Source organism: Lolium perenne, chromosome 7, assembly GCF_019359855.2.
Source record: "Lolium perenne isolate Kyuss_39 chromosome 7, Kyuss_2.0, whole genome shotgun sequence".
In the NCBI taxonomy this organism is placed as follows: domain Eukaryota; kingdom Viridiplantae; phylum Streptophyta; class Magnoliopsida; order Poales; family Poaceae; genus Lolium; species Lolium perenne.
Genome location: NC_067250.2, coordinates 102,373,185 through 102,443,314, shown reverse-complemented (window position 1 = coordinate 102,443,314; position 70,130 = coordinate 102,373,185). Strand labels below are relative to the sequence as shown.

The window sequence follows — 70,130 nt, the reverse complement described above, 5'->3', positions numbered from 1 at the left end:
CCAAGCTAATTAGGACAAGGTGCGGGCACTATTGGTATACTATGCATGAGGCTTGCAACTTATAAGATATAATTTACATGATGCATATGCTTTATTACTACCGTTGACAAAATTGTTTCATGTTTTCAAAATCAAAGCTCTAGCGCAAATATAGCAATCGATGCTTTTCCTCTATAGAGGACTATTCTTTTACTTTCAATGTTGAGTCAGTTCACCTATTTCTATCCACCTCAAGAAGCAAACACTTGTGTGAACTGTGCATTGATTCCTACATACTTGCATATTGCACTTATTATATTACTCTATGTTGACAATATCCATGAGATATACATGTTACAAGTTGAAAGCAACCGCTGAAACTTAATCTTCTTTTGTGTTGCTTCAATGCCTTTACTTTGAATTATTGCTTTATGAGTTAACTCTTATGCAAGACTTATTGATGCTTGTCTTGAAGTGCTATTCATGAAAAGTCTTTGCTTTATGATTCACTTGTTTACTCATGTCATATACATTGTTTTGATCGCTGCATTCACTACATATGCTTTACAAATAGTATGATCAAGATTATGATGGCATGTCACTCCAGAAATTATCTGTGTTATCGTTTTACCTGCTCGGGACGAGCAGAACTAAGCTTGGGGATGCGGATACGTCTCCGACGTATCGATAATTTCTTATGTTCCATGCCACATTATTGATGTTATCTACATGTTTTATGCACACTTTATGTCATATTCGTGCATTTTCTGGAACTAACCTATTAACAAGATGCCGAAGTGCCGATTCTTTGTTTTCTGCTGTTTTGGTTTCAGAAATCCTAGTAAGGAAATATTCTCGGAATTGGACGAAATCAAAGCCCAGGGGCCTATTTTTCCACGAAGCTTCCAGAAGTCCGAAGGAGAGACGAAGAGGGGCCACGAGGGGGCCACACCCTAGGGCGGCGCAGCCCCCCCCCTTGGCCGCGCCGGCCTGTGGTGTGGGGCCCCCGTGCCGCCTCTTGACCTGCCCTTCCGCCTACAAATAGCCTCCGTGACGAAACCCCCAGTACCGAGAGCCACGATACGGAAAACCTTCCAGAGACGCCGCCAACGCCGATCCCATCTCGGGGGATCCAGGAGATCGCCTCCGGCACCCTGCCGGAGAGGGGAATCATCTCCCGGAGGACTCTACGCCGCCATGGTCGCCTCCGGTGTGATGTGTGAGTAGTCTACCCCTGGACTATGGGTCCATAGCAGTAGCTAGATGGTTGTCTTCTCCCCATTGTGCTATCATTGTCGGATCTTGTGAGCTGCCTAACATGATCAAGATCATCTATCTGTAATTCTATATGTTGCGTTTGTTGGGATCCGATGAATAGAGAATACTTGTTATATTGATTATCAAAGTTATATCTATGTGTTGTTTATGATCTTGCATGCTCTCCATTATTAGTAGATGCTCTGGCCAAGTTGATGCTAGTAACTCCAAGAGGGAGTATTTATGCTCGATAGTGGGTTCATGTCTCCGTGAATCTGGAGGGGTGACAAGAACCTCTAAGGTTATGGATGTGCTGTTGCCACTAGGGATAAAACATTAGTGCTATGTTCAAGGATGTAGTCACTAGTTACATTACGCGCAATACTTAATGCAATTGTCTGTTGTTAGCAACTTAATACTGGAGGGGGTTCGGATGATAACCTGAAGGTGGACTTTTTAGGCATAGATGCAGTTGGATGGCGGTCTATGTACTTTGTCGTAATGCCCAATTAAATCTCACTATACTCATCATGATATGTATGTGCATGGTCATGCTCTCTTTATTTGTCAATTGCCCAACTGTAATTTGTTCACCCAACATGCTGTTTGTCTTATGGGAGAGACACCTCTAGTGAACTGTGGACCCCGGTCCAATTCTCTTTACTGAAATACAATCTACTGCAATACTTGTTCTACTGTTTTCTGCAAACAATCATCTTCCACACAATACGGTTAATCCTTTGTTACAGCAAGCCGGTGAGATTGACAACCTCACTGTTTCGTTGGGGCAAAGTACTTTGGTTGTGTTGTGCAGGTTCCACGTTGGCGCCGGAATCCCTGGTGTTGCGCCGCACTACATCCCGCCGCCATCAACCTTCAACGTGCTTCTTGGCTCCTCCTGGTTCGATAAACCTTGGTTTCTTTCTGAGGGAAAACTTGCTGCTGTGCGCATCATACCTTCCTCTTGGGGTTCCCAACGAACGTGTGAGTTACACGCCATCAAACAGCAGTAAGTTTTCCCTTAAGTGGATCACCCAAGGTTTATCGAACTCAGGGAGGAAGAGGTCAAAGATATCCCTCTCAAGAAACCCTGCAATCACGATAAAAGAAGTCTCTTGTGTCCCCAACACACCCAATACACTTGTCAGATGTATAGGCGCACTAGTTCGGCGAAGAGATAGTGAAATACAAGTAGTATGGATGTATATGAGTGGTAATAGCAATCTGAATAAAATATGGCAGCAAGTAAACATGCAATAGAACAGTAAGTAAGCGGTGTTTGCAGTATTGGAAACAAGGCCTAGGGATCCTACTTTCACTAGTGGACACTCTCAACATTGATCACATAATAAATAAATAACTTCTCCTCACTTGTGCTACATATACTCTTGTTTGATAACAAACACCATTCATTGTGTAGGGCTACAAGAGCTCCCTCAAGCCGGAGTTAACAAGCGCCACAACATTCGGTGTTCATATTTAAGTAACCTTTAGAGCATAATAGATCATTGCAATTTAGACTGAGAACTAACATAGCATACACACCTTCACCAATAGCTATGAAAGGGGGAATAGATCACATCAATACTATCATAGTAATAGTTAGCTCCATAATCTACAAAAGATTACAATCATAACCTACGCCAAGTACTACATGATGCACACACTGTCACCATTACATCATGAAGGAGGAATAGACTACTTTAATAACATCACTAGAGTAGCACATAGATGATATTCAACTAGATCACAAAGCTCATGATCACATAAAGATCACATGGGAGAGAGAGATGAACCACATAGCTACCGGTACAACCCTTAGCCTCGAGGGAGAACTACTCCCTCCTCATCATGGGAGACAGCAGCGGTGATGAAGATGGCGGTGGTGTTGATGGAGATGCCTTCCGGGGGCAATTCCCCGTCCCGGCGGCGTGCCGGAACAGAGACTTCTGTCCCCCGAACTTGGCTTCGCGATGGCGATGGCTGCGTAACTTTTCTCGTCCCGTGGCTTATTCTTTTAGGGTTTTCGCGACGGAGTCCTTAAGTAGGCGGAAGGGCAGCCTCAGAGGGGCCCTGGTGGGACCACACACTAGGGGGGCGCGCCCCCCCTTGGGCCGCGTCGCCACCATGTGTGGTGGCCCTGGGCCTCTCCTCTGGCCCCTCTCCGGTGTTCTGGAAGCTTCATGGAATTATAAGATACTGGGCGTTGATTTCGTCCAATTCCGAGAATATTTCCTTACTAGGATTTCTGAAATCAAAAACAGCAGAAAACAGGAACTGGCACTTCGGCATCTTGTCAATAGGTTACTTCCGGAAAATGCATAATAATGACATAAAGTGTGAACAAAATATGTAGGTATTATCATAAAACTAGCATGGAACATAAGTAATTATAGATACGTTTGAGACGTATCAGGTGGCAACGACCCGGATGAATTCCTCGGCCAGAACTTCATCCTCGGCCGCTCCGTCGACGAGGACTACCAGCAGATCACGATGGAACCGTCACAGGTGGCAGTGTGGTCCGCCAGGGACCACGGCGCCAACTTCGTTGACCTTGCCAGATCTTCTGAGCTGCCAGCGCCAAAGGAAGAGTAGGACGACGACGACTGGTCCTTCGGGCCATCCAGCGACGACGGCGACGACGGCAACAACCTCGACTTCAGCACCTTCGACGCACGCCGCTGCTAGATATTTTTTTTTAGTTTAAAATCAAGTTACTATTGTATAAATTCCGTATGAATTTCATATGAATATAGTTTTCAAATGTCTTAGAGCATCTCCATCGGCGTGCCCCATAGCGTCCCCGATAGCGATTTGGGGGCCGGCGTGGTTTTTGGGCTCGCACCGGTGCGTCCCAAAAGGCACCGGCTAGTTTTCGAGCCCAATAGAAGAGTGTCATCCCCGTGCCAGCCCCTTCGCGTAGGGCGCGAATAAAGCGCGCCGGCGCCTCGCGGCACGTCCGAAAATGAGCGTGTGCTCTGCATGGCAACAGACGCACCAATTTCCCAACCTCCTACCCACGTCCCAGCCGACTCCCACCCCTCTAGATCGTCACCGTCGCCTTCGCCGCTGCACCCCTGCTTGCAATAGACACCACCGCCTGTCAAGGAACCGACGTCCATCAACACGGCCGCCACACCCTCGATCGGCGGCCGCTGTTTCGACCGGAACAGAGCTCGCCGCCACCGCGACACAAGCGCCCCGCCCGCAAGGTGTTCGTTCGATTTCCGCGATGGACAGCGACGACGAGATGATGGTGCAACGGAGGAGCAGAACGCAGAGGTTGTCCGGCGGCAACAACAACAACTAATTCTGATGAGCATGTTGCGCGTTCGCCAGCCTTTCTTCGTCGTGCCTCGGCGCAGCGGATCAAAGCCATGCAAGAGGAGGAACATCAATCAGCATGGTCAAGACGGCGCAATGTTGCTTGACGCCGACTACTTCAACGACGACATCGAAGGAATTTCGGTGCTGGTTTAGGATGAACAAGGAGCTGTTCTTGAAGATTGTCTACGGCGTCAGGAAGTACGACAACTACTTCATGACCAAGCAAGATGGCAGAGGTTTGTGGGGCTTCACCTCAATTGAGAAGTGCAATGATGCAATGCGATGTCTTGCATACAGAGCTCCTCCAGATACAACAAACGCCTACCTACGGATGGAAGAGTTGACATGTATAGAGACTCTCTACAAGTTTTGCCGAGCCGTCACAATGGTGTTTGCCAAAGACTATTCGAGAGCACCAAGGACATATGATATAACTCGGATCCTGCAAAAAAAATGCAGCAAGAGGGTTTCCTGGAATGCTCGAAAGCATTGACCGTATGCACTGGGGCTAGAAGAATTGCCCTTTTGCTTGGTAGGAGATCTACAAGGGGCATATTGGTGAGTGCAGTGTCATTCTTGAGGCGGTGGCAGACCATGACCTTTGGATTTGGCATGCATTTTTTGGCATGGCAGGAACAAACAATGATATCAACGTGTTGCAACGCTCTCCGGTGTTTGCCAGGCTAGCCGAGGGATAAGCTACTGTTGTGAACTTTGAGGCCACATATACAATAAGGGGTACTATCTAGCTGATGGTATCTATCTGACTTATGCTACATTTGTGAAGACAACCCCGGCTCCAGCAAACGAGATGGGCGCTTACTTTGCGACATGCCAGGAAGCAGCTCGCAAGGACGTTGAGCGTGCTTTTGGGGTGCTTCAGCAGCATTTAGCCGTTGTCAGGTACCCTACTCTCACTTGGTCTGAGTCTCAGATGTGAGAGGTGATGAACGTTTGTGTGATTATGCACAATATGATCATTGAGAGCGAGTGCGACGAACTTGTGCAGGATAATCAACCATTTGATTATCAAGGGTTACTTGCTCAGGTAGAGCATTAACCCCTAGAATTTGCCGCTTTTCTTCATATGCACAATGAAATTCGATATGCAGGTGTACATGCACAGCTTCATGCGGATCTAGCTGCGCATTTGTGGACGAGGAGAGGAACCACCAACAATGCATGGTTTAATTTATATTTGTTTGAATGTATGAATATTTAATTTCCATTTATTTGATTGTATGAAAATTTAAGTACTATTTGTTTGGTTGTATGAATAATTTAAGTACTATTTGTGTTATTGTATGAATTATTGAATGTAATATGAATAAAATATGATTGATATCTTGTTTCAAAATATTGTAAAAAGAAAAAAAACGTTTTGGGGACCACCGTATGAGAGGCGCCTGTGTGGGAGCAGCGTCCCCAAATAAAGAATGCGCTGCTGGCGTCCCCACAACTATTTGGGAGGCGCTGATGGTGATGCTCTTAATAAATTTAAATTTCTATTAAAGCTAACGTATGAAAACGCCGGTGTAGAATCAGCATCTTCAAATAGAAGATGCTCTGCCGGCGTCTCCATACGGCCTGCCGGAGCCTGTTAGGAGGCCGTCGGTCGATCTTGGAAAGGGTAGCGAGTCCAGCAGCTGAATCCGGTTTGTGTTGACGCGTTAGAGCATCTTCAACAGGCGCTCTATCCCGCGCTGTATTCAAAAAGTGACTGATTTAGCGCGGGGATGCAAAATGATGCCCCAACAGGTGCTGCAACCGGCGCTGTAAAATACAGCTTTGGACAAAAGCGCTATATCATGCACTATGTCTACCGCGAAGCGTGCTGTATAAGTCGTACGCAGAAACAACTACGAATTTTTACGGCTCCAAACCTCCAAAGTTTAGAGCTTCTGTTGAATGTGGGCCCAAAATATGGATGGAGCGCTGATACGTCTCCAACGTATCTATAATTTCTGATGTTTCATGCTAGTTTTATGACAATACCTACATGTTTTGCTCACACTTTATAATGTTTTTATGCATTTTCCGGGACTAACCTATTAACAAGATGCTGAAGTGGCAGTTCCTGTTTTCTCCTGTTTTTGGTTCCAGAAAAGCTGTTCGGGCAATATTCTCGGAATTCGACGAAATAAAAGCCGAACCTCCTATTTTACCGAGACGGACCCAGAACACCGAACGAGAGACGGGGAGGGGCCAAGGGGGCCCCACACCACCTGGCGGCGCGGCCAAGGAGGGGGGCGCGCCCAGCTATGGGGTGGGCCCCCCGGGCACCCCCTCGCGCCGCCTCTTCGCCTATATAATCCCTCGCGATGCGAAAACCCTACAACAATCAGCCATACTCCAGAACGACTCCAGGGGCGCCGCCGCCATCGCGAAACTCCGTTTCGGGGGACAGAATCTCGGTTCCGGCACGCAGCCGGGACGGGGAAGTGCCCCCGGAAGCCTTCTCCATCGACGCCACCGCCTCCATCATGCTCCGTGAGTAGTTCCCCCATGGACTACGGGTTCTAGCTGTAGCTAGTTGGTACTCTCTCTCTCATGTACTTCAATACAATGATCTCATGAGCTGCCTTACATGATTGAGATCCATCTGATGTAATCGGTGTTGTGTTTATTGGGATCCGATGAATTGTTACATTATGATCAGTCTATCTATATAAGTTTGTGAAGTTATTGTTGCTGCAATCTTGTTGTGTTTAATTCTTGTCACTAGTGCACGAGTGGCATGATCTTAGATTTAAGCTCTATAATTATTGCTTAGATTGTATCTACAAGTTGTTTGCACGTGTCTATGTCTGGAACCCGAGGCCCCAGAATGACAGCAACTGGGATAACTGGAGGGGAAGGCTTAGATATGAGGATCACATGTTTTCACCAAGTGTTAATGCTTTGCTCCGGTGCTCTATTAAAAGGAGTACCTTAATTACCAGTAGATTCCCTTGAGGCCCGGCTGCCACCGGCTGGTAGGACAAAAGATGTTATGCAAGTTTCTCATTGCGAGCACGTATGACTATATATGGAAAACATGCCTACATAATTAATAGACTTGATGTTCTGTCTTAATGCTATTTCAATCCTATCAATTGCCCAACTGTAAATTGTTCACCCAACACTTGTCACTTGTTATTGGAGAGTTACCACTAGTGTAGATAGCTGGGAATCCCGGTCCATCTTTCATCATCAAATACTCACTCGGTCCTATATGCCATTAGAAGTAGTATCAACTATTTTCTGGTGCCATCTCCTCTGTGTTACTATTACTATTGCTCTCATATTACTGCTGCTTTCACATCACCCCTGTTACTAGTGTTTTTCCAGGTGCAGCTGAATTGACAACTCAGTTGTTAAGCCTTATAAGTTTTCTTTGCTTCCCCTTGTGTCGAATCAATAAATTTGGGTTTTACTTCCCTCGAAGACTGTTGCGATCCCCTATACTTGTGGGTTATCAAGCGCGCTGTAAAGTGATTGCCGCCGAAGAAGAAGAGAATGACCAGGAGGACGAGGACGACGACGAGGACGAGCACGAGGACGTGACCATGGCACAGTACGACCACGACGACGGCGGGCCGGCGTGGGATCCGGAGACTCAGCCGCCGGACATTTCCGAGGAGGAGGCCATTACCATGGCACTGGCCAACAGCGAGCAGGACGAGCTCAACGAGCTCGCTTTGTGAGATGGGCTCGCAATCCAGCTCCGCGAGCTCGCGCCGGTGAGGATGGTGATACGTCCAAAACGTATCTACTTTCCCGAACACTTTTGCTATTATTTTGCCTCTAATTTGTGTATTTTGGATACAACTAACACAGACTAACGCTGTTTTCAGCAGAACTGTTCCGGTGTCTCGTTTTTGTGCAGAAATCCAACTTTCGGGAAAATCCTCGGAATTTATGCAGAAGGCCCTATTTTCCTGCAGAATGCGACGGAGCGTAAGGACAAGTAAGGTGGAGGCCCGAGGGCCCCACACCATAAGGCGGCGCAGCCTAGGGGGGCCCGCGCGGCCGTATGGTGTGGCCCCCTCGGCCGGCCTCCGACGCCCTCCTTCGGACTACTTATTGGCCTCGACCTAAAAACGCACGGAGAGAAGTCGAAATCGCCAGAAAGCCTCCAGAACGCCGCCACATCGCGAAACTCCGTCGCGGGAGCCAGAAGTCTCCGTTCTGGCACTCCGCCGGGACGGGGAATTGGAGGAGATCATCGCCATCATCACCGCCAACGCCTCTCCATCAACCAGCCATGCTTCCCCCATCCATGTGTGAGTAATTCCCCCGCTGTAGGCCGAAGGGGATGGTAGGGATTGGATGAGATTGGTCATGTAATAGCATAAGATTGTTAGGGCATAGTGCCTAGTGTCCGTAATTGGTACTTTGATGATATTGTTGCAACTTGTTATGCTTAATGCTTGTCACTAGGGCCCGAGTGCCATGATCTCAGATCTGAACATGTTATTGTTTCATCATGATATTCATTGTTTATTGATCTTACCTGCAAGTTGTATACACATGTCGCTGTCCGGAACCGATGGCCCCGAAGTGACAGAAATCGGGACAACCGGAGGGAATGGTAGCGATGTGAGGATCACATGTGTTCACGGAGTGTTAATGCTTTGCTCCGGTACTCTATTAAAAGGAGTACCTTAATATCCAGTAGTTTCCCTTGAGGCCCGGCTGCCACCGGCTGGTAGGACAAAAGATGTTGTGCAAGTTTCTCATTGCGAGCACGTACGACTATAATTGGAACACATGCATATTGATTGCTTTGTACTTGGACACCGTTTTATTATTATCTGCAAATGCCCTGCTATGATTGTTACATGAGTTTCTCTCATCCATGCAACGCCCGTTCATCCGTCCCCGTGCCTACAGTATTTTAATCCTGCTCTTTACTAAAATCACTACTGCTATCTTTGTTACTCTGCTGCTGTTATTTCACTATTGCTATTGCTATAAAACTGTTACTACTGATAAACTCTTGCGAGCAAGTCTGTTTCCAGGTGCAGCTGAATTGACAACTCCGCTGTTAAGGCTTCCAAGTGTTCTTTGTCTCCCCTTGTGTCGAATCAATAAATTGGGTTTTACTTCCCTCGAAGACTGTTGCGATCCCCTATACTTGTGGGTCATCAAGACTATTTTCTGGCGCCGTTGCCGGGGAGCATAGCTTTATTTGGAAGTTCACTTGGATTGATATTGTTCGCTGAAAATTCTCCATCATGGGTAAACCTCGCGATACTAAGGTCGCCATATTACCATCCACTACAAGAAAAGGTACAACTCTGAGTACCTCTGCTGCTCTTGATTCACCATCTGTGATTGATAAACTTGTTTCACCGCCACATGCTTCACATGCGGGTACTTCTGCTGAATCTGAAAACTCTCATAATATTGATAATATTTCTGCTGTGCTTGATGATAGTGGTTCATTGGGATCCTTTCTAGATGCTACGATTGCTAGGTCTAGACAAATTGAAAATACTGAAACTCCTAATGCTACTACACCTGTTAATTCACCTGAACTTGATTATTCTAGTGATGATCCTGATGAAGATTATGTGGAGCTTAATGATGATTTTATTGAAAAATGCAATGCTACTACTGATGCAAGAAAAATTAAAAAGTTGCTTGCAGAACATGCTGTTAGATATAAACTGTCTCCTGATCCTAAGTTTGCCACATCTCCTATAAACATTAAGGATAAAGATTATGATTTTTCTCTTGATTTATCTCATATAGCTATTGTTGAGAAAACACCCTTTTGTGGTACTGAAAAAGAAAGTGTTGTTGAACACATGATTGAGCTATCTACTCTGAGTAGCTTGTTTTCTGATGATGTTAAGAAGCGTACTTACTTTGTTGCTAAAATCTTTCCATTCTCATTAAAGGATGATGCTAAAACTTGGTATAATAGTTTGCCACCTAATTCTATTAAAAGTCCAAAAGAATTGCTTGATGTTTTCTTCCGTAAATACTTTCCTGCTAGTGCTCAACATATTGCTTTGCAGAGAATCTATAATTTTGACCAGGGAGATGGAGAGAAATTGCCTGAGGCTTGGGCGAGATTTTGCTCTCTTATTAGAGCTCGGCCTGATCATGATTTGGAAAAGCATGATTTACTTGATATATTTTATAGTGGACTAACCATTGAGTCTAGGGCATACCTGGATAGTTGTGCTGGTTGTGTTTTCAGGAAAAGAACTCCAGACGACGCTGAAGAATTATTGGCTAAAATAGGCCGGAATCATGATGATTGGTCTACACCTGAACCAACCCCGACACCGATACTGAAGAAGAGGGGTATGATTAAATTAAATGATGAAGATATGAGGGAAGCCAAGAAGTCTCTCAAGGAGAAAGGTATTAAATCTGAAGATGTGAAGAATCTTCCTCCCATAGAAGATATATGTGACATAATTCCCCCTTCATCCATGATTGAGGTAAACTCCCTTCAACGCTTTACTAGGGAAGATATTCCGTATTCAAAACCTCCTGCGCAATGCTTAGATGAGTTTGATAATTATATTGTTAAGCAAGAAAATTTTAATATGAGAGTAGAGAATCATCTAATGGAAAATTCTCGAGCTATTAGTGAATTGCATGATATTGTAGAGAGAACCTCCAATGATGTTAAGATGCTTGTTAAACATTTTCATATGGTTCAAACTCAAATTGATCAACTCACTAAAGTGCAAAATGACTTGTTGGGAAATAATTCTAAAGAAAAACATGCTTATGAAGTAACAACTAGAGGTGGTGTTTCTACTCAGGATCCTTTATATCCTGAGGGACATCCCAAAAGAGTTGAACAAGATTCTCAACGAACTAAAACTAGTGCTCCATCTAAGAAAAAGAAAAATAAACATAAGAATGTTGTAGAATCCTCTGAACCTGTTAATGATCCTAATAGTATTTCTATTTCCGATGCTGAAACTGAAAGTGGTAATGAACATGATAATGATAATGATAATGATAAGAATGATACTCCTGATAAAGAAGAGGTTGAAGAAGAACCTGAAAAGCATACTAAAAATAAAAAGTATACTAAAGAAGATTTTATTGCTGAGAAACATGGTAATGAAAGAGAACCTTGGGTGCAAAAGCAAATGCCCTTTCCTGTTAAGAAACTAAAATCAAAGGAAGAAGAACACTATAATAAATTTTGTGATTGGATGAAACCTTTATTCTTGCAAATCCCTTTGACTGATGCTATTAAATTGCCTCCTTATTCAAAGTATATGAAAGATATTGTTACTAACAAAAGGAAAATCCCCAATGAGGAAATTTCCACTATGCTTGCTAATTACTCTTTCAATGGCAAAGTTCCAAAGAAGTTGGGCGATCCAGGTATACCTACTATTCCTTGTTCTATTAAGAATAATTATGTTAAAACTGCTCTATGTGACTTGGGAGCCGGTGTTAGTGTTATGCCTTTTTCTCTTTATAAGAGACTTTACTTAGATAAGTTGATACCTACTGATATATCTTTGCAAATGGCTGATAAATCTACTGCTATTCCTATTGGTATATGTGAGGATGTTCCTGTTCAAGTTACTAATAACTGCTTGATATTAACTGATTTTATTGTGTTGGAAATGACTGAAGATGATAATATGTCTATTATTCTTGGGAGACCTTTTTTTAACACCACAGGGGCTGTTATTGATTGCAATAAAGGAAAGGTTACTTTCAATGTTGATGATAGGGAGCATACCGTTTATTTTCCCAAGAGGATTGAGAAAGCGTGTGGAGTTAATACTATTTCTAATGTGAGAACTATCAAAGTGGGAACTATTGATTGTCCTATATATGAGCCTAAAGAAGAATATCAAACTCTCGTGATTGGATCCATATCAATACAATTCAAGGTAACATGATTGATTTGAGGTTTATTTCTTCTTATGCTATGTAAAATTTATTTGATGGCAAGACTTGATCAACCTTGTTAACAAATACTTTTTATATGCATAGAGGAGGTAAACAACATCTCTTTCTTCCTCCACTTGCTCTAGTTGCTGTAGCACTTTTGATTTGCAAAGTTCCTTACTTAATTAGAGTTTTCAAAAAATTTCCTGGCCAGTAATAATAAACTTAATACCCAGAAATGTGCATTTTTCAAAGTTTTCAAAAATTCGCAAAAATTATACCGTTGGTCCTATTTTTCGAAGAGGCACCTGGGAGCACCAGAGGATGACCTGTGGGGCACCCCAGGGTGCCACACCACAGGCCGGCGCGGCCAAGGAGGGGGGCGCGCCACCCTGTGGTGTGGGCCCCTCCTTGCCCCACTATCTCATCTCTTTCTCCCAGCATCTTCTCTCTCCCGAAAAAACTCGAACCAGCTTTCTCTCACTCGCGTTTTTGCTCAAGAGCTCAGGATTTTTCGATCTCTTTGCTCAGCCCAGATTTCTGTCTGAAATTTGGCACATTTGCTCTCCGGTATGTGACTCCTCCGATTATCCAGGTAGAATTTTGTTTGGTTGAGTATATCTTGAATATTTTGCTGCTGTAGGTAACATGTTTAGTGAGCTTGCATGCTTGTTCTAAGTTATATAAACTAGTTTTGATGCATGATTAGTACTCTAGCAAGTTTCTATAGTAGTTCCCCTTGATTATATGTCACCAAATCAAATTTTATATCACTTGTTGAAAATTTCAGAAAAGAGATGAAGAAGTTCAACTTTGGAGAGTTGTTCAAGAAAGGAACAACCAGCACCGGGAGGCCTTCTAGGGCCGCCACCCGGCTTAGGCGATCGTACAATGAGGATATCATCGCGCCTGGCTTCGCGCCCGAAGAGGACAACGGGGCTCCTAATGCTTCATCTTTTCCATGCTATGATTTTCTGAGAAATGCAGGGATATTGGATGATTTCTTCACCCTTGTCAATAGGGCGGGCTTAACCACCTACGTGGAAGACGAAAGGGAGCAATACTATATGCTCACCAAAATTTTCGTCGAGAGCTTCAGGTTCAACAACACGCAATACGAGCCGACAGTTGCATTCAAGATCTATGGTAATCCTGTTACTATGGAATTGGAAGATTTTTGTCGTGCATTGGATATTGCCCCTGTAGGTACAGCAAGAAGGATTGATGACAACCCCGGGACTTGTTGGAGCTTTATCGAGGGATCACCAATGATGATTGTCGCACCATTCAGCGTGGCAAGATAAAGAACATTCAACTCCCCGCCATTAAATATTTTGCATATTACATTGCTACTAGCATTCTTGGTAGGGAGAACACTAGCAATATTTCTAGTTACCATCTTGCTTTCTTGAATATTGCACTTACTGGACGGACATCTTATCATCTTGGTTCTCTTATTGCTCGCCGCCTGACTAACAGGGGGCCTATTTTTGGAGGAACTATTGCATTGCGCGTTTTAACACATTTAAGACTTCCTATTGATCCTAATGATGTGCCATTAACCCCTAGGAGGCTTGATATCGCTGCTATGAAAAGCCATCATTTTGTTACCACTGATTCCACTTTAGATAATATGGTCTATAGAATGTTGTTTGCTGACGGGGATGAGAAAGAAATCCCTCTTCCCCAGCCAGGTTTGTTCTGTATTGACAGGCAACCATGGTCGCGCACTAAGGAGGAGGTGGATGAACATATGAAGATACAAGATTTCCACCAGCAGCATGACTCCGAGGACGCCGAGCCCTCCTACGACTACACCGTCACGTATCCGGGTGCTTCTTCTTGCACATACCCGGAAGATGATCCATCTTCGTCGTACTACGTAGATACTACCTCATGGGGTCGATGGGATTGAACTCCACTTAGGCCAAAAGCCTAAGCTTGGGGGGAGGTATACCGGCATCACTCATTCTTTGCATATTATGATTGCTGGATACTTGTACATACTTGTTTTGTTTGTTTGAGTGGTTTTCTAATGAGAGGGAGATGATATTTGGGGAAGTGCTGCCTGAAAACAGATTCTGGACTGTTACTAGAAAAATTCGTGCGCACAGCCAGAACGTTATTTTGAGCTGCCAAATTTTGTGCAGGTTCCCCAGGTTGTTATCTAACTTTCATTAGTTGAACACTTTTCGAGCTGAGCAACGTAAGATTTTTGTAAAAATCGATTTCTGTACTGCTATCAGGTTTTGGCAGATTTCTGCCATCTCGCTTTTCTGTGTTTCTTTTAGTTTTCATTTTCTTGTTCTTGCTTTGTTTCTTTCCTAAAACACAAAAAGACCAAAAATATTTCTGCTGTTTCTCTTCACCATTTGTTTATCTTGGTTTCTTGCATTTGTTTCGCTTTATTTGCTATTGCCAGTTTGCTATAAGAAAACCCAAAAAAGATTTTGCTTTGTTTGCTTGTCTCCTTTTGTTCTTGTTCTCAAATTTGAAAACACCAAAAATATTTGCTGTTCTTCTTTGGTTTGTAAAGTTCATTATGAGTTCAATGGTCTTCGGTGGCTGGAGCGTGGTTTTCATTTCATATTATCCAAGCTACACAAGTGAAAAGGCAATAATGACGATCTACGATAATCTGATTGTGGTAAGAGGCTGGTATGAACTCTATTTGTCTTCATTTTTGTACATATACTCATCCATGTGAGCATGCTTAGTTGGTTCATGTGAGGTATATGTTATTTGAGAAAGTCTAGTAGTTTATGATCTCTCATGTTTAGCTCCAATCTATTAATATGAGTAGCATGTCATGGATGTTTGCTTGCATTGTTTTATTCATAAGTAAGTATGGCATTGTGGTATCCTCCTCTGAATAATTCATTTATATCGACTTGGCACATGCTCACGCATGCATATGACTGAACAAAAAGTCAATTAAGCCTCGATGATCTATATTGCTTCAGAGTTCTTGTATCATTTTTATGCCTCCGTTAATTTATTTTGCCGCAAGCATGATTATGACAAGCATCGCTCTCTTGATTTGTCGCTCCCTAGTCTATTGCTAGCCTTCACTTGTACTGAGCGGGAACGCTGCTCGTGCTTCCAAACACATGAAAACCAAGTTGTTCCAAAGTGTCCACCATAAATACCTATGCATGGCATTTCAAACCATTCCAAGTAAATTCTCATGCGCTACCTTTAAAACCTTCAAAATGCTTCTCAATTTGTGTTTATGTTTCATAGCTCATGAGGAAGTATGTGGTGTTTAGCTTTCAACCTTGTCATTTACTTTTGACGGACTCTCATATGGACTAGTGGCACATCCGCTTATCCAATAATTTTGCAAAAAGAGCTGGCAATGGGATTCCCAGTCCCGAATTAATTAACTTAAATAGACACTCCTCCATGGTATGTGATTGTTGGATGGCACCCGAAGGATTCGGTTAGCCATGGCTTGTGTAAGCAAAGGTTGGGGGAGTGTCATCATCATAATAAAACTAAAATAAAAAGGCACTCCTTCATGGTATGAGATTGTTGGCAGGCACCCGAGGATTCGGTTAGCCATGGTTTGTGTAAGAAAGGTTGGAAGGAGTGCCACATAAACATGCAAATAATTCATGGGAGCCGCTCTTGGAAGTCCGGTTGGCGAGGTAGTTGGTGTACCCATTACCATTCGTTGACAACAACAAACACCTCTCAAAATAATTTTACTCCTGATTTCAAAAATGAAAAGCTCTAGCGCATGTTAATCCCTGCTTCCCTCTGCGAAGGGTCAATCTTTTACTTCTATGTTGTGTCTCCGTTATTTCTTTGAGCACTATCTTGAGAGCACAACTGTCATTCTTAGTATAATTTGCTTGTCCCAAAATATGATTGATTGCGGTATAACTTTGATGCTTTTATCTTTGACAATCACTACTTCTAGTCTTTCTATGAACTCCAGAGGTGCCTGGGCATTTATGTTTTGCCGATCAAATATGGGCAAGCGAGATACCACTTTATCATGCTCTCTTATGAACATTGCAATCCTGCTTACATACATGATTCATGATGCTTATTATTAATTGTTGGTACCTCTCCATGATTGACATAGCTGTTAGATGATCCTATTTGCATATATCTCATTATGAACTCCTTAAGTATTAGCCATAGCATGAGAATATATACATCATATGAGCAAATGTGTTCGTGAAAGTTCTTTTATCGCTCAGTTGTTAACTGAATTGCTTGAGGACAAGCAATAAGCTAAGCTTGGGGGGAGTTGATACGTCCAAAACGTATCTACTTTCCCGAACACTTTTGCTATTGTTTTGCCTCTAATTTGTGTATTTTGGATACAACTAACACGGACTAACGCTGTTTTGCAGAATCGTTCGTGTCTCGTTTTTGTGCGTAAATCCAACTTTCGGGAAAATCCTCGGAATTTATGCGTAAGGCCCTACTTTCCTGCATCGACGGAGCCAGAAGGACAAGTAAGGTGGAGGCCCGAGGGCCCCACACCATAAGGCGGTGCGGCCTAGGGGGGGCCCGCGCGGCCCTATGGTGTGGCCCCCTCGGCCGGCCTCCGACGCCCTCCTTCGGACTACTTATTGGCCTCGACTTAAAAACGCACGGAGAGAAGTCGAAATCGCCAGAAAGCCTCCAGAACGCCGCCACATCGCGAAACTCCGTCGCGGGAGCCAGAAGTCTCCGTTCTGGCACTCCGCCGGGACGGGGAATTGGAGGAGATCATCGCCATCATCACCGCCACCGCCTCTCCATCAACCAGCCATGCTTCCCCCATCCATGTGTGAGTAATTCCCCCGCTGTAGGCCAAAGGGGATGGTAGGGATTGGATGAGATTGGTCATGTAATAGCATAAGATTGTTAGGGCATAGTGCCTAGTGTCCGTAATTGGTACTTTGATGATATTGTTGCAACTTGTTATGCTTAATGCTTGTCACTAGGGCCCGAGTGCCATGATCTCAGATCTGAACATGTTATTGTTTCATCATGATATTCATTGTTTATTGATCTTACCTGCAAGTTGTATACACATGTCGCTGTCCGGAACCGATGGCCCCGAAGTGACAGAAATCGGGACAACCGGAGGGAATGGTAGCGATGTGAGGATCACATGTGTTCACGGAGTGTTAATGCTTTGCTCCGGTACTCTATTAAAAGGAGTACCTTAATATCCAAAAGAGTTTCCCTTGAGGCCCGGCTGCCACCGGCTGGTAGGACAAAAGATGTTGTGCAAGTTTCTCATTGCGAGCACGTACGACTATAATTGGAACACATGCCTATTGATTGCTTTGTACTTGGACACCGTTTTATTATTATCTGCAAATGCCCTGCTATGATTGTTACATGAGTTTCTCTCATCCATGCAACGCCCGTTCATCCGCCCCGTGCCTACAGTATTTTAATCCTGCTGTTTACTAAAATCACTACTGCTGTCTTTGTTACTCTGCTGCTGTTATTTCACTATCGCTATTGCTATAAATCACATTACCGATAAACTTTTGCGAGCAAGTCTGTTTCAGTGTGCAATGAATTGACAACTCCGCTGTTAAGGCTTCCAAGTGTTCTTTGTCTCCCCTTGTGTCGAATCAATAAATTGGGTTTTACTTCCCTCGAAGACTGTTGCGATCCCCTATACTTGTGGGTCATCAGATGGCGACTCCTCCGACCACACCGATGCGTTCCAACAAACGCCCCTACTTGTTTTGGTCAAACGGGCATCAACGCCGCCATCGAGGAGCGTCTCGCCGACCTCACGCGCGTGACGAAGGAGCACGAGGCCACCTGCCGGGCCGGCCGTCGCCGATTAGGCGACCTACTCGGCCAGAAGAACGAGCTGCTCGCTATGCGCCACCTCATCCAGATGCCCTCGCCCGAGCGGCGCGCCCGGAAGGCTGTTGCGTCGGCGGAGCGCGGCCGACAAGAACGCATGCGCCGGCGGAACGAGAACCACGAGGCCCAGGCCGCCGGCCGCGTCCGCCTCGAGGCGCGCACCGCTGTGGAACGCGCCGCCCTGCAGGAGCTGGAGCTATGCGGGAAGCGGATGGGGCGCCCGAGGCGCGCGGGCGGAAAGCAGGAGGATGAAGGCCTCCGCCGCGCCACCCAGCTCGTAAGCTGGAGTGGAATCCTCACGCGTACAGGTCGCCCGCGTCGAGTGAAATCCACGGCCCCGGCGGCGACATATTAGGATAGAAGTAGTAGACTAAAAAAATGTAATGGGTACTTTTTAATGAAAAAATTTATTTATTTCTATGACACGCGGGCCAGGGGCGGACGCGAGCGGTCAGCCATCGGCGTCCGCGGCCACGCAAACTCGCCCCAGATTTGGGCCGGTTTTGGGTCGTTCCGGACGCCGCGGCCATCTGTTTTAGGGATGGATCCGCGCGCCACGTTTTTGTTCAGTTGGAGCCATCCGGACGCGAGGGCGCGATTGTTTTGGTCAGACGGGCACGGGCCGCAGAGCGAAAGTGGTGGCTCCGCGATCCGCCTCGTGGAGGTGGGGCCGGAAACGTGTCCCGGATTCTTTCCTCCGTCCCGCCTTGAACCTTCCAGAATCCGCCATGCCCCGACAAACAATAGGCCTCCCAAAAAATCCACCGAAACTTCTCGCGGCTTCGGAGGCCCCACCCACCATTCCCCCATCCTCGTCACCCCCCGCCACATCCGTTGGATCTGCCCGAGCGGCCACATCTCAAGGGCTCACGGCCGTCCACGCCCGCCGTGACTTGGCGTCCTCGCCACGGGTCGCCCTCGCCCTCGGGTTTATATCATCTCCGCAACCGCCGCTGCCTCTCCCACTCCCCGCTCCTTCCTCCCGTTCCGTGCCCCGCGTAACTTGCTTCATTTCGTTCGTTGATTGCTCTCTCAACGCCACCGGAACCTTCCAGAACCGCCCAACCCCCGTCCATTCTCGCGCGCCCACGGTTTCGTTTCGTCTCGTCGGTCCGGACCAGATCTGCCCCGGCGGCGGCGGCGGCGGTTACATGGGCGACCTGGCCTCCGGCGAGACGCATCCTCCTCCTCCTCCTCCTCCGGCGCCGGCGCCGGCGGATATGGCTGCGGCGGGCGCGGGCCAGAGGGTGCTGCCGACGCCCTTCCTCAACAAGACGTACCAGCTCGTGGACGACCCCGCCGTCGACGACGTCATCTCCTGGAACGCCGACGGCTCCACCTTCGTCGTGTGGCGCCCCGCGGAGTTCGCGCGCGACCTCCTACCAAAGTACTTCAAGCACAACAACTTCTCCAGCTTCGTGCGGCAGCTCAACACATACGTAAGTGCTTGTGCCCCTCTCCATTTCCCCTTTGATTAATTGATTTGATCTGGCCTGGATTTGTGTTGCCGGAATGTCGTGGTCCTGATGCGTGGTTCTTGAGCAGGGATTCAGGAAGATCATTCCGGACAGGTGGGAGTTCGCCAACGACTGCTTCCGGCGAGGGGAGAAGCGGCTGCTCGTCGACATACACCGCCGGAAGGTGACGCCGGCCGCGGCGATCCCGATGGCGCTACCCGTGGCGAAGCGGCAGGGCTCGGGCTCACCAGCGCCGTCCGGCGACGAGCAGGCGCTGTCCTCGAGCACGTCCCCGGAGCCCCAATCTCTCCATCAACACACACCGTCCTTCTCCGGCGGCTCAGGCGGCGATCTGAGCCTGGGGGACGAGAACGACCGGCTGCGGCGGGAGAACACGCGCCTCGCGCGGGAGCTCGGCCAGATGAAGAAGCTCTGCAACAACATCTTCGCCCTCATGTCCAAGTACACCGACGCCCAGCAGCAGCAGCAGCCCGACGCCGCCAACGCCACCTCGGCCGCCGCCGCCTCCGGAGACACCACGGAGGCCACGCTGCTCACGCCCCCTTCCGTGCTCGACCCCCTGCCCTCCTGCCCGACGGAGGACAATATGAGCGCGAGGCTCTTCGGCGTCTGCATCGGCCGGAAGCGAATGCGCGCCCACGACGGCGAGGAGGACCCCGCCAGCCGAGCGGCGGCGGAGGTGAAGCCGGAGCCGATGAACGCGCAGCAGCAGCACTCCCCGACGGACGGTCACGCGGCGCTGGCGCAAGCCTGGCCCATCTACCGGCCCAGGCCCGTCCACCACCCCTTCCGGGCAGCCTGCAGCGGGTCAAACCTCAGCCTGGGCTACGGCCACGCCGGGTACAACTCAAGGTGACCTGGGCCCAGGTTCATATGCCATATAATTTAGTAGTTTATTAATTCGTTTTACTTACTAATCCAGTATTATCAGCTAATTCAAACGCGTGTACGTAGAGTAACTAGAATGTATGTCAGACTTCAGTTTCTTCGTAAGTTTCTCGGGAGTATTTTATCTCCCCCAAATTATCCGTCCTTCTTGTATGTACACAAAACAAGGTATAAAAACTAGAGCAGTGGTCACAAGTCCACTGATGTGATGGGATCCTAGGAAGTGCCGTATTCGTTTACCGTGTTCTTCTTGCGTACTTTCCATCGGCTCCTGTCATGAGATATTTTCACGCCTCTCTTCGACGCGAAGACTGGATGGTACTCGTATCTTGGGTTGAACTTGCGCTACAACATACGGCAGCCGCTGCTCTTGTTGATACTTGTTGCCGTAGCTCCGTTGAATTGCGCATTGAAATGTCGTGGAAAAGGATTTGGTGCACATGGCACCAGTGCTTTCTTCACTTTTAGATTTTTTAAAATTTCAAAATCTTACACTTTTATGTTTCAAAAAATATGATGTTAAATATGTAGATAGATATGTTTATCGGAAGTGTGTGCAAAAAAGTCTAGATAAAAAATACTTCAGATTTTGGAAAATACAAAAAACAAACAAATTTCCTCTCATACTATTTTATTACCATTTACTGTCAGAAATTTGTCTTTTTTATATTATTTAAAATACAAAGTATTTTTTTAACTGGCTTTTCTTGCATACACTCCACCCTTATATATCTATCTATATATTTAACTCATAATTTTTGAAACTTAAAAACATGAGATTTTAAAATTTTCAATAATCTAAAAGTGAGGAGAGCATTGGTGTTCGTGTGTCAAAGACACTTTCCGTGAGGTTGTGAAGTACTCTCCATTTGAGGTGAGATTCCAAGTGATGGCATCCTCGACATCCTCATGAATGTTATTTAGCTGTACCTAAAGTTGGATGTACTCGTGTATGTGTTGCAAGGTGAGATTGGTGTCCAGTTTCTCCTTTTTAGGTGCTAGAGATTCTGTAATTGCTTCAGATAACTCATGTTCTCTACCATGCATTTTTTACTTCTACAAATATATGGTATTAATTGTAAAAAATACAAACTAACTCACGGCATATCATTTTTATAAACTTCATTTTTTGCACTACCCACTTTATACATCTCTACTGGTTCAGGCCCAAGGGCAGCAGTCGTCTCCACTTAATCGAATATATCCGTATTCTCTGGTGGCATCTTCGCCGGCGCATGCCACCAGTCCCTTCTCGACCGATCCGTCTTTTCCTTGGCGCCTAATCCGCCACTTTGCCCTAGCCGTCGCTGTCGTCTGCTACAACCGAACTCCACCCGCCTCTAAGCCTCATCCTGCCTTCCTCCTAAGGCAAACCCTTATCCGTAAGCAAGCGCAAGCAGCCAGCCAGCGACAACACAACAACATCGCCGCTTCCCACATATCTATCTACCAGCCAGCACCGGCGAGCCATGGAGAGCTCGAGAGATTGGGTTCCTTTCCCCCGTGGGGTGGAATTTAGCTTTTTGCGTCTGATACCATGTAAGATTAGAAAAACCACACATTGTGGTGCCTTGTATTGATCTATATATGGAGGTTACAAGGCAGAGTTCAGATCGTACAATACACGTACAATTACATAAGGATTGCACATATACAACTGTATATCTACCGGAGGGAGTATATTCTAACATCCTGTTGAGTTCAAGATCGACTTGCAAATAGCAGCAGAACCTGTTTCCTTTTCAGTCTAGCACTTGAAAACGGATAGAGAGATGGGTTCCGAGTTGGCCAAGACAAGAGTTCCGGGGCCGAGTTCTGGCGCAGCCTAGTCTGGTGGTCGGATGGAGGCCAAAGAATCATACACCAAAACTTGCTTCATATTTTTTTTTTGAGGGGAATCGTGAGCTTTATTGATTATAAAATAAAGGGTTTATAATCATTTGCGATTAGCGCCGACACGCAGTCCGGTGCTGAATCGTTTAACACTCCACTCGACTCACGTTTCCCTAGCTGCGCTAATTCATGGGCTTCTGCTTCCTCTGCACTAGTGCTGTAAGGTAAGAAGTTCCAAACTGTGCGTATCACTACACCATTTTCATCACGCACTACAACACCAATCCCTGCTCGCTTACTCAAGGCGTCCCAGCCCGCATCGACGCTGGCCATGAGGTAGCCCGCCGGTGGTGGCTGCCATTTGGACACCTCATCCGACAGCCTCCCATATGTCTGGCTTGGAAACATCAGGGTCTTGCCTTTAGGCTCCGTTCGGCTCACGGGAATTTCAGAGAATCCCGTAGGAACGCTGTTCCTATGGAATATTTTCCTTTGCATGCGTTCGGAACGCAGGAAATGTGAACAGTATTTTGGAGGAAAACTTGCGTCGTCGCACCCATTCCACGGGATTGAAAACATCTGCCCATAGCTCATGTTTGCGCGGAAGCCCGAGGAGGAGGCTCGCTGCAGCCATGTGATCCCGAATAAACAAATCCATTCAGGTGGGGTGCGTCAGATAGAGGACAAGAGCAATCACTGTGCAGCTTTATAAACAATTCAAATAACTCTGCAGTTTTCACTACCCATCCGAACAGTAATTCCTATAATTTTCCCGTGGTTTCTCGATCCTCAGTTTTGCATCCACCATCCTTTCATATTCCTCTGTTTCCTCACATTCCCATGTTTTCTATACCCACGCTCCGAACGGGCCCTTAGTATCTTGTAATTTTGCATTTGTTACAGAATAGGAAGTAAGGTAGTTCTGTAGGAATGACACTGAAGCGGTGATCGATGCTTTGCCGTCTCCATGGACTATGTTATTGCGGTGGTGCCACACTCGCCAAAACAAGTAAAGGAGCTTCACTCTAGTTTCTTTAGAAGCATTGCTGATCATGTTCAGGAACCATTCCTTCCCAGAATTTCGGAATTCAGCTTCAGGGGGCAGGAACCAGATCGCCCGCAAGCTATCACGGACGGAGCGCTCTTGCCGGCGTACACATAACCAGGGCATGGTGCTCGTCCTCAACATCCATTCCACACACTGAGCACACTGGATCAATCTTTTCAACCCGCCGGTGCAAGCTTTGTTGTACAGCCAAGGTGTTTGTCGCCGCTTTCCATCCGAACACTCGGATCTTTTGAGGAACTGGGGTTTTCCAAATGGTGTCCCAGACCGGTCTATCTCCTAGAGGAGCAGAACTTGACTGTCCAGAAGCTAGACGATCCAGACATGGTTGGAGACCTGTACGCGGACCTCACGGTAAAAATTCCATTGTCTTCCATACTCTAAGCAACAAAATCATCAGAAGGCCTTTGCGTGAGCTTGATTGCTAATATGGCCTCAGCATCATGCGGGTAAAAATATTTGCGTACTGTATCTTCATCCCATGAACGAGTATCAGGCTTAATTAATTCAGAAACCCAGCGCAAACGTGTCTCTTTCTTTTTACCTGAAACTTTGAGCGAGTCACTTCTCTGTAGCCAGTTGTCTCGCCAAATACGAACCTGAGACCCCGTACCAATTCTCCAGATGGCACCACGTTTAAGCAGTTCCAGACCATGCATAACTCCCTGCCAGGAAGGCGACGGGTTACGAATAAACGCTGTGTCCAACAAATTACCATTCGGATAATATCTGGCTTTTAGTAGCCGGGCACATAAGCTGTCCGGTATTTCTATTAGCCTCCAAGCTTGACGAGCGAGAAGTGCTTGATTGAACACACCAAAATCCCGGAAACCCATCCCTCCATGTGACTTTGGTCTAGTGACTTTGTCCCAGGACATCCAATGCATACGTCTTCTATTATGTTCATCCCCCCACCAAAAATTACGAACAATTTGGTTAAGATCCTCCACGAGCCCATTTGGAAATCTGAAGACTCCCATAGTATACGTTGGAAAGGACTGCAAAACTGACTTTATTAAAACTTCCTTAGCCCCACTGGACGCATACTTCTCGACCCATTGTCCTATCAAAAACCATCAAACGGAAGAATAATACAGGAGAATTAATTCGCTTTAGCTTACAGAGCGTTCTTCACTTTTGTGTCCAAAGAGAGCTAAATCAAGAAATCGTTTTGTCTACTGCAGATACCAAAATTCTTCACGTACTAGTAAAGAAGCGCTATTGGTGTGTTAAGACGTCCTTTTACAGACCAGAAGTATATCCTAAATACAGTAAAAGTTTCCAACTGAAACATTGCAGTTCATTATTTCGGCATCACAGAAGCAGGGATCCCATTGGACCTGGTTTTGATAGGCCACTATGCGTATCACACAACACCTGGAACCAATATACACATTTCACACCATTCAATGCAAACAGAGCGTCAACAGAACAATCTACAGATCAGTGCATCATAGCCATGTCTATGTTTTGGTACCAATATTTGCTATAGGGATCATACCTGCAGATGAAATCACCAACTTACAGAACACTCCAGCGTTGTGTCTCCATCATACAAGCAAGGCACTAGAGGGTCTAGAGTCTAGTCTCACATACGCTGCTCCAGCTGACGACCAGTACACAGAGACGAAATTCGATGGCTTAGTCTTCTGGCTCTTGAGCATAGACATCAAAATAATCTTCCACGCCTCCTAAATTCCAGAAGTATTTCTGGCCTACAGAAGCTTAGAAACAAATTGCGGAGCTCTCCACCTCTGCTTTCAGTCACTGAGTAAAGTAAATTTACTTTCATCCTCTTCAGCACCGTTGCCCAACAGAATAGCGGTTTCACGACAGCAACTTCATGTTCAGTTCCTCCAAAGTCGAAGATTTCAACTTCCTCGAGGCCGTCCAGCACCAGTTCCTCGGTTTTCCACTTCTGTGGCTCATCACAAATGCAATCTGATAGGCACACAGTTTCTTCCTGAAACAAGGGGCACATGAGTGTTCAGATTAACTGATTTCGTTTGGTGAAACTAGCACAAATGAACCGCCAAATTGACTCAATACTTTGAGATATGTCATCTACAAGAATGACAGAAGCATCCGATTGTTGCAGAGGTACACTAATAAAGTACAACTTGCCGTAGAAGAGTTTTTTTGGAACAGAGGGTAGTTTTGATTTCAACTACAATTCCGCTGAGGCATGGCCAATGCACAACAAGAAATATACTGGTGCCAGTGCCTTGAGCAGGATTAGCTTAATCCAGGATACTGTTTCTGCAACTAATATTGAGTTGCTACGGAAGAAGAATCACAATCAATTAATGATGCTTTAATTGAAGAATCATCTGATGATGAAGGAGCAGAGAAGGCTTTCCTTTGGAAAAGCGCCTGACAGGTCAAAATCGATCATCTGTCTAGCCTAATACTTAGAAAAAAAATCTCGAAGCCTATCACAGTACATGTTGCTCATGCCGCGATATTCCACTTGTGGGTAAGTTATTTGTAGTTGAGGTAAGAAATTACATCTAGTCATATTATATACTTTCAGTAATATTAGTTTCAGTACTATTATTTGTAGTTCATAAATGCGGAAGACAGGCAATTTTGAAACAGTATATAGTATTAAAATTGATGTGCATGCATACATCTAGATAGCATTTCATATTTTGTCAGCCTATAACTTACAAATATAATACTCCTAACACATAATAAAATAATTTAACGATATATCAAGCAATATTGCTCACAATGGCATAGGCTGGTTAGTGGGCGACATCCAGCTAAGTTATCACGATAAAATAGTGGGACTGCTGTTAACACCACCACATAATTAACTTGCCATATAATCTGATTACTAAGTGTCATGGTAAATGCAAGACTATTTGATTTGAAATAACGTTCTTGCTCGGTACTTTAAGCACACTTTCAACATACTATAGAGATGATGCCCAAGAAAGTAATATGGGCCGCCGTTTAACTTCTAGTCAACTGTCCCATTGCCCATTACTAACAGTGTAACTAAAGCACTTGCTAGCAAGAGAACGATTAAAGCAAAATATGCATACGAGATGGAACTTACATTTTTGTTTACATTGCAAAGAAAATAGGAATTTATTGTGCAGATTTGGTGCAAAGATGGTGCATCAATTGAAATGCAGACATTGGGTTATAATATTGGAAGTTCATTAATATTACTGAAACTAGGGATTTGCTGTAAAAAGACCGAGACAAATTACATCTAAATTGTAGGCAAAGCATTTTTACCAATGAATTTAAGCATCATGCCCGCGCAGATGCACAAACCAACAGCTCTACTTAGAATAGAATAGAAGTACGTAACTCCTCAGGTATGGTGCGATCAATAACCCATATCTAAGATGCTAAGATTTGCTGATGGAGAGCAGGACAAGACGAAGGGCATCTAAAGCCTAGGCGTGCCTCGAAACGTGAAAATTCAAAGATTGTTGCAGGCGGCATTCCTGAAAGCACAACATTACATAAACAAACTAAGAAACAGGAAAACCGCACCTTATGCCATTCAGGCTTGGCATCAAAATAAAGATGCAGGACTCTTATGGAAGTACACATCCTTAAAACATGGGATAAGCTGGCTCCAAAGGAATGTTGACATGATGTTACGTGAAGAGCCAAGAACGTAATGTCAGGAAGGCTTCCCATTTCTCCCATCAAGAATCTGTAGGTACGTATGTCCTGCAGGTTGGCCGGTACTTAAGGTTAATTATGCATAGGAGTTTGATAAAGACAGAAGATATATCACATTTATTGCAAGTCCCCGTGTGTGTTTGTGGGTTTGTGCTTGCGGGGCATTCAAGGGTAGTCATCAAGTTCTGTAGCTAGTACATTCTTCTCTGGAGGAGGTGCACTAATAAGCTATGCAAAACAAGTGAGAATGTTGTATGGCTTTCTGAATAAGACATACTATATCATTTATGCTTGAACTCCATGGTGCATTAGTCTACTGAATTGCTAGCACATTACAATGATGTGATGGCATAATGATGACTAAGTTAGAGATGAACTCACCGGTGGATATGTAAGACTGAGAGTAAGGCTTTCGAGGCTTTGGAAGCGCCGCAAGACAGCCATAAGACGGCGATTCATCATCGCAGGAGTGTTGTCTTGTCCATATACTTGGAAAGATGCGATGGCAAGCTCTCGTAGGTGTGGCATCGCGCCTAGCTGGACGGATCCTGGATTACAGAGATTCGGCCACATGAGCGACTCCAGCCCAGGAGCTGAGATGCCGGCAACTAGTTCAGTCGATGTTAAAGCATTGTCCAAGCAATTGTGCACTGCCAACTCTCGGAGAGCTGGCGCCTTGACAACGAGATGCTGCAATTCGGGCAGCTCCTCCAGCAGCAGGTACTCAAGAGACTCGGAGTGGATGGTGAGGACGTCGAGAACCCAGACTTCAATAACGGAGAGAAACTTCAAGCATGGCGAGCGCGGTGACGAGACGGCATCGCCGAGCCCACACGGCGGACCTCGCAGCCGGAGGCCGAACAGGTAGAGTTTGGTGAGCCGGGCGAAGACACCGTTAGCCGGCAAGGCGAGCCTGAAAACCTGTAGATGCAGCAAGATTTCGACGGCGGTCCCGAAGCACGGGAGCGCCAGGTCGTCGTCGTCGTAGTCGTCCCCCCTCTGCGGCGACGGCGAGTTCTGGAACCGCAGCGCGCCGGTGACGCGCCGCGCGGCGATGGGAAGCCAGGCCGAGACGGATTCGGGAGAGGCGTCCTCCGCGACGACGCTGAGCAGGAGGAGCTCCGGCCCTCTGTAGGCATTGAGGGCGTCGCGTATGTCGTCGGGGTCGGCGTGGAGGAAATGGAGCTCCGGGAGTTGCGCCCAGAGGCCGAGCCAGCGGCGGGCGAGGACGCTGGTCTTGCATGCGGCGGCGGCGTCGCGGAGCTTGACGAGGATGCTGATGATAAGGTCGTCGGGCAGGGCGCTGAAGTGGTCCGCCTCGGCGCCGACGTCGGCACGCTTCGGTCGCTTGGCCTCGTCGTCGCTGCGCTCCATGGTGAGCAGGGGAAGCGAACTAGTCCGCGAGTTGTAGATGGGGGAGGGGATCCGATGTTCCTGACACCGTCGTCGCCGGCGGCGTCGGTTGGATTTGGTCGGAGTCGGCGGTGGTGAGCCCGGCCTCGGCGCTCGATTTGGGGGTGGTTTGCGAACTGGAATCGGAATGGAGGAGATCGAGTTTGTTCTAGAACACTCGAGAGCCTTCCGGAGCAATTTGTTAGGAAACCGACTCTCACGAGGGAGTAAATACCCAGAAACGAATAAGAAATTTTAGGAGGGGGTTTTCGGCAAAACCTTCAAGACAGGGCGCACGCCATCAAGCCACCGTGGCGCACCCTTTTACTCATCCAACTTGAACATTGTGCAAGTTTTGGGATGAAAATTACACATCTATACCTAATAATAAAGGAGCTAAGATTTCTGCCAAAATTTTCGTCCAATTTTTCAGTTGACTGTTTTGCCCTCCCACCAAAATACATAACACTGCAAATGCCATCCTATACTAGCGTACCGGTTCGCTAATTTCAATCCCGTGCTTGTCGCTTCGGTAGGCGCCATGTACTGGTTCGGGGCCTGTATTGGCTTCTATGTTGGGCTTCTTTGGTCAAAATATCATAACCCTGCCTCACGCACGGAAGTTTTGTGTCAACAATAGTCCCACATCGCTTGCATATACCGAGTTCTAGCGATTTATATGCCTAAATTTTCTGAGTTGTAACAAGCTGATTTGGAACAGCAAACATCTCCAAATATGGAGCCCACGAATTGAACGAGACCCGGATTAAGGAGTGGAATTTAAGAAGGAAGGATCCATCGAGAAAGGAATCTGATTGAGGAAGGAAATCAGAAAATATCGGAAGGAATCCATTGATTGGTTCTACGAAGGAAGGCAAGCGAGAGGGAGCACGCAACAGAATCCCCCATGCTCAGATGGAATGTGAAGGAACGGAAATCCAAAGCAAATCAAAATCAAGCAGCCGGCCGAGAAGGTCGCGCGACTGTGTGTGCCACTACTTCTCTGCCGACCGCGCGACGGCCGTTGCGGAGGCGAGGCTCAAATTGGCTGCCTCGGATGGCCAGCCGCGGGGCTCCCAGATGCAAAGGTCGGCGCAGGGATGGCGCACATGACTTGATGCGACCGACCGGTGGAGGGGGACTGGGAGCGAGCGGCTCCTGGCGGCGCTCGGAGGAGAGATGACCGAGGTTCTAGGTTGTTGGGTTGGGTAGTTTCGGGAGTCATCTTCGGCTGCTGGGTCTGGGTAGCGGGCCTTCCCGGAGCGGCAAGTTTAGTGGGGGCTTCTACCTTTTTTATTCTTAATTTTTTAAAATTTTCATTTGAGAAAAAGATTGAAAGGTTTGGGGGTTTAAAAAGGTTTTAAACACTTGAGATTTTTTAAAATCTTGCTTACTTAATTTAAACTAAACAATTGAAAATATACAAATCATTTGGGAAAGATTTAATTTTAATCAGGTCCCAACCATGAACCATGGCCTAGGAAGCCCAATGTAAATAATTTGAGTGAATTTTTAAAACTTCTAAACTTTTTTTGTGTAACTTTAGTTAATGGACATTTTATTTTCATTGCCAATATGAATGAGGCAAAATAAAATATTCTCATAAAAAACAAAACATAGAATAATTTGATGGAGCGTTTGAGTATTTGTTTCCCGATGCAACGCATGGGCACTTCTGCTAGTAACCTCTAAATGGAGCAAAACTAATAATCTATATACGTTGTCTAAACTTTATCTAGATACGTATTTTTAGGCGGAAAGAGTATTATAGTACATTTGGTACATAATAAACACCGTGTCCATTTTTTTTTGTTGACATATAACCATTACCTTTGGAGCCGACTGAAAACACTGGATATGTGATTACCTCGGTTTAAAATGTTTTCTAATCACTCGAGCTCACTCATCGTGTCTAGATGGCACCAATAAACAAAATAGGGGCTGAATCAGAAACTTTAGGGACTTCTAACGAATTTCCATAGAAATCGAGGGCCTATTACAAAGTTGCCAAAGTGATAAAATCTCCCACCACTTTCTTCTCCGTCACCGACGTACGCCACCGAGATGTAGGGAGAGCGTCATCGAGACGCATGGAAAAAAAACCAGCCAAACCAGAAGTCAACCAAAAAAACTGAAGAAACCCGGAAAAAAACCTGCTGAACTCTCACGATTTAGCAAGAATAAGGAAAACACTTGTAATTTGCCCACCATCTCTAGAAATCGGTCGTGTCATCTCGCGCCGCACGTCCCGTTACGTGGCATACAAAAGTGGGCCTTACTACCTTATCTCGTGAAGATGTATCTTCTCCACTGGTCTGTATGCCTTGTTCCTCATCGCACTCGCGAGCGCCTCGCCGCCTCTCCCAGCGCCTAGGCATACGCGGGAGTTGCAGCCATGCCCCCGGGCCCCCAAGTTCTTATCCCTGTTTCGCCGCCATTGTGGCTACCGCAGCAAAACCACTGGTACCACCGTTGTTTTATCGACGGTGGTGCTATCGCCGGCGTGGGAGGTACTGGTGGACGCGTACGGCTCAGGCCAGGTCCCCACACCGATACAGAGGAAGAGGGCACGGGAGAGGGGCTACACCGAGAGTACCATGGAGTAGGAACGCCATCTCGACTATGCACGACCTCATGGTACAGCTATGCCGCCTTACAATGTGATTTTTTGTTGGAAATATAGGTGATTTTTGTGGAGAACATCTATGCAATATGTTGTAAAGGGATTTTCCATAGGAAATTAGTAATGGTGAAGTAGTTGGTTTTTTTATTGGAATCCTCCATGTTTTTTGCTGAAAATATCTATTGAAATTGATTTTCCATAGAGAACTATAATGTTGCAATTGTTGCAATTTAAGTACTTTTTTTGTTAAAAACATATGACATTTTTGTTGTAAATTAATATCTAATATTATTGTAAAGAGATTTTTCAGATGTGATTAATGTTGGCTTTTGTTACTATTTTTTGTTGGAAACTGTGGAAATTCTTGTTGTAAATTAATATCTAATATTGTTGTAAAGAGATTTTTCAGATGTGACTAATGTTGGATTTATCATTTTTTGTTGGAAATCGTGGAAATTTTTGTTGTAAATTAATCTGTAATAATGTTGTAAAGAGAGTTTTGAGATGTGAGTTTTTGCCTTCCGCCAGCAAACCGATTTATACGCAGGGAAGAGCGAACATAGTTGATGTTTGCAGAAATCAGTAGCGGGTGCGTGGGTGACGTCAAACGACATCTCTGAACCAAGTGGGGCAATGGAAAGCGCCCCTTCCCTGTAGGAGCATCATACGGTCACGTTCGACGTTGGGGGGACCGATTTCTCCCAAATCGGTCGACCGACACCTAGCGCTCCCCATAACGTGTGAAATATTTGGTGCCAAGGCTCACCAATTTTCTGGCATGGTAGGCCAAACATTTTGTCTTGATGAAACGGACATGCTTAATTAGTACTAGTTCATGTCAGTAAGGAGTTACCGGTAGCACCAAAGTGAAGTCAGACGCTCAATTCAGCTTTTATTTCTGCTCATCTTTAACTCTGGAGGTTACGATGTTATGCGCAAGGAAACATAACTCTTACACTGTCGATCGACGCTCATGTACGTGGGTATAAGATGAAAAGCTTCCTCCTGACATTCCTCGGTTCTCTAGCCGACGACTGACCTTCGAATTTCGACCGCCATGGCTACCGTCCTCAAGGTCTGTTTCACGCTGTACCTGTTCGCAGTGGTTTGCGGTGGCCACGTACACGGCGTCAGCAATGGCGCTTCCGGCGGCGTCTACGACGTGACGGAGTACGGGGCGACTCCGGGCAGCGAAGACAACAAAGACGTGAGTGAAGTGAACCACACGCCGATCCCCTTGTTTCCTTCTGTTTCCTGAACTATGTGTCGATCACCCCTGTACAGGCGTTCGTGGCGGCATGGCGCGCCGCGTGCGGCTCCACGGCCGGCAACGCCACGCTCCTGGTCCCCGCGGGCACATTCGCCGTCGGCGCCGTTGAGTTCTCGGGCCCGTGCAAGAACGCGCCCGTCTTCGTGATCGACGGCGTGCTCCGGCCGTGCACTGGAGGATGCCACTTGTCTGATGATGCCTGGATCACGTTCAGTGCCCTGACCAACCTCCTGGTCACCGGCGCCGGGACCCTCGACGGCCAGGGCGGCGTCGAGAAAAACAAGCCCAAGACGACGGTACTGAGTCTGGCCGTACTTAAGTACTAATCGATCGAGCGTGGGCAACATTTCATGGTTGTGTGCAGACTCTGGAGCTGGACGGCGTGACGAACTCGACGGTGAGGGGCCTGCGGTTCGTGGACAGCCGGGGGTTCCACGTGAGCGTCCACCGCAGCAGCCGAGTCGCGGCGGAGGGCCTCCACATCCACGCGCCGGCGGCCAGCCACAACACGGACGGCATCCACGTGGGCTTCTCGAGCCATGTCCGCATCACCGACTCGGTGATCGGCACCGGCGACGACTGCGTGTCCGTGGGCCCCGGCTCTACCGACGTGGTGGTGACCGGCGTGATCTGCGGCCCGGGCCATGGCATCAGCGTGGGGAGCCTGGGGAGGGAGGAGGGCGAGGAGGAGGTGCGCGGGCTGGTGGTCCGGAACTGCACGGTGCGCGGCACCACCAACGGGCTGCGCATCAAGACGTGGCCCGGCTCGCCGCCCGGCCTGGCGTCCAACATCACCTTCGAGGACATCGCCATGGCCGACGTCGCCAACCCCATCGTCATCGACCAGAGCTACTGCCCCCACAACCGCTGCGGCGACGACGCCGACAAGCCGTCGCTGGTGCAGATCAGCGACGTGACGTTCCGGAGGATCGAGGGGACGTCGAGCAGCAAGGTGGCGGTGCAGCTGCGCTGCAGCGAGGAGCGGCCGTGCATTGGGGTGCGCCTCGACGGCGTCAACCTCCGGTGCGGCGACGACCAGCCGTGCCGCGCGCAGTTCGCCAACGTTCGGGGGGCACCCGCCCTGGAGGCGCCGGCGCCCGGCCCGTGGGTTCCGATCGACCAAGACGCTCGCCCGGCGCCATCAGACACTGAATGACCATGCCTGGCTTCGGGTCGGCATTCGGCAAGGCGAGCTCGAGCTCTTTTAGGCTTTCTCCGTCGATCACTGAAGGCACAGGTCCTTTTTTTTTTTTTTGGCACGTTAGTATGCAGAACTAAAAGGGTTTGCTTCATTTTGCTTCAGAGTAATAAGTTGAAATTTTGCAGGATCCATGATAATCAAGGTTTTAGTCCCGTGATTTCATGTCATACAGTACCTATATATACTAGCAGTGCATTTAAACATTCAATTCTTGAATTCTATTGGAAATCAAGTATAGTGCCAACTCGAATCACAACCATGATTTACTACCACAACAAATTAAGACGAACCAACGAAGGCGATAGCGATAGCGATAGCATAACCTGTAGAGTCGATATCGTACCGTGCAATCGTTTGTAGGATTACCCGAGTATGTCCTTGCGCGTAAGATCGTAACCTCCAAACTTATAAATGAGCATAAATAAGCTTAATTGAGCGTCTGACTGCAGTTGGATTTGTGACATGAACTAGTGACTTAGCCTGTCCATTTCTTGAAAACAAGTGCTCAACGGTGTTCAGAGTTTCAGACGATGTGACCAAGAACAAGAATGCTTCCCCCTATCTGCATATTTTGGGTATTGCTTTGTTGTAGAGGCTGATATTAATATATTTACTTTATTGAACAAAAATCTGCAAATTTTGGGTACATACAACCACAAATTATTAAGCGAAAGATTTCTCTGGCTAGCAACACTTGGGAGCCACGAACTACCTGCCTCTGTATGGCTATGAGGCTTCTTAGCCGTTCTTGTTGCATTTGGCTATGTGGCTACATACAGTCATGAGGTTGTTTGAGAAAGGGAAAAAAAGTCTATTTTTAATCCTGAACTCGTAGAGGTTCAGCGAAATAAACCATGAAGTTTGAATACTTGTCACTTGTATATATCCTGAACTTGTGAATAATCATAAGTCTAAACCAAACACTGGAACTGTTTTCCAGCGAGAAAAACAAAGACTTCACGTCATACCCATTGCCATTGCTATACTAGCAGCGCATTTCAATACAGTAAATTCTTAAATTCTGTTGGAAATTAAGTGCCAACTCAAATCACGACAACCATTCGCTCTGGTAGGTACTACAACGACAGATTAAGATGAACCAAGGAAGGCGATTGCGATCGATAGGGATAGCTGAGCCGGCTGCATGGCAACCTGTAGCGTCGTCGGCGTCGACATCGTATCGTGCAATCGTCTGTATGGTCCCGGACTCCCGGTGCTCCCGGATGGCGGGGTCGCAAGCTGGCCGTTCGCTATTCGGCCATCGGCCGGCAGGCGCTGCGCTGGAAGCACAGAGACGTGAGACGCGCATGTAGCGCAGTGGTTGTGCGCGGCAGTGGCCGGCCAGCCCGTCCCAGGTTCGAGTCCCGTTGGTGGCCGAATTTTCTGGGATGTCTCACCGGGGCTCTGGGTCCCAAATAAAATCCCCTCCACACATATGTGCCACAACTACTAGCTCCTAGGGACACTCAAATTATGTGTGCTGTGTGTATAGTTCTAGAGTCTAACTTGTGCACTAGTGGTGTGCGTGTGTGTGGTGTGAGTGTGGTGTTGAGTTAGTGCATAAGTTCAGATACTACAGCTGTAACACAGATCGAGGGGTCTCAAAAAAAAAAAGAGACGCGCGATCCGCCGAATCCTACCTGATGCCGTCGGTGCATATACGGCCACGTTCTACTCTGCATGCCAATTCATCGGGCGGACGGCCACTGTAACAACACGTGCTCTGTTATTTGTTTCTTCCATCGGTGTGCCGAACCTAGGATGTGTTCGGTTCGAGGCATGGAACGGAATGGTTCCATTCAAACGTTATGGAATGATTCCGTACTCGTGTTTAGTTTGGAAAAAAAAATTGAAACGGACTGGTTCCGTACCCGTGTTCGGTTTGAAAAAAACGAGGAACGGAATGGCAGGATTTTGGTTCAGCTCACCTCTTTCGTGCTTATGGTGAACATACCTCCCGCATTTAACAAGATAACAATAAAAAAAAATGGCAGCACTTTGTTTGTATTTTCAGCAATAAGCAATAAACAAATATGAGGGCATGTCAATGCATGCTATGATAAAATAAAGATTATTGTAGTATTTAATTGGGCATTACAACATAATACATAGATATATGAACAACAAGTGATAGCAAGATATAATAAATACTTCAAACTCATAGCTATCACAAAGAAAAGTAAACTCGGGTATAGAAATAACCGAGGCACGCGGAGACGTAAATGTATTCTCGTGTTTCCTTCCTTTGCAAGAAGGTACGTCACGTTTGGAGAGGTGGGGATCCCACGGAGGATTTCCCAACGCCACGAAGGCTCACCTTCTTCTCCGAGCCTATTCCACGAAGGAATAGCCCTTTTCTTATGGCTAGCTTTTCCTCCACTCCGGAGATAGCAAGCTCCACAACCACTTCACAAGCTTCACGAAGGAGAAGTCCGGGTCCCTTCACAACCTTCTACGAAGAGGTCACCGGAATACCAACCAAGCCAACTAGGAGGTCACCCTCCAAGAGTAACAAGCTCACGATCTCTCACTCGAACTAATCATGGCGGAGAGCTCAAGACTATGCAATGATGCAAAGCAAGAACACCAAAGGTGTTCAAATCCTTCACACTCAAATCCCACCAAAGCAGCAAATGCTAGGATGAGATTAGAGAGGAAGAACAATGGAGGAAATTACCAAATGACTCCAAGATCTAGATCCAATGGGTTCCCCTCACTTAGAGGAGAAATGAATTTATGGGAATTGTAGATCTAGATCTCCTCTCTTAGATCCTTCAAGAATGAGAAAGAATCATGGGGGAATCAAGAGATAGGGCAAGTTCTTCTAAGTCAACAACGGAGGAGAGAGAGTGGAAGAACTTACCCAACCCAAGGTGGAATAAGGCCTATTTATAGTCTAAGAAAAATAGAGCCGTTGGGAAGAAAAACATGCAGAAAAACGGTCCAGCTGGCCGACCAGCCGGTCCACATCGGGCTGCGCCGTACGGGCCGGCGCAAAGGCCGGCAGCGTAGGCAGGCAGGCCGGGTGGGGCAGGCAGGCCGCACAGCAGGCCAAGAGGTCCAACCAGGGGCAGGCCGGTCGACCGGGTGCTGGGCCGGTTGGTCCGGCGGCCACCGGGCCAGGAGCCGGACATGGGCCAGGGAACCCCTAGAGTGGGGCCCGGTGTGCGCGAGTGCCAGAGCCGGTTGGAAATATTGAGACTCCTCAAATAATATTTTTAGATGATTTTAGAGAGGGAGTCTCCCAACATCAAGAAATGGTAAAGACATCCAAACTCGAAAACGCAATAGAAGATGCATGCGGATTCCATTTTCGATGACCTTGGGCTTGTTGAAAAGCTAGCGGCAAACTCAAGAACCTCACACAGAAAATACCAAGAAGCAATATGGATATGCAAAGTATGCAAATGATTGAGCTCCCTAAGACGATGTGATCAAGTTACCCAACCGAAAGCCCCTCTTGATAGTGCGGCTATCTATCCTATAACCCGGTTTCCCAACAACCACCTTGAGACCGATAAAAGGAAAACATAGAAAGGCCATACCTTTGCCTTGCGCAACCCGCTTGATCTTGATGACAACGCTTCTGAAAGGATCGTATGCCGCACCTAGAGGGGGGGGGGTGAATAGGTGCTAACCAATTTTTAGTTCTTTTTCAATTTAGGCTTGACACAAAAGGTAAATTCTCTAGATATGCAACTAAGTGAATTTACCTATATGACAAGGCTAACAACTAAGCAAGATATAGCTAAGCAATATAAGAGAAAGAATAGGATAGAGGTAACCGAGAGTGGAGCACGCGATGACACGGAGATGATTCCCGTAGTTCCCTTCCTTTACAAGAAGGTACGTCTACGTTTGGAGGAGTGTGGTTGCTACGAAAGCCAAACCAACAGCCACGAAGGCTTCACTCAGATCTCCGGTGAGCAACGCCACGAAGGCCTAGCCCACTTCCACTAAGGGATTTCCTCGAGGCGGAAACCGGGCCTTTATAAGGTTCTTGGGGCACACATCCACAACCGAATTGGAGGCTCCCAAATCTGTTACAACACAACAATCAACAACAATACATCAACACAAATCAACTAGGGAACCAAATAGGAACACTAGCATGAGATCCCTCAAACAAGAGAGGGGGAAATGAGAATCGCTTCGGTGAGGATGTAGATCGGTGTCTTCTCCTTCGAATCTCCAAAGATCAAGAGCTTTGTTTGGGGGAGGAAGGAGATCTTGCAAATCTTGTGTTTCTTGAGGTGGCTCTAATGGAGGTGGCTTGGCAGATTTCTTGTGCAATGATTGAGCAAGCAACCAAGGTAGAAGAAGGGGGTATTTATACCCCCCCAGAAAATGAGCCGTTGCTGCTTCCGGGGGGCCGGATATTCCGGCCTAAGTAAGGGCCGGATAATCCCCCCCCCCCCCCCGGATAATCCGGCCTCAGGGACAAAACATGGACAATGTCCGGCCAAATGTCCGGCCCCATGCCAGACTTGTTTTTCTTCAGGTCCTTAGCCAAATTCGAGGGGGCCGGATATTTCCAAAATGTCCGGCCCGGATATTCCGGCCCTGGGACAAAACCGGGACAATATCCGGGCAAATGTCCAGCCCCTATACTGACTTGTTTTTCCTCAAGGACTTAGCCGAAAACTGGGGGCCGGATATTTCCACAATATCCGGCCCGGATTATCCGGCCTGATGAACTTTTTGTTGTTTTCTTTTGACAGACTGACCACATCCAACACACATGAACATGTATCTATGTAATCCCTGTACCACTTAATCCCCGGAGAGCATCATTGTTACCACCACTTGGACAAATGGTGGCCCGAAAGAACCGGAGCAACTGACTGTAGATGGGAAGTAGCCCCTTGGCAAAACCAACTGTTCCCGCTGAGGTATAGAGATGAACCAGTGCATTCTTATCTGTCTGCTGTGGTCCATGAAGGCGACGACCCCCGTCTGCAGGAACTCCAAGAATACCAGCAAATCGGCGCAGAGTGGCACTACAGTGAGTGGAGCCAGTCATCCATTCCATAGTGTGTTCCTCATCTTTCTTGATTGCCAAAGTGGCAAAGAATTGCTTCACCAAATCTGGGCTATAGTCACATTGAATCTTCATGATATCAAGCAAGCCCATCCTGCCAGCTACCCAGATGGCATCTTCAAAGTGATTGTTGACTGCCAGAATGTTCACATCGATAGCTTGCATGGGTCTCAGATTCTTCATGGGCTCATAGATGCCCCTGTAGATGAACTCCTGCTCCATGCACCAGTATCTCCTGCCCTCTATCTCTTCATCCCTTGGGAGGTCTTCATACCAGTTCTTCAAGCGGATAGCGGAATAAGAGATAGGGTCCATGGTCTTGTAGTTTTCCCTCACTTCCTTGTTCTTCCGCCTTGAAGCGACGGACTTGCGAGGTGCATTGGGTGCAAACTCATCACTTGATCGATCATGCCTAGAGCGTCTCCGACCACCCTGAGAAGCACCACCTGTGAGAAGCAAAGGCGGGTAGCAAAGAGAAGGTAATGCTCATAAGTCATGTAAGATACAGTAATATACTCTAGAAACATACTATAAGTCGGTACAAATCTAGACATGATAAATTGAAACAAACTGCAGCGGCGATGAAGCTCCAGGCCGGATAATCCGGTGTCTCCTGGGGGCGGATAATCCGGCCTGGCCGGATAATCCGGTCTGGCGGGGGCCGGATAATCCGGCCCTGCGAAAGTTGCAGTTCTTCCAATCAAAAACTTGTCTAAGACCAGATCGGCCTCATAGCATGCAAGAGGAGTATACTACACTTGATTTGGAACAACTAGACACCAATTCCACCAAGAAAATAGCACATATAAAACACAACATCTAGGGTTAGAGATTGTGAATCATACCCACATCCATTGTGGAAACCGCTTGGAGGAGAAGGTAGCTAGGGAGGAGATGCACCCGATCCACCCAAAAACTCCGAGAGGGAGCGGACGGAGCATCTCCGGCGAGGAGGAGGAGTTCCGGCGACCTTGAGAGGAGAGAGAGGAGAGAGAGGCGCGTGGGGGGTGGTGTGAACCGTTTGCCCCCCCCCCCTCCCCCCGCGGCCTCGTCCTCAGCCCTTTCATGATCTGCCCAGGCCGGATAATCCGGCCCTAGTTTAGGGCGGATAATCCGGCCGGGCCGGATTTTCCGGGGTGCCCTGGGGCCGGATTATCCGGTTTTCTGGAAAATTCCAGAACACCGGGAATCCGGCCCATCTTTTGTTGGTTATTTGCATAGACCCATATGTGATGCAATAATGTATCACATCACATATAAGATGCAAATTTACCAATAAGATGGAGCAACCTAGATCATCCGACAGAAAAACCTCAAACTCCAAGTTTTTTTACCAAACATGACAAATGAGCAAGATGGAAGTGGCTTATAGGAGAGAGTAGGCTTAGGTTTTAGAAGATACAAACTGTTAATGGTACATGATCACTCAAGTTTGCAAGATATGAGCAAATAAGGCCAAACTAGAGTGATTTCCCATAAGAACATGGGGTTGTCAGATAAAAGGCGATAAGATCCATATAACTCCAACTCTTCACAAAGAAGAGTGTGGTGGCCTAGGCCACCATATATGAGTGTTGTGGCATGGCACCGCGAAGATATATCTTGGGTCCAAACCACTACTCATCATTGAAGCTCACATATCAACATATGATATAAAGAGAATGATTTCTTAATGTTGGCATTATGGGCGAGGGATAGCTCAATAATTTAAACCGCACTCCCCCTATTTCCATGCCCACATCTAAACCAAATAAAGTTTTGAGACGAAGGTGTGTTTGCAAGATGGTCAAGCTATACTCTTTGAATCAATGATATTTAGCTCATTCCTCAAATAAGTGAACCTTGCTTCATCAAGAGGCTTCGTGAATATATCGGCAAGTTGATCTTTGGTAGGAACATAGATAAGCTCAATATCACCACGGGCAACATGATCCCTAATGAAATGATTCCGGATCTCAATATGCTTCGTTCTTGAATGTTGCACCGGATTATAGGCAATCTTGATAGCACTTTCATTGTCACATAATAGAGGCACTTTGTCACAAATGACACCGTATTCCTTTAAATTTGCCTCATCCATAACAATTGAGTGCATCCACTTGCGGCGGCAACATATTCGGCTTCGGCGGTGGAGAGAGATATACAATTTTGCTTCTTAGATGACCAACACACCAAGGACCTACCAAGAAATTGGCAAGCCCCGGAGGTTGATTTCCTATCATCCTTGTCTCCCGCCCAATCCGCATCGGTGTATCCATTGAGAATAAAACTTGAGCCTTTGGGAAACCAAATACCATATCTTGGGGTATCAACCAAATATCGAAAGATTCTCTTGAGAGCTATCATGTGGCTCTCCTTAGGAGAAGCTTGATACCTTGCACACACACCAACACTCAACACTATGTCCGGTCTAGATGCACAAAGGTAAAGCAAGGATCCAATCATGGAGCGATATACCTTTTGATCCACCTCTTTACCATTGGGATCAAGTGCAAGATGACATTTGGTAACCATAGGAGTGGCAACACCTTTCATCTCGGTCATCTTGAACCTCTTGAGCATGTCTTGGAGATATTTTGCTTGGTTGATGAAGGTTCCTCCTCTCAATTGCTTGATCTCAAAACCAAGGAAGAACTTCATCTCTCCCATCATAGACATCTCGAACCTATCGGTCATAAGCTTTGAGAATTCATCATTGAAAGCTTTGTTAGTAGAGCCAAAGATAATATCATCAACATATAATTGGCAAATGAAAAGCTCCCCATTGACCCTCTTAGTAAAAAGAGTGGGATCGATTAGCCCAACATCAAACCCACGGTCTACCAATAATTCCTTAAGGTGCTCATACCAAGCTCTAGGAGCTTGTTTGAGACCATAAAGAGCTTTATCAAGCTTATAGACATGGTTAGGGAAGTTGAGATCCTCGAACCCCGGGGGTTGCTTAACATAAACCTCTTCGTGCAAAGGACCATTAAGAAATGCACTTTTCACATCCATTTGTTGTAACTTAAAGTTATGATGCGATGCATAAGCAAGAAGGATACGGATGGACTCAAGGCGAGCCACGGGAGCATAGGTTTCTCCAAAGTCAATTCCCTCAACTTGAGAGAACCCTTGAGCCACCAATCTTGCCTTGTTCCTCACAACATTTCCAAACTCATCTTGCTTGTTCTTGAATATCCATTTAGTGCCAATAACATTGCGGCACCCCTTTGGCTTCTCTACTAAGGTCCACACTTTGTTGCGCTTGAAGTTGTTGAGTTCTTCGTGCATAGCTTCCAACCAATCCGAATCTTCAAGGGCTTCAAATACTTTCTTGGGTTCCACTAGGGAGATATAAGCATGATGGTTGCTAAAATTAGCCAATTGCCTTCTTGTGGAAACCTTTGCCCTTATATCACCAAGAACCTTATCATGAGTGTGATCACGAAGCTCAAGGTTCCTTTCTCTTCTTGCTAAACGACGGGCCTCGATCTCCTCCTTGGTTCTTCTTGGCCTTGGAGGTATCACTTGATCAACTTGATCTTTTGGGTCCCCGTCTTGACCTTCAACTTGAGCAACTACAATTTCTTGAGAGTGCTCAACATCATGTGCTTGATCTTGGACATCATTTGGTGCGGAGCAAATATCAAATGGATACTCGCCGGAACCATCATGAATGCTTGGTTGATCTTGACCTTGATCTTGTCCTTGATCTTGCCCTTGATCTTGTCCTTGATCTTGCACACAAGAGGGAGGGTTTTGTTCTTGTTCTTGGGTTGGTGCATCATTTGCTTCACTTGATGGGGTTTGTTGATGTTGAGAAGATGAGGGCTCCACCGTGGTAGAGCATAGTCCTTCCCGAGACGCCACACCGTGTCCCTCAATGGGACGGAAAAATCCCACACCCATTCTTACTATGGCATCTTGAGGTATTTCATCACCTGCACATACATCAACTTGCCCCACTTGGGAGCCATCATTTTCTTCGAACCTCACACTACAAGATTCAATGATAATCCCGGAGGCTATATCAAAGATTCTATAAGTGTGAGACTCGGCACCGTAACCAACAAATATACCCTCCAAAGCTTTAGGAGCGAATTTAGATAAACGAACCCCTTTGATTTTGTAGAAACACTTACACCCGAACACCTTGAAGTATGAGATATTAGGCTTGTTCCCGGTGAGTATTTCATATGGAGTCTTGTTCAAGCCCTTGCGGAGGTAGAGCCGGTTAGAGGAGTGACAAGCGGTGGAGATGGCTTCGGCCCAAAAGTTATAGCGGGATTTATACTCCGCCATCATAGACCTTGCCATATCCATAAGAGTCCGGTTCTTCCTCTCCGCAACACCATTTTGTTGAGGGGCGTAAGCAGCGGAATATTGATGACGAATCCCCTCATCACTAAGAAAATCATTGAGTGTGTAGTTCTTGAACTCGGAGCCGTTGTCACTTCTTATTGCCACAATGAGGAGATTGTGTTGGCGTTGCACCTCGGTAGCAAAGTCAATGAATATTTGTTGAGTCTCATCTTTCGTCTTGAGAAAGTAGACCCAAGTGTATCTTGAGTAGTCATCGACAATCACCAAGCAATGTTTCTTTGCACCAAGGCTTGCATGAGTAACGGGACCAAAGAGATCCACATGAAGGAGCTCCAAGATCCTCTTGGAAGAGATGATGGTCTTGCTTGGGTGCGGAGAGTCATGCATTTTGCCTTCAACACAAGCCCTACAAACACGATCTTTGGCAAAAGACACATTTTCCATTAGTCCCACAATATGGTTCCCCTTGTGAAGACTTTGAAAAGTTCTCATGTTGACATGGGCTAGGCGGTGATGCCACAACCAACCCACGTCCGCCTTTCCGAATAGGCACATCGCACTTGTCATGGTGGTCCCCGAAAAGTCCACCACATACAAGTTGTGTTCGCGATACCCAACGAATGCGACTTTTAGAGTCTTGCTCCACAAGAGGACCACAATATCATTATCAATAAAGACGGCGAAACCCATCTTGCCAAGGGCGGAAACGGAAAGCAAATTGTAACCAAGGGTTTTGACAAGCATGACATCCACAAGAGTAATGTTGTGTGCAACCACAACCTTGCCAAAACCCAGTACCTCGGATGTAGAATTATCGCCAAAGGAGACGGTGATATGATTTATGTTGGGCCTCAACTCCTTGACGAGGTTCTTGCCACCGGTCATATGACTTGTACATCCACTATCAAGTACCCATTTTGAACCTCCGGCGGCATAGTCCTACATGAGATCAATTCTTGGATTTAGGTACCCATTTTTCAATGGGTCCTCTTTTGTTAGCAACAAGGGTTTTTGGAACCCAAATAGACCAAGCAACATAACCATCATATGGACCAACATATTTAGCATAAACATCACCATAATAATCTTTAAAGAGAACATAGTGAGGGTTATCTATTCCCGCACCATCATCATTAATGGTTTTGCCCTTTCGGGTTTCACCATTAGCTTTCTCATGTGCGGGCTTGGTCTTTTTCTTGTTTGCCTTTTTAGCCTTGGTATTATAACCAAGTCCCTCCTTCCCATTGTTTGACCTTTGCTTACTCAAAAGATCATCCAAGGAAAGTTTACTTTGAGGAGAGGAGGCCTTAGCAAGTTCATCATTTAACCTAGCATTTTCCTCAATAATATTTGCATGATCACATGAAGGAGTAGAGGTACTAGGTATGTCATATGAAGCAAGCCTAATTTGAAGTTGCTCATAAGACTCGGAGAGGAGAGAGTATTCACTCTTCAAGGCTTTGTGAGCCTTGTCTAGTTCATCTAGATCCTTCACAAGTTTCTCATGATCAACACCAAATTTGGCCTTTTCCTTTATAAGCACTTTAGTCTTAGCTCTAGCAAGATCTCTAGCTTTAGTGAGCTTGTTAAGTTTATCTTGAGGTTCTTCAAGATTTTCTAGCTTCTCTTCAAGAGATGCTATAGTTTCTTGACATTCCTCAAGAGCATTTTTAAGAGCATGTATTTCTAGAGAGTCTTCTCTCTCTATTTGGCACTTTTTCTCATGAGTATCATTTAGTTGGGCCATACGTACCATGAGACTTGAAACATTCTTCTTAGTGTTACCTTGTAGGTTACTAATGAAATCATCAAACTCTAGCATTTGTTGTTTCACTTTTAGACTAGCGGGGTCAACCCCTAGATCATTAGAAATGTTAGGCATAGAGGGGTTAGGAGATGATACCTCGGAAGATTTAGCCATGAGGCAACTTTCTTCCTCCACATGAATGACCTCATTGGGGGATTCACTTGTTGATGAAGAGTTAGTAGAGAGGGAGGCAAGGGCAACCAATCCATTTGAGGTTGCATCTTCTTCATCATCAACATCTTCATCTCCGGAGGTATACTCTTCTTGAGTTGATAGCACAATAGATGTGTCCAAGGTGGACCTTGCCATGAAGCAATGTGCATTCTTGCGGTTGAGGGTTCTCATTGGGTGAATCAAAGAGAGAGGAAGAGGGAATGTTGGTGGTGACAATGGCGGCCACTTCTCTTGAGCTTTCCTCTTCATCATCACTAGCACTTGCAATCTGATCGGAAGAGTATTCTTCATTAGCCACTAGCACAATCCTTGAGGGCCTCTTGCCCTTCTTGTTCTTGTTATAGAATTTCTTGTTGGGGGGCTTTGAATATTTGCCCTTTGAGTCTTTGCTCTTGTCCTTGGGGATGAGCCTTCCACCATGAGTCTCCCTATTCTCATAGGGACATTCGGCAATGAAATGGCGCTTGTCATTGCAATTGTAGCAAGATCTTGTTCTTGGGCCCGAGCTTGAGGGACCCCTTGAGTTGTTTCTCTTGATGTTGTCCTCCTTGGCCTTGGAAGGATCAATCCAAAAGGTGTTTGCATGGAATGCCATGTGGTCATGGTAGTGGTGTTCCAAGTCTTCCGGATAGGTCATGCTCCAAGATGCCCTATAAGATTCTTGAGGAATCACTTCTTGCACGGGGTTGACCACCAAGGCAAGGTTGGACCCTTTTGTCATCCCAATGGCATGATTGCGGGAATCATGAGAGTTTTGCTCAAGGACCTTGAGAGCTTGCATCTCGTGCACGGCTTGTTGAGAGGTGAGAGAGGCATAGCATTCTCTTCCGACAAGAGTCTTGACATCAATAGGCTCGAACGACATCATGCACTCAATGTACTTCTCCTTGATCCAAGAGTCATTAATGTGAGTGGCTCCAACATTCCGGAAGGCGTCGGCAATGGTGAGAAGTCTTCCATACATGTCTTCATGATCTTCATCCGGAAGCCTCATGAATCCTTCTGCTTTATTCCGAAGAGCATTATACTTGTTCCTTCTTGTGCTCTCACTTCCAATGCAACTCGCGGCCAAACCATCCCAAGCATCCTTGGCGGTGGTGAAATGCCGAACACGAGACAACTCCTTTGTCCCCACGGCAGTTTGAATCATGTGCAAGGCGGTGTTGTTGAGTTGACTATCAACTGCTTCTCTTCTAGTCAACTTGTTGGGGTTGTAAGGCTTGAAGCCTTCCTCGATGATTCTCCAAAGTTCATTGGAGGCACTGCGAACATGAGAGCTAAACTCAAATTGCCAAGTATCGTAATCATTAACGAAAAACTTAGGTGGGTCGCCCCGGATGTTTATATGAGGATGGGGAACCGGTATATCGGGTGATTGGAAAGGTGGAGGTACTCGATTGTAGCTCTCACTTCCACTAGTTCCCTTGGGAGATGCAATGGGGGGTTTGATAGTGTTTAAGTTATCACCATCCATGGGTGTGGTAGCGGAGGGTAATACCGAAGTATCACCCTCTACAACCGCATCCGTGACATTAACCTCTATGGTGGGAGCCACGGGACGGGGAGGAGTCAAAAGCTCGGAAATCATTTTTCTCATGCTTTCCATTTGAGCATCCATGGATGACTTCAACGAATTGATATCATCCATGGTGACCGACCTAGCCTCCCCTTCCGAAGGTCCATCGTCCGGCATACTCTTAGACGGTTAAGCCCGAAATAAGAGCCGAGGCTCTGATACCAATTGAAAGGATCGTATGCCGCACCTAGAGGGGGGGGGGGGTGAATAGGTGCTAACCAATTTTTAGTTCTTTTTCAATTTAGGCTTGACACAAAAGGTAAATTCTCTAGATATGCAACTAAGTGAATTTACCTATATGACAAGGCTAACAACTAAGCAAGACATAGCTAAGCAATATAAGAGATAGAATAGGATAGAGGTAACTGAGAGTGGAGCACGCGATGACACGGAGATGATTCCCGTAGTTCCCTTCCTTTGCAAGAAGGTACGTCTACGTTTGGAGGAGTGTGGTTGCTACGAAATCCAAACCAACAGCCACGAAGGCTTCACTCAGATCTCCGGTGAGCAACGCCACGAAGGCCTAGCCCACTTCCACTAAGGGATTTCCTCGAGGCGGAAACCGGGCCTTTACAAGGTTCTTGGGGCACACATCCACAACCGAATTGGAGGCTCCCAAATCTGTTACAACACAACAATCAACAACAATACATCAACACAAATCAACTAGGGAACCAAATAGGAACACTAGCATGAGATCCCTCAAACAAGAGAGGGGGGAAATGAGAATCGCTTCGGTGAGGATGTAGATCGGTGTCTTCTCCTTCGAATCTCCAAAGATCAAGAGCTTTGGTTGGGGGAGGAAGGAGATCTTGCAAATCTTGTGTTTCTTGAGGTGGCTCTAATGGAGGTGGCTTGGCAGATTTCTTGTGCAATGATTGAGCAAGCAACCAAGGTAGAAGAAGGGGGTATTTATACCCCCCCCCCCCAGAAAATGAGCCGTTGCTGCTTCCGGGGGGTCGGATATTCCGGCCTAAGTAAGGGCCGGATAATCCGGCTTCAGGGACAAAACATGGACAATGTCCGGCCCCATGCCAGACTTGTTTTTCTTCAGGTCCTTAGCCAAATTCGAGGGGGCCGGATATTTCCAAAATGTCCGGCCCGGATATTCCGGCCCTGGGACAAAACCGGGACAATATCCGGGCAAATGTCCGGCCCCTATACTGACTTGTTTTTCCTCAAGGACTTAGCCGAAAACTGGGGGCCGGATATTTCCACAATATCCGGCCCGGATTATCCGGCCTGATGAACTTTTTGTTGTTTTCTTTTGACAGACTGACCACATCCAACACACATGAACATGTATCTATGTAATCCCTGTACCACTTAAACAAACATTAGTGTATCACATATATTGACATCAAACACACAAAACATAATGTGAGAGATGTTCTTTCAGCTTCAAGTTCCATCAAGCCGGAGTGCATCACTTGATCATTGTTGTTTCGTGAAGACTCATGATTTGCTCCCCCATACGCCATTATCGGATAGTTTCATTAAGCACATCTTCACATGGCCATTATCACTAAATGGACGGCAAGCTTCAAAGCATGTGATCCTCTTGAGATTTTCAACTTGAACCTGCCCAACTCAACCTTGATGACGGTCATCACTTGATGTCATCCTCTCATGGGCTATATGAGATCTCACTTTTGATGCATGCCCATGGAAAGATACCTAACCAACATAGACAACACAATAGCACATATATGATGGGTTAGCTCATAAAGCACAATTGACAAGGCTTACCATACCACATGTAGGGGTGGACACAAAGCTCAAGGCTCGAGACTCGGCTCGAGCTCGATAGGGATCGGCTCGGGCTCGACTCGGCTCGAAGGTCGGACAAGCCAAGCCTAAACCTTCCGATCAAGGCTCGAGGCTCGACAAGCCCGCTCGATGAAGCTCGCAAGCCGGCTCGAAGGCTCGATGGAATAAAAAAAAATCACCATATCCTTTGCAAAAAAATGTAACATTTTACAATTATAGACAACAATTGAGTATGAATACATCCATAACATTGTACAAGTCGTTTCAGTAATCTTTGGTACCGTTAAGATGTGAGATGCATTGTAGGTTTGAAATTATAGATTATGTCTTAATGTATATTTGCTCTATGATTTGAAAGTCTAAAAGAATAGCACAATTAATGCCCAAAGTTTGTAAAGCTTCTAGGTTCGTACTGCAGTCACATAGAGGAAGAGCTACCATATAGTCCAGGATATGAACCATATATTTCGATACAAGAACTAAGAGTATCATATAGCCCCACGATCTAAATCTAGTTATGGCCTAAATCTAGTATCAAACAATATAATTCCGGTGAAGTAAAACTGCTAAAATCAGTATATACGTATTATAATGTAAGCACAGACTAATTAATTACACTACTCAAGATTTGGCACTACAAACTATAACAAGCAAGAACCTGACACCTTCTTCACTTTCTTGCGCTCGTAGGAAACAAAACAAGTTGCAGCATGGAGCGCTACCACGCGCTGGTTAGAAGAGCAAGCAGCGGAGGTCCGGATGAAGGGCGCTAGATGGCCGGCTGCCACCGGCCGCCATAGACGCGTGGCGGCGTGTGCATCTCAAGGAAGGGGCCTGGGAGGAGTAGGGGGAGGGGAAGCCATGGGAGGACAAGATAAGGGTGTCGAGCGGTGGCTAGGTGGTGCAGGAGGTGGAGGCCGGCAGCCGATGTCAGTGGCGGCGCTAGCACTAGGCCGCTAGCCCTGTGAGGATGTAGGAGTAGAGTACAGAGTTAAGAGAATAGCATTGCCGCATAGGGAAAGAGGAGAAGAGTGCGCTGGGCTGTGAGGGCAGCAGGCTCGCGAGCCGCTTGAGCCGAGCTGCAAGCTCGACGAGCCGAGCCACGAGCCCGATTTCTTAGAGAAAATATGTGGCAAGCCGAGCTAGGATTGGATCGAAATTTCCCGAGCCTGACCGAGCCGAGCCACGAGCCGGCTCGGCTCGGCTCGATTCCACCCCAACCACATGACTTCATGTGGCACATTCTTCATGCTTCATGTGTTGACCAAACTTGAATCTATTCTTCACTTTTTGTATTGATCAATCTTATATCTTCTCATGCTCTATCATACTATCTTGAGGTGTATAAAGAACCCTTCATTTGTTTGCATGCTCTAAATCTTATTCGATCCCAGCTCAACTTATGAGAAAATCATGACACCGACTTAGAACCATATCTTTAATTCTTCACTTGGAATCAAGCACTCAAGATCTTGATCATTCATTACTTAACACATAAGCTAAAGCATGGCTAATGTTGAGTTCCACATAAGAACTTCATCTTCATTTTTTCTTCTTGATCATATCACATATATGTCTTCAAATCGATGATCTTGATGCCGATACTCAAGGTATATCTTTTATCTTCATGGGATTCATACTTGAATCCAACACATGGACTACAAGTATTACCTATGGGATATTCTTTCATATAAACTCAGTGAAAACATTAGTCCATAGGGGTTGTCATTAATTACCAAAACCACACATATGGGCAGTATACACTTACAAAGCTTTATCTAAGCATGTCGCTTGATGTTGCAACCCATTAATATCAGTATGGATGCAATAGACTTATTTAGCTCCTCTATCATTGTACCATGGCTAGCTACTTGTTCAATGCGGTTTTTTATTTGGTTCGTGTTGTTTTTCCAAGTTGTCATTAGTTTGGGAATGGTCATATGTTTCCATTTATTCTCATTAGCATTAGGGTATGGAATGAAAGGGTGGTTGCCATAATTATTTTGAGCATAAGGTGGCCTACCTTAATAATTGTTGTTCTTGTTCCCATACCCATTGTTACCAAAGTTTCTTATGTAGTTGACATCTACATTTTCAACATTGTTTCCAACAAGATCTTGTAAAGGAACATTATCAATATTTTGCTTAGACATGTAAACAAGTATGGCATTCATTTTACTAGACAAGGAATCTACTTCTTCAACCGAATTCGCCTTCCTAGTGGATGTATTAGGTGCTCTTTAATGTGCCATTGACTATAATTGTCAATTGACATCACATAATTTTGATTAACATAATTATACCAGTTTTGAATACACAACTTCTAACCCTAATAATACTACATGTTGACATCATTGGCCTAATCTATCACTTATCTGGGGCTTTTGACATCACTCAACGCCAATCCTAGCTCCGCCACTGATCACCATGTGCGACAACAACAACGGTGCTAACCGTGTTGCGGTGGTGTCCTTTCTCACTAACACGCATGTGCTACTTATCTCTTTGTTCGCACTAGTTTTTAAGCCGTACACGAATCTGATAGATATGTCTAGTGTGCTGCTTTTGTCGGTTGAACTTATCCGCGCAACTACTTCGAGTTGACGACAAAAATAAAGGGGAAAATGCGTGACGTCCAGTTCAAATCGGTTGTTGGTGACATCCAGTTAATGAATCCAGCTAGCGATACCGTGCTAGCCGAGAAATGTGTTTCCGCTGTGCATTGTTTCATTTTCTTTTTGAAACTATGTGCATTGTTTCATTATGTTCCAGTGCATTCCAATTCTATGTTCCAATGGGTTCCAATTCTACCTAGCATGAACTGTTTCTTCCACCTAGCCTTCACCGTTTCATTGTGTTCAATGCATTCCAATCCTATCTAGCGTGCACTGTCTCACCATGTTCCAATGCGTTTTAGTCCGACACACATTCCAAAATCATAACAAAAACTCAACCAAACTGGATGAATGAAACATTGTACTAGTAGAACGAATAGTAAAGCACCAAAATTAACGGTACCAACATGCACCGAGACCTAGAGACTAGAGTGCACCCTAGAATCGCCGCGTAGTCCTAACCATAAATAAACAGTCGCCGGCACGACTGCGCTATCTTGCTCCAAACGCCGTCGAAACCGAGAGCGACGGCGCGTCGCCGACCGGCGGCCCCTCAGCCCAACGGTCCCCGGGCGCCAGCCTCACAGTCAGCCACACCGGCGCTGTCGGCGGGCATCTCACCTCACTCTCCACCATTTATCACCCCGTGCTCGCTTCCAAGCCAAGCCGCGCTCGACGCCAACCACCGCCAGCTCCACCACTCCCACACTCCAACACTACCTCGCCCGCCGCTTCCCCGCCCGTCTCCACTTCCCTCCGCAGCCGCTATAACTACAGCCCGCGAGCCGCGAACCGCGAGCAGAGCGAGAGGGAGTAATCCTAGCCGTCGCGTGTGCCGCCACCCAAGACGTGCGCGAGCGAGAGGAGCAAGATGGCGAGCGGCAGCGGCGAGGAGAAGGTGGCGAGCGGCAGCGGCGGAGAGGGGAAGGTGGCGAGCGGCAGCGGCGTGGGGAAGGTGGCGAGCGGCAGCGGCGAGGGGAAGGCGGACCCCGCGGGCGCCCTGTACCTGCAGTACGCCGCGTCGTACGGCACCGGGGTGTACGACGACCGCCAGTGGTGGCCGTGGCTCGTGCCCACCTTGCTCGGCGCGTGCGTCGCGGTGTTCGCCGTCGAGATGTACGAGAACGACTGCCCCAGCCACGGGAGCACCCTGGGCGGCCGCGCCACCTGCGTCGCCGGGTTCCTCCGCCGGTTCTCCTTCCAGCCGCTGCGCGAGAACCCGCTCCTCGGCCCGTCCTCCGCCACGTACGTATACGCCTCACATCTGCCTGGTTTGATGCGAATTCAGATGTGGGGATGGTAGATTTTTGTTACAGGGGAAGTTGGGATTTCTGTGGTGGGTTTGAAAGGAAAGCTTGTAGTTTAGGCAAAATTCAGGCGTCATCGATAGAGCTTGTAGCATTATACACTCAAACTGAATCTGTAGCTGGTAGTTGGAAATGGGTCAAATTGGGCAAATGCTAGCTATAAATAGATCTGTATGACTACTTCTGAACTGGCGAGTAGACATCATGAACCGTTCCTAGTAAGTTTCGCTTGTAGCATGTCCTACTATTTCCAGAGATTTATTTTGTTTTAGCTAATGGAAAATACCTGGAAACAATTCGACTGACAAATGCATACTTTATTCTCTACCATTTGTTTTCTAGTGGATACGCCACTTATTTACTGGCAGATAGGTACGCTGCGGTATGTATGTTGGCCGCATTGACTTATTTATTTATTTATTCTGTGCCTCGTGGAATAATGATTGGCGTGGACTTGTTTTCTTCCCTCACTTATTTATTTATTTATTTATTTGTTTTGTCGTGGTTTGTAATTCTAGCACGTGGCAGTTTTCTTAGCAGCTTGAAATCGGATTGCTATGATTAGAAATAGCATGTTTAGTTGATTTCTGCAGGAAAATGGAATTCTATGGTTAGGAATAGCATGGTATAGTTTTTTTTTTTAGATAAAAGGCATTACTGCCTGACTTTAAATTAATAAAGCCCTGATGGTGTAGTTTTTTTTAGGAATGGCATCCACAATCAGGACTATATTATGTTTATGAAATGATGGTGTAGTTTTCTTAGGAATGGCATCCACAATCAGGACTATTATTATGTTTATGAAATGCTATGGTTAGGAATAGCATGGTATAGTTCTGTTCATCTTGAAAATGTTAGGGATAAATGGAATCAAGTCATAACATCACACCCATCTTGCAGTTTGGAGAAGATGGGAGCTCTTAACTGGGCCAAAGTTGCTTATCAACACCAAGGATGGCGCCTAATCAGCTGTATGTGGCTCCACGCTGGTCTAATCCACTTGGTTATCAACATGCTGAGCTTGCTGTTCATCGGAATCCGCCTTGAACAGCAATTTGGCTATGGTAAGCTTCACACAAGTTCTGAATTGGTACATTTTACCATTTTCGCAGAAAACGTTCTTTACTGAGGTACCTCGGTTGACTCTGCTCCTTTATAACACTAGGCTCATTTCTCTCTCTGGGTGTTTCATGGTTTAGCATTGTAATTCTGTGAGCTGGTTCTGCCCTGGTATATGTATTTGTGGAAACTAATGTCAATCTGAACTAATTAGTTTGGTACTGATTTATTCTATGCCGCACCTTTATGTTAGAGCCACTTATATGTAGTTTGCTACTTTTGCCTCAATAATAGGGCCTCACCTTGATTTGTATTAATGGAAACCAAGTTACTACAAGAGTTTAACTGCGAGAACACAAAAAACCATCCAGAAATGGGCAGCAAGCTCGAGCATCCTTACAGACTACTTGGGGCTTTGCATGCCCATCAAATAGTGCATATAGTGCTATCCTGAAACTAAAGTTATGCAAAACACATCTCAGCAAAACACACACACACACACACATCCCAGCAGACCGTAAACTTCCCTGCCACTTCCTGCCAATCTTGGTACATGGCAAACCTCAGGCTTCAGCTGCAATTTCCTCCAGCAGTTGTTGTACAGCTCCTGAGAGTTTCCTTGCTATTTATATATATGATTTTCCCAGTGTTAGTTACTGCATAAGGCCATTTTTTTCCACAAATCTGATACTCCCTCCGATTTATATTAATTGTCATTAATATGGATGTATCTAGAACTAAAATGTGTCTAGATACATCCATATTAGCGACAATTGATATGGATCAGAGGGAGTAATAATTTGGTTTCTTGGTTTTTATTTGTAAATAATGAAAACAATCAGTTGTGAATAATCTTTCTGGACTTCTTTCTTTCTTTATGGTGATTTTTTCAACTTAATATGCCAATGTGCATAGTAAATCCCTGTGCATTGACTCCATTTTTCGCACTTGCAAGTCCGCATTGGGATCATCTACCTGCTGTCTGGCTTTGGAGGCAGTGTGCTGTCTGCACTGTTCTTACGTAACCACAACATCTCTGTTGGTGCCTCTGGAGCCCTGTTTGGCCTACTTGGCTCTATGCTCTCGGAGATATTTATGAACTGGACTATTTATTCCAACAAGGTCAGCAGAAGAAAGGCATTGTGCTTTGTTTTACTCCTATTCAGTTGTTTCGGTGCAAGTTTCAGCTCGTTTGCTCTTTGCAGGCAGCAGCCATCATAACTCTTCTGTCTATAATTGTGATCAATTTGGCGATCGGGATACTGCCGCACGCCGATAATTTTGCCCACATTGGTGGATTCGTAACTGGATTCCTTCTCGGGTTTGTGCTGCTGGCAAGGCCTCAGTTTGGTTGGATGGAACGTAATGGGTTGCCAGAGACTAATCAACCTCCAAAGTACAGAAGGTACCAGTATGTTCTGTGGGGCGCGGCACTGCTCTTGCTCCTAGTTGGGTAAGTCTCTCCACTCTATCCGAAGATACGACACGCTAGTATGCAGTCTAGATTTCACTTAGTTGTATAATTTGACTTGATATGAAATATTCAAAACTGACATCATTGCTCGGACGAGCGATCTCTTGTCAAACGACAAGATTATACTCGAAACCTGACGGGAGGTGACTTCTGATGTAGGTACGCTGTCTCCCTGGCGATGCTTTTCAAGGGCAAGAACGGCAACGATGGATGCCACTGGTGCCGGTACCTGAACTGCTTACCGACATCCAGATGGAAGTGCACTTAGACGGTTCAGTTCCACCCATTTGGTCTTTCTCCGAAATACTCCATACATGAATCCTCTGGGATCCTCTCTCTTTATTTTTTTTTTTTGAAACGGATCCTCTCTCTTTATGTTTGTGTGTTTATAGACCTGCATCAGACTTGTGCTTTACAGAGCCGAATACCTTCTGTATCTATGAAGTAAAACCATGCGCGATGAGCCGATGATGTAATTTGAACTTGTACCTGTTTGCGGTTTCCTCGCAAGGCAATTAAATGGTGTAATTGTACATTGTTTTTCCCTCCCAAATTTGTGGTAGTCAGCTGAACTATAAATCCTTGCAAGTTGCAAGAGATTTCATCATAATAAAAAGCCAAAAATGTCCCGGCAAATGGAAAAAAATCATAATAAAAATAACAAACGTGATCTTCGGTTGATCGTGTGATCATAGGTTATTTCATGATTGCCTTAGGTGCAGAAAGATATATACCACCTCAAGTGCTTTCAGTCTCAGCCTGACCAAGTTTGCCTTCCTTGGTGGAGAAGACTCGGTTCTTTTCTTCCATCTTCTCTCTCTTGGCATGGCATACTTCTTCCGCAAGAAGATGGCAAAGCGTTGAGTGTGACATTACAATCATACCCTTTGCTACTGGGCATCCTTGTGACGAAATACCCAGTTTGTCAAGAAACAATTTTTCAATAAAGAAACATAGCGGTCAGTATCCTTTCCTCACCGTCTTCTTCCGGCTGGACAACCTCCTTGTTTCCCTACCGCACCGTGCTTCTATACCTTTAGCCCCTTTTCATTCTTTTGTCATGGTATCGCTTCCTCCATTTCTTCTCCGCACCACCCCGTCATGCTTGATGTTATGTCGTTGATACCTTGTTCCGTGCCACACCCAATCAACAACTACAAGATGCTGATGCCCCGTTGATTTGTCACCATTTATCTCACAGTCCACGAACCAAGAAGAAAGTATCATGTTGAAATCATGTTACGATGCAAAAACTGTAGGAGCTATGATTTGGAGTTCAAAAAAATATAAAAAAAATATGATATGCTAGGATGGTGATGTTACAGAAATGTGCACGATTTTAAGTTCAAACTTTGTTTTCTCTTGCGAAAAGTTCCATCACCTATTTACTTTGTAGGCATGTAATAAACAAAATCAGCAAATGAATTTTGACTTGAAATATTATATGTCCATATGATGACTACCTCTTCGACACACCACATTATTTTATGGTCTTATGTAAAAAAAACTAAACATGATTTTGATGTGGTTTTTGCCTATTGCTGAAAAGTTGGGACAAACACTCCACGGAGGGCAAAAACGTAAATACGCTATCCCTAATGGGCCCGGCATCCTCCGGCCCACCGGCCCACTAAATCCCAACAACCAAGAAAGCGAACGATATGCCCAAAACCCAGAAAACCGGAACACGCCGCATCATCAACACTTCTCGAATTAATACGCCTCCGCTGCTTCACGAACTCCTCTCTTTCTTCCTTTTTTTTTCCTCCATCTCCTCCTACTCCGCTCCACCCGCAATCCCCCTCGCCGTCGCGTCGCCGCGCGCGGATCCCGAGGACGGCGCCCCGCCATGGCGCGGCCCTCGCAGGAGGCGATCGACACCTTCATCAGCATCACCGGCGCCGACGAGCCCGCCGCCGCCCGCAAGCTCCAGGTGAAACCCGCGGCCTCCTCCCACCCTCACAACCCCATCACTACTACTATCCGCTGCTCCTTCCCTTTCCCCATAGAAATCGTGCCGAGGGCTCCGCGCATGTGGAATCGCCCCCCTTCGGGTCGAGCTAGGGTTCGCTCTCTCCCTGCTGTAAGGTTGGGTCAGATGGCGATGCGATGAGGTGGTGGATGGGTGGTTTGATTCGGCATCGGGGTTTGATCAGTATGCGGACTCGTGCTGTAGGGTGCTTAGAGTCGAGAATAATCATCCAATTGGGGTTTCTCGAGTGGAATGCCTGTGATTCTCTAGCCTGCCGTGCTACTCCGTGTAGCGGGAAGGACTGAATTCCGTTGAATCCGTTCAGATGGTTGTGCCATGTTGCTGTTCTAGAAGGGAATGTTTCGTGCTAGCGAGAAGTGCATCGTATTTAGTCTCTTGGTGTAGGGGCAGGAGGAAATGTCTTTTTATTACTAAAGTTTTTGGCGTCTGGATGTATCGTCAGACTGTTCTTGTGCACTGAGTGGCTCGAGTTTTGCAGATCTGGCTCTGCTGGAGATTTTGACGGAGTATTGAATGAATGAATACACCACGAATGATTGAATTCGTTTGCATTACATCACTATTCCTCATATTTCTTCATCTCGTACTGCTCTTATAAAATATATATGGTACTTTGGAATTCAAACAAGCACGCATTTTACACTGGATTTCAGTTTAACCCTATGCTAGGCTACTCAGTATCACTAGACGTGCCTTGTTCCACCTTGTAGGCAAGGCGACTCCTTCTAATTCTAACTTTAAAATGATTCAGAGGTATATCCATGTTATTTCGGTGTATTATCCTTGCACAATCTGGACTACAGCTCTTTTTTTTCATGACACCTGAGGCTCATCTACTAGACATACTGATTGTTGTATACTACTATGCTTTCTGGGCTGATATATTGGTGGTAATGAAATGTATCCAGGAGCATAGCGGTGACCTAAACGAAGCCGTGAATGCATACTTCAATGAGGGAGATAGGTCCACGTGAGTTTCTGCTCACCCATCTGCTTTCTTTCTGATACGGTGTTTCCCTTGACAAAATATAACCGGGCTGTATGATTTTCAGCACCAGAATCATTCAGAACCCTGTACCTGACAGTCATGACGATGTGATGGAGCATATGATGGATCTGGACGATCCATTTGATCCCCCATTCAGCAGGCCTATAGGCAACCCTTTTGATATTCTGCACCCAGGTTTTGCTGAGAGAGCTGCTGCTGGTTTCTTTGGTGGGAGACCTCAGGTTACACATCCCAGGGAGGTGCGGCAGATACCTATTGAAGTAAAAGACACTAATCCTGAAACAGGGAGTTCTGGTCAGGGTCCTGTTATTGAAGATGTTACTGGACGTGAGTCTTCATATGGTCCGGAGGTTCATGGGACTGTTGTAGTTGATGAGGATGATGATGATGACTTGCCGTCTGCCTATGCTCCTACTATCCCAAGAGATATTCCGGGCACATACTATTCTGCGCCAAGTGCTCCTCCGTTGGTTAGTGACTACAACAATGACATAGAAGAGGAGATGATCCGTGCAGCAATTGAAGCATCAAAAAGGGATGCGGAAGAATTGACAAATGTAAGATTCTGCTTATTTGGTATCTAGTTCTCTTGAGAATTTAGGCTTTACACTTTGTTTTGACAATATTCGTTGTGTTTAGGGTTTAAATGATGTTGGACGTGAAAATGCATCACAAGTCAGAGATAACGATCTTGCAGAGGCAGTTTCTCTGTCATTGGAGGTAGTTCTCCAAGATTTGGAGCTCCTGTTTCGTGCATATACCTTTATACTAAATGCACCTTTCTTTGGTGGTTAATCAGGCAGCAGAGCGAGAGAGAGTTCTACGTCAACAGGGAATCTTGGTCGATGGTTCTTCTGATTTATCTGATAAGGAAGACATGGAAGGAGCAAGTGAAACAGTTGAAAGGTGACTATCAAATATTGTCCACCATATTACTTTATTTAGTTAGTCGTTAGATCAATAATTTGTTAGGTTCCCTGGAATGTCTTATCACTTGCTCAGTGTCCATTGCTCCATCCGTCGTCAGTTTCAAAGGGCAATGTATTCTTGCAGCTGCAGTCTACCATGCTCTTTGCATCTTTGTGCTATTTTAACTCATTCCTTACCAGTTATTAAGCATGATCATTGTGTGTCCTATTGTAATAGCCTCAAATTAACCTTTTTCCCTACATTGGTAACTGATTCCTCAAATGTGTCCTCTTTTTTATTGAAGGCAAGGACTAATTGCAAGGGATGTCGGAACTTCTAGGCAATTGTTAGATGAAGAGAACTTCCAAGAAGATATTGAAGATGTTGAGGAAGAACCTTTAGTTAGACAACGTTCTAGACGTGTTCTATCTCGAAATGCAGAGACAACAGAAGCTGTGCAAAGGCCTGACAGTCCTCCTTTAAGCCCTCAGCCTCACCAGCACAATGGAGGTTTCGCGGAGGTAATCCCATTATCCCTCTTGGTCCTCTTGGAAGCTTCAATTTCAGTACAGTACAGTTTCTCCACAACTCAGTCCTTCTTTTTTCACTTAAAGTGGGGTGGCATTTCTTCCGAGGAGCATGATGAAGCTGTTATGCTTGAGGCTGCAATGTTTGGTGGCATTCCTGAACACACAGCATATCCATTTCCTCGCCCATCTCATGGAATCTCAGCTAGCTATCCCCGAGTAGCACATCCTCCATCACCAACATTAACTGCACAAAGGTTGATAAGGGAGCAGCAGGTATGGAACATCATTTCTCTGCTGGAGATTGATTATAGAGACTATTGCGCTGAACACCTAATGTTTTTCCATCGTAGGATGATGAGTATCTTGCAGCCCTCCAAGCTGATAGAGAAAAAGAGTTGAAGGCTGTGGAGGATGCTGAGCTCCGTAGAGTGGAAGAAGCTGCTGCAAGAGAAGCTGCTATTGAAAAGCAAAAGCAAGAGAACGAGGATAAGCTGAGAAAACAACTTGAGGAAGAGGTACTTCAGTTGGCATTATCTAAAGAAGTTCTTTTGGAACTTTCTGGGATTCCTCTCTATTCTCATAGTTGCTATACATATACTACCTCCGGTCGAGGTCAATCGACGCGAAATGTAGCGTGATTCAGCGTGGATCTAGGCAGCTGCTGCGTCGATTAATAAAGTCCGGAGGGAGCACCTCTGTATATACTAATCTCAGGAGCCTTACTTAACGCACACAACCCAAAGCTATACCGTCTACGTAGGAGTTGGTCAGATAATACACTGATATATCTTACATATGAATCAGACCTGGATAGTTTATTGGTTTGGAAGCGCGTTGCTTGTCTCAGGATGTTTTATTAAATCATTGTGCAGTTGGCAATGGATATGATTGTTAACTTTTAACATGAGTGTGGGGATATTAATACTAATGCAGAAGATATGCCTGGAGTTGTAAAATTTAGTATGTTTCTTTACTTGGTTCTTACTAGGGCACGCTTTTCAAACTAATTTAGGATTAAGTAGAAGCAGTCTAATACAAGAGATGTCGTCCGAAACATGAACATTAAAGTTGTGTAGGGTTATTGCTATTTCTTGCTGTGTTCTCTATTAAGAAACATGTAATTTCTTTTGTAAATTCTGTCAAAAGCTTGATTACTCTGCATTTTCCATCAATGTGTTATATTTGGCATGGTAATATATTGATCGTCCATTCATGTCCTATTATGAAAATAGGAGTTGGAGTCACTGCTTGCAGCCAAGAGAGAATCATTACCAAAGGAGCCACTGCCAAATGCTGAAGGAGCCGTCACAGTTGTAGTTCGCATGCCTGATGGTAGTCGCCAGGGAAGACGCTTCTTGAGATCCGACCAGCTTCAGGTAAGCTGCTTTCAGTTGCCAGTTTGGCCGTTCCATAATGATATCATACATTATAAACTTATACCTGCTTGCAAATTTGTGGGATCTTTGCAGGTTCTTTTTGATTTCATAGACATCAGCAAGACATTCAAGCCAGGAACTTATAGACTGGTAAATCTACCATTTTTCTTGAATTTCGTCAATTTATGTTCACAAGAGAATTTCTACCGAGAACGATCAATGTCGTAACACTAACCTGTTATACTGGACTTATATACCTGTATCCCCTCTAACTTCAACAGAGGCGAAAGATTATCATGTTTCACAGTTTAGTTCTATTTTCGTCGATATATGAAGGCTACTGTATTTATATGCCGCTGCACAATGCTTAAATTCACGTACTGATCCACTCCAAATGAACCTGTATGATGATTGATTTCATAGAAACAGCGATGCCAACTGTCTCTGCTCCACGGGGCATGCTTATTATTAGATCAGTAGGATCTTCCTGCATGCTTGTGCATGGTGTTTCTCTGGAAATATGTTTTCGCTGTCCATTTATTTCTGTTCTTTGATGTATGTAAATTCTGAATGATGTCCCTAAGCACTAGGGAAGAACAAGCGCATCCGAAGTTCGCTCAACTTCATGTTCTACGAAATTACTGTTTGAAATTTTAATTACTATAATACCAATGAATGTAGTATTAACTCTAATTTATGATGTACAGGTGAGGTCTTACCCCAGGCGTGCGTTCACCGACGAGGAGTGTCTGATGTCACTTAACGATGTTGGCCTCACCAGCAAGCAGGAGGCCCTGTTTCTAGAGCAGATTTCAGGATAGCGGATAGGTTTTAGCAATGGACAGCATCTGGCTGTGGGGGTTCACGGTTTCTAGTTCTGTCTGCTGCCGTATGTTGACGAAAAATTTAGCAAAGGTTTCCCATGAACCTTGGTGTTGAAAAAGGTCTCAGCTACCCCTTTTTGTTTTTATCGAAACCATGGCAGTACTTATGCCATACTCAGTGTCCCAGGCCCGCTTTAGGCACGCAGTCAGGATGTATATACAGTGCTACCATAGTTTGTCAGGTCTTATGCTACGTAGTATTTGACTATGCTATTGCTATTGGATTGCCTTGTGGGATATTAGCCTGGTTTGGCCCTCGCGACCTGACCGTAACTGGCTTGCTACTCTGTTGCTGTTATCAGCGTTTAGTATTGATCTTTGGATGCAGTTGCATGCCTTAGCAATGATAAATTTTAGTCCCTGTGATCCATAGTAAGTGTCGGGCTTTAGTGTAAATTTAAACTGAGGCCCTGACACTTACTACTATGGATGGGAGGGAGTACTTGTTTCTTCAGCTTCATCGAGTTGATTGTTAGTTAGTAAGTTCATTCATGGCGGACACTTGAATAGTTCAAAATAAAATGCCTTTCCATAAGTCTCTAACTTAACATCCTATCTACTCTCTTCGTCCCACCAAAAATATCTTAACTTTGTCAAAATTTGGATGTACCTAGACACTATTTAGTAGTTAGATATATTCAAATTTTGACAAAATTCACTTTTAGTGGAATGGAGGGAGCACTTGTGTCTGTTTTCTGGGTTTTAGCTTTTTCAAGCATCATCGGAAGTCGTAAAAAGAAAAGGTATCGTCGGAAGCCAAGGGTGGACGATGTGCAGTAAAACAGCATTTCATCAAGAGCAACCATGCGATTTTGAAATCAACTGCAACCGGGCGTAAGGTGGTTCACTTTATTAACGCATGGTGACCAACATCAAGAGCAGGACACTAGAGACTGAAGAAACGAAAACGAAGTCGACGGTGAAGGGGCGCAACGACGGCTGCCGCCGCAGAGTCACCGCCTTCCATTATTTAGCTCCTCCCGAGCTCGCATCCTTGTCACGCTCCTCAAGCCGCTGCGTTCATGTGCACGTACGTACATTAGCCCAAAGCATTTAAGCTTACAAGCAGAAACAAGATAGAGATGGTGCCGGCCTTACCGCAGTTGACCTGCCCTATGTTGCAGCGGGAGGGGAGGCTGTTGATGATGCCCATGGTGCTGCAGGCGCAGTCGCGGGAGATGGAGCCGAGCGCGCTGCAGCACTCCGGGCTGGGGTCCGCCGCGCCGGGGACGAGGTAGGCGCGGCACGCCAGCAGGCGGTTCAGCTGCGGCACGCACTCCCCCTGCGCCTCCGCCGCCGGCGCCGTGGACGCCAGGAGGAGGAGGACGACGACGCACGCGGCCAGGAGCGCGCGCGGGAGGACGGTGCTCGGCGCCATTGTCAGCTGGTCGGTCGAGCGCTACCGGCTTCGATCTTGCTCTGCCTGTTGGGTGGTGCTCTGTGTGTGTGCTCGGTGATGCGCTGTGGGTGGATGGTCTGCGCCTCTGTGGTGGTATTTATGCGTGCGGTGTGGAGCGGGGAGGAGGAGGAGGGCGCCATGCGCGCGCGGCGAGCTTTGCGTGGCTCACCTAGCTAGAGCTGGCCGGCGGCGCGAGCGGCTGGGCAGCCGGTCGATCGAGGGCTGCAAGTTCTGCGTGAGCTACCGAACGGGGCGTCGCACGCGTGGGAGCGTCAGCCACGTCCTTGAGCTCTTGGCTCCTTTTCCGGCCGACGTTGGAGCCTGCCTGGGAGGGGCGCCTTCAGTCACGTCCTACCTTACAAGCAATTCGCCCCCAGAAGGAAGATGCTGCTGTTGCAGGCATGAAGCCGCCTGCGATCGATCTGTAATCACCTGACACAGCAGCGTTAACATTTTGATACGGCGCACAGCACGGCAAATGTTGACTGCAGCCGCGCCAATTAGTTTCTGAACTCAAGGATGCAGCCGTGCTCGTCTCGTTAGGGCTGCTTCGTGCGGCCCAGAGCCCATCCTGGGACGTGGGGCGTGTCACCTCGGTCCGTCGGCCCACGAAATACTGGGGTGTGGCGCTTAGAGGCAAAGACCTTATGGTGGGCTCCTGATGGCGATTCCTATTTAACTGACGCCTGTAGTGTGCGTGCGTACGGGAACAACGACCATGCCCTGCTGCCCGGCGGGCCGGCCCGACAAGGTATTTTTTATTTTTTCTCTCTTTTCCTTTCTAGACTTTAATTAAGACTAAGATATGTATATTTATTCTAATATGCATTTATATTCGATAGAATAAACAACATGATGACTTATATACCGTTATTGTTTTGTATAAAGATGTGTACGTGTGAATGTGGGAGAGGAGAGAGATTACAAGGTGCCAATCCATCCTTGCACCCCCTCACTTCAAGACTAGGTTTCCCCGTATTCATGGCAAGGGCATGCAAATGATTCCTTGAAGAAGCGAATATGGTCCTAACCATTGATTATTCTGGCCGTAAAATGAATTTATTACAATGATTTCGTAGGACCCAACATTTCAAGAATGAGGATCTCCTTGGACAGAAGATCTTGTATCTCACCCCGCCATCTAATATATTCCTCAAAAGGTAAAGTTAATCATATATTCCACTCAAGGCTTAATGTCCAATTTTTTTTTTGGGGGTGGGGGGGGGGGGGGGTCCTTCTCCACATCGTCACTATTGGATTGCAAAATTTCACAAAATTTATTGCATTCTTGTTGAGAGGCAACAATAGAGATAATGGGAGGTGGATACGATCATATATGTTGATGTCACCATGTTTGCATGCCTCCTGTATTGTGATATCTTGATTGATGGAGGAAGATGATGAGAATTCAAAATATATTTCATTGCAGTGGTGGATCCACCGGAGGAAGTCTTGGGGACAAAACATAAAGTATGAATGCGTGGGGTGGAAAATGACCCAATTTTCTTTCATCTTTGTCCCTAATTTTTTTTACAATTATTTGTCAAAGGTTGGGGGCGGTGCCCCCCTCCCCACCCCTATCTATTTATAGCTTCGCCACTAGTCACTGGCTAATGGGTCTCTCTGTTTATCGGTGCCATTTCGGCATTTATGCTAGGCCAGTCGAGTAGCTTCCTAGACTAGCCATGAGACCATCACAGAGGTTCTAATGAAAAAAAAACATGAGTGCAATGTGTTTGTAGGCACTGAGTTTAAGTCCTTGCAAATATTGAACCTCTGTTAATTTTAAGGATTCCATACGATTACAATGAATAAAATGTAAACATGAGTACTAAATTTTGGGACAAAATCTTCTTTTAGCACTTTTGTGTAGCCGGCAAAACCATATATATTTTTACTAACATTGGCGGTTAATACGTGCTCCCCCTCATACTTCAAAAACTATTAATCCCGTAAACCATCTGTAATTACCACCAAAACCAACTTAGGGGTTTAAGATGTCCTTCCAATCTTTGAATTCACATTCAAGTGGTGGCAAGATTGACCACAACTTACTAACACATGCAGCAGCCTGTCATTTATAGTTGACCTCGTCTATGTTGGACTCAAAACTCATAACACAAGACACACTCTTAGAACATATAGTCCTCGGAACTCATAAATAAATAAAATATCCTCGATGTACATGTTTGCATAGTGAAAAACAAGTTGTTATTTTTTCCTTGTACAAAGCAAATTAGGTAATCTTTTAGCTTGCTTTTCTCTAGGCACTTAGTTTTTAAAATGATGCACATCCATGATAGTTTGTGAGAATCGTTAGGATACTAGATTAGTTAAACCGTAACCCGAGGCACCCACACACTTGCGTGTGTTTACCCTAAAACTAGTTTCGCTATTACCTAGTCCTATGAACCAGTGGGTCCAAACATTAATATTTGCGCAATTACAATGAAGGTGAAGATAGTTAACATGGAAGAGACACAGCCCAGGAATCCATTGAAAATTAGGTACTCCTTCGGGCCCATTGCGCCAATTAATTCGGGCCAGAGGAAGAAGTAGCTAACTTACATACCCTGCATCACGAGAACAGCATCATATTGTTCACTAGATCTATGATTCTTTTTTTTTTTGCTGTTGCTGTAAAGAAGCATGCATACATATTCTGTGCTGAAGAATCTCTTGGCATGTTCTTACACTGCATTCCACGCTACTTCCTCACGGTCCTGGACTAATCCAGGTCGTCGCCTCGTACGTCTTTTCCGGGAAGAAATATTCGGCGGCGATCCGCGTTGGCTGTCCACTCGATCCGCATCATGCAACACGAGGGCCCTAATTGATAAACTGCAAAGCATCCACTAGGACACGCATCAGCTATATTATTGATTAGGTAGCTAGGTATATTAGTACTAGCCATGCTGCATGGCCAACCAAAAGAAAGTACTCTCACGAGGACCGGAGGACGACCTGGCGCGATGATAGTATAGACAAAAATGTTGATCAAGGTAGGTTTATGAGACCGTTCTTGGCACCCCGGCCCAGAATAAAGCGCCTATCATCTCCGTATGCAACGTGCGATCGGTCGCTGAATGATTAAGATCGAGCAGTAGAGATCTTTTGGATGGTATCAACTTTAGTCTTTAGTGCTATCGCACAAATAAATCGACCTCTAGAAAATAGAATCGACCTTTAGACTTTACCTAGGATAGAAATATATGCATTTCATGGGCTGGATCAACTTTAGTCTTTGGTGCTGAAATTCTATAAGCCATGCAAATATCTGAAGTTTATTCGGAGCTATTTAACCATTCGAATATATCCCTGTGATGAAGTGCCCATAGTCACATACTATGCTTTTTTTCTCTTTACAACCTATTGCTAGCGATATTTTGAAGTATTATTATATTTTTCTTTAATTTTAGAAATATTGCGCACCTTTGTAAATTTACAAAATTATTGTGCTGTCGGGCTGGCATATCCTGACCAATACACCTTTCGGGATTGGCTAACCGGAGAGGTGACCTTTCGGGCTAGGCTAACCAGAAAGGTGCAGATTCCTAGGTCCTACTTGGTGTAGATTCTTGCCCTCACCTCGTGTAGATTTTCTAAAATCTAAAAATACACAAAACAAGATTTTTTTATCCTGCAAATTTATAACCAAAATAAATGGGATCATTGGTAAATCTTCAAAAATCAATATAAAACATGGATATAACATCATATGTGTTGCAAATATGTGATAATATGTGTCAACAAACTGCAAATTAAATTCATGCATGCATTATACATGTATCAACTTCAGCATCAGGCTAGCCTATCCTGGCCAGGACCTTTCGGGCTAGGCTAACCCGAAAGGTGCAGATTCCTAGGCGTCACCCGATGTAGATTCTTGCCCTCACCTAGTGTAGAGGAACCTTCCTCTTTGTATACATAGCTAGTTTCATGTATGCAATATTAGTTTAGTATAATGAACTGATGATGGTATGAACTTTTCTGTTGGCTCTTGATAAGGGGTTCAACCATGATGTTTTAGGGTTTTGTATGCTCCGGAAGCATGTTCGCTTTTGGGTTAGGGGTGTTGGTGTAAACCCATGACGGTTAGACATGTGTTAGCCTGCATACTAAGACTAGGCACAATGGGAGTATCATAAGTAGTATCATGCTGCCATGTTGGCAAAAATCTGATGTGGCACACCAATTAATGAGGTGAGAGATGAAAGTGGTATCATAATATGATACCGTATCATAGCACGTAAAACTAGAAAATTTAATGGCAACCACATCATGTACACACATTTGCATTGAGATTCTACAAAACATTAAATAGGATGATACTATGATACTATCTTATGATATTATGCATTGTGAGGTTAGTATCATAAACTAGTATCATGTGCATGATACTAGTGTATGATACTTCCCATTATTTCCTCGAAATAGGCTTTCGCCCCGCTATATTAATATAGCAACGAACTGATACAAGGTAGAGACCACCGCTGGGGCAAACAGCACATCAAAGCCCAAAAGAAAACAAAAGAAGAAGAAAAAAGAAAGAAAGGATGACTAGTCTAAATATGCTCTTATCAGTTTAAGTGTAGTAGTTATGTGTGTTGTGTGCTTTATAACGCACTACAGGAATGCTGCGCTGCGCCGACGGCCGTGGCGTACGCCGACGGCCAAATGTCGGGGCCGTCGGCGTATCGCCTTGCCGCCAATGCTCGAAGCGCCTCGGCGTATCGCGCCCCTCGGCGTATGACCCGCTATGCCGACGGTGGCCCTCGGCGTATCGGCGGCCCTCGGCATAGGTTGAGGGTGCGACCCCGTCCCGTCGCCCCGCGGCCATGCCCTAACTGAACCTTGACGGCGTGAAGCCTATGCCGAGGGCCACCGTCGGCGTAGCTGAGCCAATTTCTCCCGCCGAATCCTCCCGCCCCTCCCGCCAAAATGACGTCAGCTGTCTAGCCTATGCCGAGGGGCACCGTCGGCTTAGCATCCATCTTTTTTTTCCTTTTTCCCGCCCATTTCTCCCGCCCAATCTTTCCCGCCAATTTTTCCCGCCATTTTCTCCCGCCAGCTTTTCTCGCCGTTTCAGCCCCTCGCCTCCCTATATATACCCATGTGTTCTTCTCCAACAAAACACCACCACCAGCATGGTGTGGTGTTGTTTGTCTAATGTTGTACCCCCGGGGTCTTTCGGCTACACGCACATGCGCTCGACGGCACTTAGGCATGTCCCTGGACGTATAGGGCGTAACTCACCTGGGGTGAACCTGAGGAAAACCTTAGATAGCATGGATCCATACTTGCCACCACATGACCTAAAACAAAGGAAAAAGTCCATTGCTAACCCTAACTCTAACCCTAACCCTAACCCTAGGGGTAGATTTGCGGGGTCCCCGCCCCTAGGGTTTCCCTAGATACAAACCACCGGAGCGTCCGAATCGCCGAAACTCCTGCTACGGCTCATCCGGGCCTATTTCATTCCAAACCTATGGTTTCCATGTGCATATGTCCTAAACAAAGCAAAGAAATTAAAAAATCCATTGGTGAACCCTCGCACGAAAAAGCTATAGGTGTAGATCCGCAAGGTCCCCGCCTAGGGTTTCCCAAGATACGAGATCACCTGAGCGTCGGAATCGCTTGAAAACTTGCATTTGTCCCTAACATATGTGTACAAGTGTGATGTAAGGTTTGTCTAACCTTGCATGTACCCCGCGTTGACGATTTCCGCATACATGGGCCGACACTTGGTAAAATCCAGGATTTGTATGTGGAAACTCCTGCTACGGCTCATCCGGGGCCTATTTCATTCCAAACCTATGGTTTCCATGTGCATATGTCCTAAACAAAGCAAAGCAAATAAAAAAATCCATTGGTAAACCCTCGCACGGAGAAAGCTATAGCGGTAGATCTGCAGGTCCCCGCCCTAGGGTTTCCCAAGATACGTAGTCACCGGAGCGTCGAATCGCTTGAAAACTTGCATTTGTCCCTAACATATGTGTACAAGTGTGATGTAAGGTTTGTCTAACCTTGCATGTACCCCGCGTTGACGATTTCCGCATACATGGGCCGACACTTGGTAAAATCCAGGATTTGTATGTGGAAACTCCTGCTACGGCTCATCCGGGGCCTATTTCATTCCAAACCTATGGTTTCCATGTGCATATGTCCTAAACAAAGCAAAGCAAATAAAAAAATCCATTGGTAAACCCTCGCACGGAGAAAGCTATAGGGGTAGATCTGCAGGTCCCCGCCCTAGGGTTTCCCAAGATACAGATCACCGGAGCGTCGGAATCGCTTGAAAACTTGCATTTGTCCCTAACATATGTGTACAAGTGTGATGTAAGGTTTGTCTAACCTTGCATGTACCCCGCGTTGACGATTTCCGCATACATGGGCCGACACTTGGTAAAATCCAGGATTTGTATGTGGAAACTCCTGCTACGGCTCATCTGTGGCCTATTTTATTCCAAACCTATGGTTTCCATGTGCATATGTCCTAAACAAAGCAAAGAAAATAAAAAAATCCATTGGTAAACCCTCGCACGGAAAAAGCTATAGGGGTAGATCTGCGGGGTCCCCGCCCTAGGGTTTCCCAAGATACAGACTATCGGATCGTCGGAATCGGCTGGAAAACTTGCATATGCCCATAACATATGTGTACAAGTGTGATGTAAGGTTTGGCTAACCTTGGATGTACCCGTTGTTGACGATTTCCGCATACATGGGCTAACACTTGGTAAAATCCAGGATTTGTATGTGGAAACTCTCGCCACGGCTAAAATGGAGCCTATTTTATGGTAAAGTATGCCCAACCTATGGTTTCCATGTACATATGTCCTAAATAAACCAAAACAAGTAAAAAATTACATTGGTAAACTCTCGCACGGAGAAAGCTATAGGGGTAGATCTACGGGGTCCCCGCCCTAGGGTTTCCCAAGATACAGATCACCGGAGCGTCAGAATTGGTGGAAAACTTGCATCTGCCCCTAACATATATGTACAAGTGTGACGCGTCATTTTATGTGCTAAATGTTTTCCGTTTCGCGCGTTGGCGGACGGGTGCACGCGCGCGCCCGTGCGGCCATACCGCATGTCCGGCGGCCCCGTTTTGCGCGATTGGCAAAGCAAACGGAGCCAAAAATCGAGCGGAGCCGCGTGGCGTCATTTTATGTGTCCTAGTAACCACCGCAAAGACGGAACTGGATACGGCAATTATCTTGGAGAACCCTTCACGAA

At 46.0% G+C, this 70,130-nt stretch overlaps 7 protein-coding genes across 8 annotated transcripts; 5 read left to right on the top strand and 2 right to left on the bottom strand.

Moving 5' to 3' along the window:
- Positions 1–4,720: 4,720 nt before the first annotated feature.
- LOC139833653 (uncharacterized) lies at positions 4,721–5,506 on the top strand. The gene is made up of 2 exons (XM_071823989.1): positions 4,721–4,954; positions 5,354–5,506. The coding sequence occupies exons 1-2, from the start codon at positions 4,721–4,723 to the stop codon at positions 5,504–5,506; spliced, it is 387 nt and encodes a 128-aa protein (XP_071680090.1).
- Positions 5,507–19,112: 13,606 nt separating this feature from the next.
- Positions 19,113–20,856, top strand: LOC127316437 (heat stress transcription factor B-2b-like). Its single transcript, XM_051346828.2, has 2 exons — positions 19,113–19,706; positions 19,813–20,856. Exons 1-2 carry the CDS (start codon positions 19,419–19,421, stop codon positions 20,599–20,601), a joined length of 1,077 nt encoding a protein of 358 aa, XP_051202788.1. The 5' UTR covers positions 19,113–19,418; the 3' UTR covers positions 20,602–20,856.
- Positions 20,857–24,528: 3,672 nt separating this feature from the next.
- Positions 24,529–28,878, bottom strand: LOC127316438 (putative F-box/FBD/LRR-repeat protein At4g03220). Its single transcript, XM_051346829.2, has 3 exons — positions 27,562–28,878; positions 27,046–27,228; positions 24,529–25,495 (listed from the first exon to the last, which is right to left on the bottom strand). Exons 1-3 carry the CDS (start codon positions 28,552–28,554, stop codon positions 25,202–25,204), a joined length of 1,470 nt encoding a protein of 489 aa, XP_051202789.1. The 5' UTR covers positions 28,555–28,878; the 3' UTR covers positions 24,529–25,201.
- Positions 28,879–32,079: 3,201 nt separating this feature from the next.
- Positions 32,080–33,855, top strand: LOC127312725 (exopolygalacturonase). The gene is made up of 3 exons (XM_051343271.2): positions 32,080–32,402; positions 32,480–32,761; positions 32,830–33,855. Exons 1-3 carry the CDS (start codon positions 32,253–32,255, stop codon positions 33,619–33,621), a joined length of 1,224 nt encoding a protein of 407 aa, XP_051199231.1. The 5' UTR covers positions 32,080–32,252; the 3' UTR covers positions 33,622–33,855.
- Positions 33,856–51,510: 17,655 nt separating this feature from the next.
- LOC127316439 (RHOMBOID-like protein 2) lies at positions 51,511–55,327 on the top strand. 2 transcript variants are annotated; one of them, XM_051346832.2, is made up of 6 exons: positions 51,511–51,852; positions 51,883–52,199; positions 53,162–53,325; positions 54,276–54,442; positions 54,526–54,773; positions 54,954–55,327. In XM_051346832.2, exons 1-6 carry the CDS (start codon positions 51,826–51,828, stop codon positions 55,060–55,062), a joined length of 1,032 nt encoding a protein of 343 aa, XP_051202792.1. In that variant the 5' UTR covers positions 51,511–51,825; the 3' UTR covers positions 55,063–55,327. The 2 variants fall into 2 exon arrangements, with proteins under 2 accessions (XP_051202792.1, XP_051202791.1); XM_051346831.2 differs by having other exon boundaries at positions 51,511–52,199.
- Positions 55,328–56,500: 1,173 nt separating this feature from the next.
- Positions 56,501–61,822, top strand: LOC127316441 (plant UBX domain-containing protein 8). Its single transcript, XM_051346834.2, has 11 exons — positions 56,501–56,727; positions 57,696–57,757; positions 57,840–58,353; positions 58,436–58,516; positions 58,596–58,702; positions 59,010–59,226; positions 59,320–59,508; positions 59,586–59,750; positions 60,468–60,611; positions 60,705–60,761; positions 61,319–61,822. Exons 1-11 carry the CDS (start codon positions 56,644–56,646, stop codon positions 61,430–61,432), a joined length of 1,734 nt encoding a protein of 577 aa, XP_051202794.1. The 5' UTR covers positions 56,501–56,643; the 3' UTR covers positions 61,433–61,822.
- A 507-nt stretch (positions 61,823–62,329) lies between these two features.
- LOC127316442 (non-specific lipid-transfer protein C4) lies at positions 62,330–63,159 on the bottom strand. The gene is made up of 2 exons (XM_051346835.2): positions 62,594–63,159; positions 62,330–62,509 (listed from the first exon to the last, which is right to left on the bottom strand). Exons 1-2 carry the CDS (start codon positions 62,871–62,873, stop codon positions 62,502–62,504), a joined length of 288 nt encoding a protein of 95 aa, XP_051202795.1. The 5' UTR covers positions 62,874–63,159; the 3' UTR covers positions 62,330–62,501.
- Positions 63,160–70,130: the final 6,971 nt, after the last annotated feature.

Coding starts and splice junctions, on each gene's coding strand:
- LOC127316438 (XM_051346829.2), bottom strand. CDS start 28,554: ATGGAGCGCAGCGACGACGAGGCCAAGCGACCGAAGCGTGCCGACGTC. Junction 27,229..27,561: donor TCAGTCTTACATATCCACCG/GTGAGTTCATCT, acceptor GCCAACCTGCAG/GACATACGTACCTACAGATT. Junction 25,496..27,045: donor CCAAGCCTGAATGGCATAAG/GTGCGGTTTTCC, acceptor CCCTTGTTTCAG/GAAGAAACTGTGTGCCTATC.
- LOC139833653 (XM_071823989.1), top strand. CDS start 4,721: ATGAACAAGGAGCTGTTCTTGAAGATTGTCTACGGCGTCAGGAAGTAC. Junction 4,955..5,353: donor TTTGCCGAGCCGTCACAATG/GTGTTTGCCAAA, acceptor ACATTTGTGAAG/ACAACCCCGGCTCCAGCAAA.
- LOC127316441 (XM_051346834.2), top strand. CDS start 56,644: ATGGCGCGGCCCTCGCAGGAGGCGATCGACACCTTCATCAGCATCACC. Junction 58,354..58,435: donor ATGCGGAAGAATTGACAAAT/GTAAGATTCTGC, acceptor CGTTGTGTTTAG/GGTTTAAATGATGTTGGACG. Junction 59,751..60,467: donor GAAAACAACTTGAGGAAGAG/GTACTTCAGTTG, acceptor TTATGAAAATAG/GAGTTGGAGTCACTGCTTGC.
- LOC127312725 (XM_051343271.2), top strand. CDS start 32,253: ATGGCTACCGTCCTCAAGGTCTGTTTCACGCTGTACCTGTTCGCAGTG. Junction 32,403..32,479: donor GCAGCGAAGACAACAAAGAC/GTGAGTGAAGTG, acceptor ACCCCTGTACAG/GCGTTCGTGGCGGCATGGCG. Junction 32,762..32,829: donor AAAACAAGCCCAAGACGACG/GTACTGAGTCTG, acceptor GGTTGTGTGCAG/ACTCTGGAGCTGGACGGCGT.
- LOC127316439 (XM_051346831.2), top strand. CDS start 51,826: ATGGCGAGCGGCAGCGGCGAGGAGAAGGTGGCGAGCGGCAGCGGCGGA. Junction 54,443..54,525: donor GGACTATTTATTCCAACAAG/GTCAGCAGAAGA, acceptor TGCTCTTTGCAG/GCAGCAGCCATCATAACTCT. Junction 54,774..54,953: donor CTGCTCTTGCTCCTAGTTGG/GTAAGTCTCTCC, acceptor CTTCTGATGTAG/GTACGCTGTCTCCCTGGCGA.
- LOC127316442 (XM_051346835.2), bottom strand. CDS start 62,873: ATGGCGCCGAGCACCGTCCTCCCGCGCGCGCTCCTGGCCGCGTGCGTC.
- LOC127316437 (XM_051346828.2), top strand. CDS start 19,419: ATGGGCGACCTGGCCTCCGGCGAGACGCATCCTCCTCCTCCTCCTCCT. Junction 19,707..19,812: donor TGCGGCAGCTCAACACATAC/GTAAGTGCTTGT, acceptor GTTCTTGAGCAG/GGATTCAGGAAGATCATTCC.